The following is a 69,447-nucleotide window of genomic DNA, read 5'->3' as shown; positions in this document are numbered from 1 at the left end:
GAAGAGGAGGAGGAGGCTTACTTTGAGCGACGCTCGCGAGTAGGGTGGGATCCCACCGTCGTACTTCCCCGAAACGATGCCACACGCCAGCGGGGACCACGTCATGGCCCCCACGCCTGGGAGGGGAAGGAAAAAAAGATGGCGGAGAGGCCGAGTAACGGTCGAGTGACGGCAAAGTCGGATTGCAAGGAATTGGAAGCTAAGCCCTCTTGGTTTCCTTGAGCACCGGAAGGAAGCTAAGCCCGATTGTAAGGAACTGGATCAGAAGCAGTCCTCAACTTATGACCACAATGGAAAGGGATTTCCTCGTGGTGCTTCTCTAGGTTGTTTTCTCCCCCCCCCCCATTTTGAACTCATTCTTTTTGATCGCCCACCGTTCAACTAAATTTTATCGGCTAGATTCGTACAACCTGAATAGAGGGAAGCTAAAGAACAGGGTTTTGCTGCTTGAGCAGGGGGTTGGACTAGAAGACCTCCAAGGACCCTTCTAACTCTTGTTTTTTGCTTGGGTGCAGGGATGGCGGCATGCAACTGATGGGGGAGGGGGCTCACCGATTTTGTGGAAAAGTTCTGGAAGTTGAACTTCAACCTTTTCCCGTTGGAACATGTGATATTCGGCTTGCTCACAAATCGGAGGGATCAGGTTGAACTGCCGAGCTACCGAATACGCTTCCTGCAAGGATGAGAGCAACTTAGAACATGGGAAAGACGGAGAAGAAGGGATCCGTCATTAACTAAGTTAGGTATGGAGGACAAATGTCTAAGGAGATTCTCCATCATCCAGGTCCTGGTTGTCCCAAAGCTGCTGGACTTAAGGTTGCAAAACGGGATCACGTGAACCCGAGACACAAATATGAGCCAGTTGCCAAGTCTCTGAATTTTGATCACATAACCGTGAGGATGCTGTGACGGTCACGGTCCTAAGTGTCTTTCTCCAGTGCCGTTGTAACTTTGAACGGTTACTAAATGAACTGTTGTTAAGTCGGGGACTGCCTGTAACTCTGGATTTTAAAGAGGGGGCCTTGCACAAAAACCTCCACGTATTGTGGAAATGTGGCGGGCAGAACGCCGAGGTAAAGGGAGCGGAAAAAAATGTCTATCGGAGGAGGAGAAACGGGACGAATGCAGCACCTGGACAAAGAAAAATCGTTGGGGAAGATGAGCAAGTTTTTGATTTTGTCCGCGGTGCCATGCCTCGTTTCGCTACTTCCAATCCCTAACCTGGCTTGTTCTCTACCTGGACGAAATCGAATTAAACAAGAAAAATGACTTTTTTTCCCTTAACTGATCGGATTGGCAAGCGTTTAATCACGGGCGCGAGCTGGCCGGAGGTCCGTACCATAATCTCCATGGAGCTCCATCGCGATGTCCCCCAGTACATGGCCATCCCTTGGTTGATCACGTGGGTCATGGCCCGCACGGTCTCTGGGGGAAGGAAAGGAACCAGACGACAGAGAGAGAGGAGGAGGGGGGGGGAAGTGGTTAATCCGAAGAGCGGCAAAACAAACAGGCCCTCCAACTGAAATCAAGGCCACAACATCAAACGGGAGGGAAAGGAAAGGAGGGGACGGGGTAGGAGATCGGGCGACATCTTGCAAGCAATGCAAATCGAGGCCTCGGAAAATCGGAGGAAACGGGAGGCCTTTCCCGCGAGAAAATCCAGTCGGGATGGCTGTGAAATGGCTGGTTGGGTTGAGGTGTCTTTTCTTTGGACCCAACAGATGGAAACGAGGAGCCGGGAAGGATAAGAAGCAAACAAAAGAGAGGACAGGATAGGAACAGAAAATAGGATAGGTTAGGATAATAGAGTTGGAAGGGACCCTGGAGGTCATCTAGTCCAACCCCCTGCTCCGTTTCAGACAAATGGCTCTCCGGTCTCTTCTTAAAAACCTCCGGTGTTGGGAGAACCCACAACTTCCGGAGGCAGGCTGTTCCACTGGTTCATTGTTCTAAGTATCGGGAATTTTCTTCTCCTTCTTAGAGGGAGGGCTTTGAGGGGTGGAGAGAGGGATCTTCCAAAGGGATCTCCCAAGAAGGGCATCTAGCCACAAGAAGCTCCAGAACATTCTACGTAATGGTCATCAACCTCAACGAAGGTCCGGAAACATGGTGGACACGTCCCCCTGGGTATCCATTTCGGATCCCGATGCTGAGCGTGGAAATGGCAGATGTTCTCCAGCGGACGTCTAACCGAGGAACAGATGCTTCAAGGTTGGGTGACCAGGAATGATGGGGGTGGGGGGGGAACCTCGTCCCACTTTACTAAGAGTGTCTCTGTTCTGAATGGCCTCCTTCACCCAGGGGGGAAGTTGCTGAGCAGGACCACACGGGTTGGGGAAAGGCCACCGGTCACACTTCACGCACCGTGAAACACGGTGGGTTGCCTTCGCATCAAATCACATAACGGACAATGTCGAACTAAGCAAGCTTTTATGGCTTAATGCGACAGCCAGCTTGCGCCTACAAGCTGCCCAACCTGATTATAGCCTAGCCAGTTTCTCAAGGAAGTGCATAAATGCAGAATTACTGGTCCTCTGCCATAAATCTGCGTGAGTGTTCCAAATGATAGACCGGAGGCATGCACAGAGGGCCGGAAGGAAGTGAAAAGAGGCCGTTAGGGAAAGAGAAAGGAAAGGACCCCAAACCTTTTTTTTCCCCAAATAAAGCGTTTTGTGCTTTCAATGTTGCTTGCAAGATGTTAACTAAAAGGGCAATCGTTATCATTTTGATATTCCTTTTTCATTCTTTGCGTCCTTTGGCATTTTATGGCGAATCACTCATCCTTGGAGGAAGGGGAGCTTCTGCCAATCAGAATGAAAAGTCTCCAAAGCGAAAAAGGGGGACGAGGAGTTAAAAAAAGAAAGAAAGAAGGGAAAGGAAAAATAAAGAAAAGAAGAAAAGAAAAGCTGGGGATGTCTGTCCCATAAAATGCCGCTGGGATGCAGTGAAATCAAAGGACGGGTACCTTCGATGACGAATATTCGCGACTTGGAACTAAAGGGGGTCCCTGGTGATAGAAAACAGATTAGAGAGAGGGAGGAGTTTAGAGCGGGAACCCTCCTGGTCATCCGGGGAGTGGGAGAGGAGCAGCCCCCTCCCCTAATTCCGCCGGGAGAGAGAGGCCAGCTCCACTAAGCGTTCCAGCGATTCCCGAATGCTTTGGCCAAGGACGCTAGCGGGGCCCTGTTGCCCTTCACAGCGTCCTTGGCTTCCTGCTGGCCGGGTCAAGTTGCTCCTTCGAGGCAGAGGTTGACTTACGACGATTCGTTAAATTTATGTCGCGCAACTCTTCGTTCAGAGACTGTTCCAACTTACGACGGGGTATAAGAAAGGGACTTAAAACCGGTCCTCGTGCTTATGAATCTCGCAGCGTTTCACCCGAGGCCACAGGATTGCGATTTGGGTGCCTGTTTGCAGCATCCCGGGGGTCGCACGGTGGCTGGCTATTTCCCGCTGGCTTCCCCAATGCTTCAACCGTCCTAAATGCAACGGTTGGCAACCGTCTCATCAGGATGACGGGATGCTGCGAGGGTTAAGGGCAAGGACTCGTTGTAAGTCACTTTTACCAGTGCCAAATTTGAACGGTTGCTAAATAAGCGGTTGTAAGGCGAGGGCTGGCCGTATGGCCAGTGAACCTTTTAAAAGGCCAGAAGCGGCAGGTGGTGTGTATTTCATTTTTTAAAGGCCTCTCCTAGGTTAACCGTGGAATGAAAACCCTTCTGTTCTCTTTTATCTTAAAATACATTTAATCTTCATCTAAAAATAGATTTAATCTTATCTAAAAATATGTTTAAATTAGATCTTACCTTCCATCGGGGTGTTGGGATCTGGCCGGTTGGCAAATACCACATCCACGTAATTCAGCTGCAGCCGTTCTAGGGAGCCCTTTAAACCTGGGGGGGGGGGGAGAGAGAAACGTCACTCCCCCTTGCAATAAAATGATTAAAAATAAAGTAAGACTCCGTTTTCGAACGGCTCCTCGCTTGCTCAGGAAATACAGGAAGTTCTCGGCTTACAGCTGCAACTCAACCCAATTTTTCCATCGCTAAGAGAGATAGTTGTTAAGCGGGTTTTGCCTCGTTTTATGACCTATCTTGCCCCAGTGGTTAAGCGTAAGTCCTCGACTTACAACTGTTCGTTTAGTGACTGTTCAGACTTACGACAGCACTGAAAAAAGCCACCTGGGACAGTTTTTTCAGACTTATGACCGTTGCAACGTGCCTTGGTCACGAGGTCGACATTCGGACCCATTTCTGGATCAGAAATTACATTTTGGGGATGGAGAATGGAAGGAAGTGACATTTACCTTCTATAATGTGCTTTCTGGACAGGCCTCTTTCTGTCTCGGCTCTGGGAAGAGAAGAAAGAGAAGGACGTGATAAAACAGGCTGTCCTCCTTTTACGACCGCCCACTTAGCGATGATTCAAAGTTACAGCCCGCCTGAAAAAGGAGAATTACGGCTTGGATCCGAAATTGTGACAGCGCCCCAGCCATTTGTCAAATGATTGCACTTGGGGGGTGGCTGGGCAACACAACCACACTTAACGACTTGCAGTGACACATTTTATGAAAAAAAAAAATTCACTCGCTTCCATTTTTAGGTAAAACTATATTCCTGGTGAACAAGTTTTGCAATTCTAACACTGCGTTCGCTTAGTGACCACCGCAAAAACATCATAAAATCTGGATATTTGTGTGAACGGCCTGTTTCTACAACCACTAGGCCTTACAACCGTCCTGGGCGGCCTTTTTTATGCCTGTAACTTGAGGGCTACCTGTATGCCAAATCCCTATTATTATTATTATTATTATTATTATTATTATTATTAAAGGTAAAGGTAAAGGTTCCCCCGCACATGCGTGCTAGTCGTTTCCCTTATTATTATTATTATTATTATTATTATTATTATTATTATTATTATTATTATTATTTTGGAAGGAGAGAAAACTGGCTGGCCAGGACAGCGTGGCACTCTTTGCATTCTCAGAGGCTCACTTTTCTTCCCGCAGTGGCAGAAATGACACCCTGCAACGTAACTTCTGGGGGAAAAAATGGAAAAAATCCATTTCAGTAAATGGAATAAAATAGTAAATAAAATAATACGTACTTCCCTCCCCAAAAGATTTTGGTTGTGATCACTAAACTGGACCGTCTAGAAGGAAAAAAACAACAAGAGAGGAACACGGATTAAACAGCGCTCAATGCTCCAATTTTGCTTTGCTTTGATTTGAGACAGGCCCACCCTGCAGGGCTGTTTTCACTACCTCTATAGCCAATGTCAGTTCCCGTTTAGCCTGAGCGAACTTCAACTCCCAGCTGGCTGGGAATTCTGAGAACTGAAGTCCCCCCACTGAGGAAAGCTTATCTAAAATTCTAAGTATGTTTTGTAGTCTTGATATAACAACAATAATAAAGTTGGAAGGTATCTTGGAGGTCATCTAGTCCAACCCCCTGCTCAGGCAGGATACCCCTATACCATTTCAGACAAATGGCTGTCCTTTCTCTTCTTAAAAACTTCCAGTGTTGGAGCGTTCACAACTTCTGGAGGCAGGTTGTTCCACTGATTAAGTTTCCTTTATCAAGATTCTAGTCCACATGAGGCCATGAAAGGCAGCAGACTGAAGAACGCTCACGCAAAAGTGGAATTTGGTTGCAGGAAAAGTGGTTACCTCCATCCTTTTTTTTTGATAATGTTGCCTAGGACGACTTCAGCTCTGCGGAATAGAAAAAAAAAAGGGGGGGGGAAAGAGAGAGAGAACAGGAGCTGATAAAAAGCAGTGCGGGGGGAACTCTGCAAAAAGCAGGTCAGGCTTTTTGGCTCAGAAAAAAAGAGGACGGAAGGATTTTAAGATCTGGGTTAATATTTGTGACTTGGCATCGGGAGCTGCCCCCAAGTCGCGTCCTCTTCTTAATTTAGGAAGAGAATGCAGACTCGTCCAGAGACACATCAGTGGACCAAACAGACTCCTTGCAGGATGATCCAATTGCAGAAACACGAATGGGTGAGAAGAAGAACCACAAAATATTTTTCTGCTGTTCTCCCCCCCCCCCCATTTTATAAGCTGCCCAGAGTCTATTCAGCCGAGGTTGACCATCTTTACGACAGCCATGCGCGGCAGGCCAGTAGGAAAGGGTGGAAGAGAAACACCAGTCTAATGGATAGTTATCCACTTACAACTCTTTGTTTAGCGAGGTTGTAACTGCTGTGTCCAATGCTTCTCTTCCACCCTTTCCCACGAGGAACGCAAGCCAGGAGCGTGCCAGACTTACTTCCCTGCAGCGTAGACTTCAGCCGTGTCGAAAAGGTTGATGCCGTTCTCGTATGCGAGGGTCATCAGCTGCTCAGCCACCTGCAAGACAGACACAGATGGGATCCCGGGAGCCTAGCCGAACAAGCTACGATTGCTAGTCTCACCACCTGGGATGTGAGGGATGTGAGGTTTCAAGGGGCCCGAGTCCCTCCCATTAAACTTAAACAAGGCAAAATAAAATCTAAAAATAATAAAATAAAAATAAACCACAAAGCTCTAAATAATATAAAAAAATAAAATCAGCTATAAAATATTTTTTTAAAAATAAAATATTTAATTTATTTTTTTATTTTAATTCCATTTATATCCCGCCCTTCTCCGAAGACTCAGGGCGGCTTTACAAACTTAGCAGTAGCCTTCATTCTATGTATATGCCTGCTTATTAGGGCTTTCACACACACCCCAAGCGGCATTATTACAAAGTCAGCTTATTGCCCCCAACAATCTGGGTCCTCATTTTACCTACCTGGGAAGGATGGAAGGCTGAGTCAACCTTGAGCCTGGTGGGATGCGAACCTGCACTAATTGCAGGCAGATGGTGTTACTTAAGGAGGCATTAGCCCACTGCTCCACCAAGGCTCTTTCATTGACCAACCACAAAACATACAAAAATGAAATCCTAAAAAACTAAGTGGCAAAAAAATCCTCACCTCATCTGTTATCTGTCCCCCGAAAGTCACCCATGTTCCTACAGCAGAGCCAAGGAGCAAAAATCAATATTTTATTTAATAATTAAATAAGTTGATTAGGATTACTACGCCAGGAACGGGTAGAATTGGATTTAAGGGGATACACAGGAGACCCACAAAAACTCCCTCGCACCCGCGTTCACTCACCTAAGCCGAGGCAGGAAACCCGCAGTCCAGACTTCCCGAGGTTTCTGAAAAACACACAGAGACAAGCAGGTGAAAAAGAGGATTGTTTCCTGGCGATTGTGCTCTGATGCTGGCTTGCAAGGAACAGATGTCTTGGCAACTCCGATCTGTGCAAAACACACAAACACACCCAGCGTGCCCTGGGCAAGGAGCACTCCTTGTGGATGGGTCTTTAAACCGACACTGCGAAAATCTGGGGAGAAAAAACCCATTTCAGGTAATCCTCGACTCCAATTCCTATTCATTTAACGACCGTTCCAAGTTACAACAGCACTGACGTACGACCTACTCCTCACACTTACGACCGTGCCTCGCAATTACGACCCTTGTGGCATCCCCGTGGGATCAAAATTCAGACACGTGGCAACTCGCAAGAGTTCATTTAGCGACCGTTTGACGTGGCAACAGGGACCTTGGACCCTTTTTCACACGACTGTTGCAGCACCCCCAAGGTCAAGTGACCAAAATTCCCTTGGCAGCTGACTCCCGGGATCCCCTTTTGCGACTTTCACTTAACCACCAAGTGACTCATTTAACAACCGCAGTGGATTCACTTAACAACCAGAAAGGTCATAAAACAGAGCAAAACATCTCTGCTTAGCAACAGAAATTTAGGGGCTCCGTCGCGGTTGTTAAGTCGAGGACCTCCTGCCGGGGGAAACCCCCCTGCCCGCTCTCCCCCCTACCTGTGCTTCATGCCGGGCTGCTTCGTGGCTGCCGGGCCTGTGGGGGCCACGCTCGGGGTGGACAGCTGACCGAGGCTTTGGGCCACCATGGCCACGGCCCGAAAGCGGCCCCGGGCCCCGGGGCTCCCTGCATTCTGCCGGCTGAGCCGCTCCTCTGTGCTCCGGCTCTTGACGTTGTGCTCCGAGCAGGCAAAGGAGACTTGCATGCCGGCCACCCAGCCAGTGCCCTTTCAGAGAGGGAATGGCAGGGGGCAAAAAAAATCCCTTTCTCAGACGGGACAAGCAGCAGGAGAGGGGTCCAGTCAAAGGAGGAAGGGGGCAGCCCCTCGGAGGCCTCACCCCGGCTGCGGTGGGGGGCAGCTCCGGAAAAAAGGAGGGTTGTGCGAATGCCGGATCCGTCCGGCTTGTGGCCAGAGAGGCAGCTGGTGCAGGGATGTTTCCCCGAGTCGGAAGCCCTCTGCCACGCACGGCTGCTCCTGCGCGCCCAGAGAGACCGCAAGCCTGGTGCGCGCAGGCACACACACACACACACACACACACACCCCGGAGAGACACAAGCTGTCCTTTCATGCCGGGCTGGGCTCTTTCGTCTTCCCGCTGCTCCTCCCCTCCACGGAGGAAGCAAAGCTGCAGGTCAAGAACAGGCAGGCAGCGGGGTCTCGGGGGGGGAGGCAGCCTCTGCCCCCCCTAGGTTTTCTCCCCCTCCTTTTCTCTCCTCCTCCGTTCTTTTCCTCTTCTTCTCCACTCTTCTTTTCCTCCCCCTCCCCTCCCCTTCCTCCTCCTTTTTTTGTCTCCTTCCCTTCTTCCTGTGCAGAAGCTTTGCAAAGCACGGTTTTCCTCTCCGCGAAAAGATTTTTGAATAATTAGGGGGGGGGGGAAATAATAATAATTACATACAGGTATTCCTTTAGCACAAATCCAGCCTGAAATTTCCCTTGCTAAATGAGACGGTCGTTAAGTGAGTTTTGCCCCATTTTACAACCTTTCTGTCCACGGTTGTTAAGTGAACCCCTGCAGTTGTTAAGTTGTGGGTGCTCCGTCACTGGAGGCTTCTAATAAGAGACTAGACAGAGTTACTTCTCTGAAATGGTCTACGTGGTGTCTTGCTTGAGCAGGGGGTCAGACTAGAGGACCTCCAAGGTCCCTTCCGACTCTCTTATTTTTCTTTGGATAATTTGTAACAGGCAGATCGCACAGGACGCCCCACCCCAAAACAATTCCCTCTCTAAACCCAGAAAACCTCTCTCCCTTCTCTTCTCTGCTCTTAGTGAGGCTTTGCCAATTTTTATTTTGAATTTCTCAGCGGCAAGCAGAGGCTGGCTCCCTTCGCCCCCTGCTAAGGACTTTTCTGTTTTGTTTTTTTTTTAATTTATTTATTTGCAAGAGATGAATAATATATCAAGCCTTATTAGGAAGCCTGTAATCCAACACTTTTCTAAATGTCCTTCCATGCACCCAGAGTCATAAACAGAGACATCTGCAATATTCATGGCGAGTCGGGGAAGGAAATGCAATATTCATGGCGGTTCTGCCCTCCGAGTCAAAGCAGGTGCCCGGCAGGGGGGTTTGGCTCCCCGATGCCTCTTGCAAAAAGGTTGTGTGCGTGTGTGTGTGTTTGTGTCTCTGTGTGTGTTTGTGTGTGTGTGAGAATTAAGAGGCATCCTCTGCTGTGCCATCTGGACATGGTGTCCAAAAACGGCACCTAAAGCTTTGGAAATCCCTTCTTTCCCCCCCCTCCCCCGCACTCCAAGGAAAAATGGGCAATTTGACAGCCTTGCTGGTGGCTGGGAGTTTAGGAGAAGGGAAATAGAAGGGGTAGGAACAGAGGAACCAGTTTCTTGGATGGAAATAAAATAACAGAATACAGAACAGAATAGAAAATAGAATATAGGATAGAATGTAGAATACAGAATAGAATAGAATAGAATAGAGAATATAGAACGTTGAATAGAATAGAGAAGAACAGAATGTTGAATAGAGAACAGAATACAGAAGATAGAACAAAATACAGAATAGAAATAGAATTCAGGATAAAAAAATGTTGCAGAATCGAGCGTGACTCGCTTAAGGACTGCCTGGAAATTCTGGTCGTTAAATCAAGGACTACCCATTGGCACTGCCTAGAAGCTGCCATAAGCTCTGTCTCTGCAGGGTTGGCAAGATAGGTCCTAAACTGTGGATTTATCAAGAATTATTTATTGCAAATGTTAAAAAAACCAGATATATTTTCTCTGTTCAGACAGTGCCACCTAGTGGCAAGCAAAGGAGCTACACAAACAATTCAGAAATAAATTGCTCCTTCTCTCATCCATCTATATCTGTCTACCTATTTATCCATCTATCATGTATCCATCCGTCCATCATCTACCTGTCTATCCATCCATCCATCCATCCATCCATCCACCCAACCAATATCTACCATCCAGCACCTGAAAGCAGGACAAGAAGCAATGGAGGGAAACTAGTCAAGGAGAGAAGCAAGCTAGAACTAAGGAGAAACTTCCTGACAGTTAGAACAATTAACCAGTGGAACAACCTGCCTCCAGAAGCGGTGAATGCTCCAACACTGGAAGTTTTTAAGAAAAGACTGGACAGCCATTTGTCTGAAACGGTATAAGGTCTCCTGCTTGAACAGGGGGTTGGACTAGATGACCTCCAAGGTCCCTTCCAACTTTATTATTATTATTATTATTATCCATCCATCATCTATCTGTCAATCCATCTATCTCTCTGTCTACCTGTCTCTCTCTCTATCTCCATCCTCCTGAGGTTGTCTATGGATACTTGCAATTTTCCCAGGTAAATGCTTGAAATTGTCATTTTCCCCATGTTTCTCCACCGATGTAAACAAGGAATCTCTCTTATGATGCATGAGAATTCCATTTTGATTTATTTTATTGGTTTTTCCTTCTTTCTTCACGACCCCCAAGTGCAAGAACACGCCTCGCAGATGTCCCTCAAATTCTCTTCTCTGAAAGTGACATCAGAAGCCGGGTCTTTTCTCCCCACAATTGGGGGGGGGGAAAAATAATTACGCGGAGCAATATTTCTGCCTAGCGCTTGGTAGCAAAAAAAAAAAAAAAGCAGAACAGGTCCGGAGGAGAAAAGGACATTTGAGAAGTTTTATATCCAAATATATTTTATTCTTGGCACTGTTTCCATCTTCCCTTAAACCATTAACACAATCCACTAGGGGTTGAGAGGATCAGCGCCTCCACTAGATCATCGGCCAACTAAGGGAATCAAACTAAAATGAGCAAAGTTCAGCTGCCTCGCGAAAAAGCACCTTGGGGATAAAATCCAAACTTCCTCAAACCTCCCCCCCCCCTCAAAAACAAAACCTGCCCAGGCCCCAATCCACATATCAAAGGATAAGGTCTGCAAAGGTGAACCGCGAGCGTGGGGGGGGAAAAAACCCCGCGCGGCTTACCGATATTTCATGCCCGTTGTCTGCGCCGTGCACTCGTCCAGAGACAGGCCGTGCATCCGGAGAAACTCTTCCCTGATCCGCGTCTGGGCCACTGCCCGGACCTCCCTAAGTTTCTGCAGCTCGATGTTGTCGCTTTGGTGCAACTGGTGCAGGCCCCATTCGGAGTGGGAGCGGCTGGCCACGCTCCGCAGGCTGCCGCTGCACGTCATGGACAGCATGGTACTGCTCGGCTGGGGGACCTGCACGGGGTCCGGGGACGAGAGGGGGGGGTCGCCTTAGATCGCTCACCCCGCGGTTGCTGGCCCGGCCAGCCTGGTGATCCTACCTTCACTTCGGCTCTCGCACCAGTGCCTGGTTGGTGACCAAGACTGCAAGCATCGGAGCGGAAAACAATTATGGGTAGTCCTCGGCTTGCAACGGTTTGGGTGACCATTTGGCCTTGAAAAAAGGGACTTAGGGCTGCTCCTCGCACTTACGACCGCTGCAACATCCCTGGTGGTCACGTGATTGAAATTTGGTCGCTTGGCAAAAGACTCATGTTCCCCTTTTGCGACCTTCCGACACGCAGACGCAAGTGGGGACCCGGATTCACTTAACCGCTGTGTTATTAACAACTGCAGCGATTCGCTTAAGCACGGTGGCAGGGAGGGCGTAAAACGGGGCCAAAGTCAGCTAACTATCTCACTTAGCAATGGAAATGTCGGCTTTGATTTTGGTCGTTAAGCCGAGGACTCCCTGTGAGGTGCAGCAGCCTTTAAACCTCAGTATTTTCAAACTTCGCCACTGGGAAGATGGGTGGACTTCAACTCCCAACATTCTCTGTGACACTCCCCAGCCCGTTTTTTACAAGGGGGCGGGGAAGCTTGCAGACCTTTGCACCAAGGGACGCCATCTGGATGCAAAGGGGTCCCGGGTTCCGAATTACCGGCGGCTAATTTCAACCAAGCCGTCAACCAGGAGGAAAAAAAAAGTTTTTTTAAAGTTTGCACCTTCAATCTACGACTTCAAATCCATCGGACGCTGTCCTAGCGCATTCAACCTGTCCCTCGCAAGAAAGAACGGCAAGAAAAGGAGAAAGGGGAACCAAATTTGCTAAAACGGGATGAAAACAAGCAAAAAACAAGACTTTCAAATAATCTGTAAGGATCTCGCTGCAATTCTGAGTGCAGAATTTAAAAAACAGAGATCCGTCTATTTGTTTAGAGCCTGGCCTGAAATATGTGGATAGTAGAGGTCAAAATGGATGCAAAGAACACAACAGGTAATCCGACTTATAACACTTTGTTTAATGACCGTTCGAAGTTGGTTGGTTGATCTGGCTGACTACGCAATGATCAACAAAAACAACAACAATAATCCCTTGTCCAGGCAAGGTTTGAGCAAAATTGAGGTTTGCAACCCAATTTCTCTCCTGCCCTGGATCGCAGCTCCTCCAACTTCTGAACCTATTGTCTTCCAGAAGTTTGCAAGGTGTGGCTGCGAGACTTTTAATTAAAGCCAAATCATAAAAAGACAAGCAGACTGCTCAAAGTTGCAACTGAAAAATGAAGATAAATTAATCCTGGCTGGTTAGGGGGGGAAAAAAGAGAGAATTAAATAGAAATAGCGAGGCATTGCACCATTTTGCACACAGATCCACCATTCTCCTGCTAACCTGAGAGGCAATAATGAGGTTGGGGTGGGGGGTGGGGGTTTCCAGGAAACACCCCATCCATCCTTTCCCCCCCACAAAAAAATAAAAAAATAAACAGAAACTCAATCCTGATAGACAAAATAGGCTTGCCTATTGTACAGCCGTCCCACCAAGTTTGGGAATCTTGAGTTTCTTGTAGGGTGAAAAGGAACAGAAAAAAGTATCCAATTTATCTAAGTAAATCTGGTTTACTTAGAGGTGGGGGCATCCCATTCTGTGCCATAAACCAGAGTTAAAATGTGCAAAATGTGTCTCAAATTCCCGTACGGGATAAAAAAGAAAGCCTATAAAACTCCTGGGTGCTTCCTTAAAAGAAAGCAGCCGAAATTTCTCCAAAAGGCAAGAAAAGCATACAATTAAGCTACTCTCCAAGCCCAGCCAGCAAAATATCTACAGCTCGGTGTTGGGGTGCTCAGTGACTCCCCAAAATCTAACCTGCAACCCCCTTCGCTTCCTTCTTATCTGGAGGTCCGCACTCACCTGGGGTCTGGCGAGCCTGCTCATTAAAAGATAACGTCTCGATTATTAGATTTTTCCCCCCTCTCACAGACGGGTGCAAAACGGCGCACAGGCGTGGCCGTGCATGCAAAAGTGGTGGGGGGAGGAGAAAAAAAGTCCACTCCAGTTGCAAAAAGCATTTGCGAATCCCCCCGAGAGCCTCGGAGAGAATTTAGCAGGAAATCCATTAAGTCGGTTATGATGATCCGAGCTAAATTATGCAATGGCGTCTCTCGCGCTAAAAAGCTTCTGGCAGAAGAAACTGATTTATGGAAGGCGCGGATCGATTGACGGATCGGTCGCTTTTTATTAGCGGGGACTTGCTGTCAGAGGCTGGCCGGAGGCGGCTCTCCGGCCCTGTGGCCGGCCACGGTGGAGACAACGAGAGAGGATGATGGATGAGACGAGCGAGGAAGGTCCGGGACAGACAGGAGCCCACGATTTGAAACGACAAGTAAATCCCGTTCAGGGTGAAAACGCAACCACGGGCATCTCTAGGAGACGCATTCTGAAGACCCCCAAAGCCTATCCTTCCTGATGCCCATCCTAATAAGCCGAGATATCCAGGTCAGTTCTTCACCTCCATCCATTGTCCCCCCTCTGCCAACACAGAGATGACCAATCTGCCCGGCCTCTTTGGCCACAAAGAAGGTGGAAGATACGAGAGACGCTTCTGTTTTTCCTCCCCTCATCTCTTAATGCATTTCCCCCCCCCCCCGATTCACACATGCTGGACAGCTTCCCGGTCTCGCTCTGTGGAGAAAAGCTAATTAGCCCGGCTTCTGCCAACCCATCAGCGCTGACGGACAGGAGGGAAGGTGCCCAGAAGCTCCGCTAGTTGGCAGAGCCTCTCCTGATGCATCGCCTGGCACCTTCCGCAAAGCTGCCCCACTTTTCTGAGTGTGGGAATTCGGCGGTGGGAATACGCTGATGCAAGACGAGCTCCAGTTTTTGTTTTATAGGCAGTCTCAACTTACAACTGCTCATTTAGTGACCATTCCAAGATGCAACAGTACTGGGAAAAGTGACTTCTGGCCGTTTCTCACTGTTACGACCCTTGCAGTATTCCCCCGTCATGTGATCAAAATTCAGAGGCAACAGGCCTGTACTTATGACGGTTGCAGCGTCCTGGGGTCACGTGATTCCCTTTTGCAACCTCCTGACAAGCAAAGTCAATGGGGGGGAAGCAGGATTCACTTAACAACCGTGGCAAGGAAGGTTGTAAAATGGGGCAAACCTCACTTAACAAATGCCTTGCTTAGAGATGGAAACTTGGGCTCAATTGGGGGGGGCTGCCTCTCTTTATGACACTTGTGCTGTCCCGGGATTTGCAACCTTCCCGGACAGCTTCCCACCAGCCCAAGTCAAGTGGGGAAGCTGGATTTGCTTAACAACCTCAGCAAAAATGGTTCTAAAACAGGGTGCGACTCAATTAAGAACTGCATTGCATTAGTGATGGAGCTTCTTCATCCCGATTTTGGTCGTAAGACAAGAACCGCCTGTAAAAAGGACTTTTATAATGAGGACGACAACCTGGAGTTTAATAATTTGGATCTCTCCTTCCCTGCAAAAACTCTTACCAGCCATCAACAGAATAAGTGAGAAAAATCTCATTTTCCAAAGAGGAGACGTGCACGCCGGTTAAGGCAAACGGAGGAACAGAGTCGACCTCTTGGGGGAATCCCTGATTTCTGGAAGCCCAGAAACCACCAAGAGGATTTAAAAAAAGGAAAAAAAGGACAAAATTACCTGTAAAACTGGAGCTGTCTTTTCGGACTTCCGTAACGAGCGCTTCGGAAAGCAAAAGGGGAAAGAAAGGAAGAAAGGAAGAGAGATTCCACAAATCACAGGTTTTTTTTAAAAAAAGAAAAGCAGTAAAGAAAGAGGCAAATTCTCTGGACAAATCGCATACTGTCTCCCTAGACGCTCTGGCCTTCCAATCCAAGACTCTACGGTTGGTGGCCTGGTCTTGGGTCAACAAACACCCCAAGTGGAGCAGGTGGGAATTGCAACAGAAAAGAAGCCTGGATATTTCTGATTATCTTTTAATTAGAGAGGGGAAATCCTGTGCTACTGACATTATTGTACTTCATTTGCATTTTGTTTTTGATAACACGCTCGGACAGGACCAATTTGCAAACGACACACATGGCTGGATGATGCTCACACTCACCTGTAAATCATACCTGGGGATCCAGTCTGTCGGATAGAGAATCTGGCCGGGGAGTCCGTGGTGGATTCGGGGTACATGGAGGCAAGCTCCTCCAGGATCCAGATGAATCTTGTTCAGCACCCACTGCAGGAAAGAAAGAAAGAAAGAAAGAAAGAAAGAAAGAAAGAAAGAAAGAAAGAAAGAAAGAAAGAAAGAAAGAAAGAAAGAAAGAAAGAAAGAAAGAAAGAAAGAAAGAAAGAAAGAAAGAAAGAAAGAAAGAAAGAAAGACCCCATGAATATTCACGCCGGATTTTGCCAGGCAAAATCAATTCACAAATCAATTTAACAAAAAACAGATAAAATCACTGGCAATCCAGAACTGCCTCCAAGCAGTCATGATCCTTGAGAGAGCACTGCAGACCGCTTAGCCTCCAAGTTAAAATTGCAAATTGCTATTAAAAAATACAGGATTCTGCCCCAAATTATGGATGGATGAATAGAATGGATAGATAAATAAGACAGAATGGATAAATCAGATAGAATGGATGAATGGATGGATAAGTAAGACAGGCAGATGGATAGATTGGATAAAAAGATGGATGCATTAGATAGATGGAGAGAATGGACTTTATGTATGGATAAATGATAAACAGATAGATGGATATAGATTGATTGATCGACAGACAGACAGACAAGACAGACTTAACAAATGGGGCAAACCTCACTTAACTGTCCTGCCTAGCAACAGAAACCCTCAATTGTGGGGGTAGGGCTATATTTTCCAGAAAGATCTGCTCTCGAGCCAACTTTGCAGAGATGTTGCTTGTCCGGGGGTTGCAAAACAGGAACGTGTGTTCCTCATTTAACAATGGTTCCTCACTTAACAACTGTGGCCAGGAAGATCGTAAAAGGGGGCAAAATTCACTGAAGAACTTTCTTGCTTAGCAACAGGAATCCTGGGGCTCCGCAGTGGTCATAAGTCAAGGACTCTTTTATTTTTTCCTTCTTGTGTTCTTTCCCCTATCCAGAAAACATTCACAGCTGCATTATTTGCGCTGAGCGATTCAGCTTTTGGGACGCAGCTGTGGCCTTCGCCGAGTTGGGGCTGCCAAAAAAAAAAATTCAATGGGATCAGCAGAGCTATTTATGTTTTTAGCATTTTGCAGAGAAAGAAAAGAAAAGAAAGAAAGAAAGAAAGAAAGAAAGAAAGAAAGAAAGAAAGAAAGAAAGAAAGAAAGATCAGACAGAAAGAAAGAAAGATCAGACAGAAAAAAGGTCAGAAATGCCGATTTTTTTGGTAGAAGGTGGAAAAGACCCCTGTGGCTGCATTAGAGAATTTTAAAACATTTTAGAATTAGATTGATTTACATGTGTGATCAGAAAGAGAAACAAACCACGACTTTGAAGCTCAAACCAACCTAGCATTTTTCAAACCAGCCAGTCCCACCCAAGACAAACCCTGGTTTAAACAAGGTAAAGTCCATTTTAGCTGGCTAAGGACGGTTACCAAAAGGTCCAAAGCTGGCTGCTTAATATTCAAACTGAAAAGATAAAACACGGATAGTCCTTGGCTGTAACGATTTGTTTAGTGACCGTTCAAAGTTACAACAGCACTGAGAAAAGAGACTTACGACCGTCGCAGGTGATCAAAATTCAGACGCTTGGCAACTGACTTATACTTACGACAGTTGCAACATCCCGGGGTCACGTGATCCCCTTTTGCGTCCTTCTGGGGTTGGGGCTTCTCACTGTGACCTGTGCAGAGGCAACTGCCAGGCACCCAACTGCAAGTCCCCAGCCCATGCTACACTTCCCCACGCCTAGATCCCTCTCCCAAGCGCGAGGAAAGCCTGCTCTACTGCCAGAAGCCTTTTTAAATTCCTTCCTCCCTTGCACGAAACCCAGGAAACGAAAACCCGCCACTGCAGCCTGGGAGGAGACCCTACCCCAGATGTGGCTGACAGATGTGGGAACTGAGTCGTTTCCTGCTAGGCGCTCGCAATATTTACTGGCGCTGAAGTCAGAAATGCAACTCTAGTGTGTACAGGACAGGATGTGGGGTGAAAATTCTAACACCCCCCCCATTGTCATTTTGCACAAAGAGGGGGAAGAAGCAAGGAAGGAAAGCTAGTCCCCGACTTACGACCTATTCATTACGGTCCTGTGTCACGACAGTTGCATAACTGTTGGGGTTGGCTTTGCCGGGCGTTGCAAAAAAAAAAAAAAAGTAAACTGTAAAACAATAAATGTTTATGTTTTTGTGGCGGGCATGAAGCGAACGCAGCGGTCGTAAAGTGAACCCAGGATTCCCCTGTGGGTCAAAAACCATCCTCTTGGTTTGGGGGTTTCTAAAACTTTTTATTCTGATTTTGAAAGCTTTTCGGCATTTTTGAAGTGTGTTATTGTATCGCAAGGTGCCGTATGACTGTGATGGGTGGTAAAGAAATCTAAGAAACATATGAATCAAACGAGGGACAGGTGACCACCGAGAAAGTCCGACCGTCGGAATTTTGAATCCTAGTCGTAAGCTTCTGACTCACATTTATGACGGTTGCATTGTCACACGCTCCCCTTTTGCGACCTCCTGGCCAGCCAAGGCAATGGGGGAGCCAGATCCACTTACCAGCCGTGTTGATAATTTAAGAATTGCAGTCATTTGCTTAGCGACTGTGGCAAGAGAAAGGTCCTAAAGTGGGGCAAAACTCACTTAACCAATGTCTCACTCAGAGATGGAAACTGCAGTCGTAAGTCAAGGACTACACCAGTATTGACAGAAGTGTTAAGTGACCAATTTCTCCTTTGGAAATTTCTCCTCTGATATTCTATTTTTATTATTCAATTCTGATAGAGAGTAAAGGGCCAGAGCTGGTTTTTTAATTGGCCGCAGAGTATTCATTTAGAAAATTAATTAATTGCGGCCGCTATTGCTCTGCTGGGAATTACACGCGAAGATATATATTTTTTTTACAGAAGATAATTGCATTTTTTTAACCCTAGTTATTATGACCGGCACACCCCTTTTTAAGGGTTTTTCCCTCCAAGAGGGACAGAAATTGCAAGTTCTCTGGGGCAGGGACTGAAAATTACTAATTTTACATGAGGAGAGGAGCAGTCAAACACCTTAAGTGTTATTGGGAAGAATCGGCGGAACTGGTAAAATTTGGTGATGGGTCAGATGCAGTGAAAGGACTGGAGCTGGACCAGCTATGACTTGCACTGACATGCAGAGATGAGATCAGCCACAGAACAAGGGGGGGGGGAACCAAATCCCATTGCATTTATTTCATCCAACATCTGATCCCCCCAAATATGGGGGTGTCTCTGCCCTGACTGGAATTAGGAGGATATTTAATCTAAAAAGTGTTACTGCTATTAAAACACAGCATTTTCCCCACCAGGAAAAACAAAATTGAGAGGGGAGGGAAAGGGGGCATTTGGCTCACTTGCACACGTGTGTGCACACATCCCCCAAGTGTGCGATTGCACAGTAAGGGCCCCCAATGTTCCTCAACCAATGCCAATCTTCCCTTCTTTTTTCCTTTGGACGGAAGGATACAAGCACACAACCGATTGCCAAACACACAACCGCACAACCAGCCAGTCAAGAAGGTGGCAGCTGTCAGCTTCCTTCCCCCCCCCTTCGTTTTGCACCAATATCCGCCCTGGAAGTCCCCACTGACCCCCCTCCCTCCTCCTTGCAGCCTGCAACCACACCACAAACGGCCCTCCTTGCAACAAAACCACCATTTGGAAATTGACTTGCACTGGCTAGTCAATTCCGTACTACGGCTGGCAGCTGTCAAATCCGGAAACCAGCCCCAAATCCCCCTCTGTGCATTGATGGGGAGGGTCTCCCCACCACTCCCCTTCCGCCAGCAGGCAGGCAAAGGGGCAAGGCCTCCCCGCCTGCGTTTGGCAGCCCCTCCCCACAGACAGTGGGCCAGCCAAGGCTCCCAACTTCAGCCTCCTAGTTGGGGGGTTTCTCCCCTGCGGGGCACCCCCTTTTCCCGGTCTTGCAGTTCCTGTTTTTTGCAAGAAGCAGTTGTACCTGCTAAAAAGGGGGGGGGGAGAAAGCAGAGATGGGACAGCTGCTTCCTGCCTACATGCATGCATGCATCCTGCACCAAGCTGCTGCTGCTGCAGTGGCGACGGGCGATGCAGCAGTGGGGAGGGGGAGGACCCCAACCTCTGGTGCTTTGCAGCCTTTGCAAACGGAAGAAGGGGAGGGGGAGGAGGGGGTGTTTTGCAGTCCCCTCCGCCCCCCTGGGGTTGCCTTTTGCTGCAATCGCCCCCCCATTGCAACCCCCTCCCCACCTGAAGTCCCCCCCCGCTTCTGGAGGCCTTTGCAGCCCCCCCAAAGGAGCTGCACCCCCCAAGGAAGGAGCAACCACACGCATGCCCCCCCGGGGACCCCGATCTTACCGGCGGCGGCGGCGGAGGCGGCGGAGCGGCTGGCCGGGATCAAAAACCATCTTCCCCCTCGTGCGAAGAGAGCCCGCCCGGCGGCGCCGCCCATTGGCCCGGCGGCGCCGTCAATCGCCCGCACGCAATTAGCCCTCGGCCGCCATTGGCAGGCCGGGGAGCGCCTCCCTGTGACCGGCGGGCGGCGCGGCCAATGAGCGCCGCCGCCTGCATCCCTGGCCCCGGGCTGGTACCCAGGGGCGCAGCATCCTCGCGGGCGCATCCTGGCTGCTGGAAGCCGCGACGGTCCCCGTCCTGTTGGGGTTTGCAAAGGCGGGGTACGATGCGACCCGTGACAAACCATCGCAAACCGTGGCTTGGACTCTCTCGGGGGCAGATGCAAACCAGGATGGGGTTCTGGCCATCTGGGGTTGTGTAACATCTCCCGGGGTCACGTGGTCCCCTTTTGCGACCGTTCGACCAGCAAAGTCAACGGGGAAGCCGGGTTCCCTTAACGACCGTGAGACTCATTTAACAACTGCAGATGTGCACTTAACAAAGGAAAAGTCGTAAAATGGGCCAAAGCTCACTTAACACACTTCTCTCTTAGCAACATAAATTTGGGGCTCGATTGTGATCGTAAGCCGAGGACTAGCTGTATTTGTGTTTTTCAATCTCTGCCACTTTAATTCTGGGTCGACTTCAACTCCCAGAATTCCCCACCCAGCGTTGATGAGAGTGGAGGTCGACCCACCTTAAAATGGCCAGGTTCCAAAAAAGCAGGTTTAGAATACTGTTAAACTAAGATCTACACGTCTGGCCCAGACTGAGGGGTTTTAATTCTTAATTGGGTTTTAATTTTAAATTTCGGGGACTTGAATTAATTGTTTTAACTGATTTTAATTTCTGTATGTTATGCTTTTAATTTTCCCTGTAAACCGCCCTGAGTCCTGCGGGAATAGGGCGGTATATAAATTTAATAAAATAAATAAGTAAATAATAGTTTAACAGTATGATACTCGTCGAACTGTCAAACTGCCGGACGGGGGGCCGGACGCGTCATCCGGAAGCCGCGCCCGCCCCATTGCCGGCCATGGCAAAACCGTCCAGATACGTTGCGCGATGTCATGTGACGTCGCGAGTTTGACATACAGCATAAAGGACCATCGGCTGGGCCAACCCAACAATGCCAAGCCACAAATTAAGGCTTGCAAGGTCGCTATCGATAGAATCCCACGCCTTGTCCTACCTTGCAGGATTGTCGTGGTCGAAGAAGGGAGCCGTGGCTATCATCCCGGGTTTCCCCGAAAGAGGAGGCAACATAAGTTCATCTGGACACGATCGGAAGGCAACACTCGCACTCACACGGCCAGAAAGGGAGCGAAACGCAACCACGTGTCTTTCCCGTCTTTCCCGCGCGCGGGGCTTTGGTTCAACATCGGGCCACTCCCCTTTCTGTGTCGCCCTTGGCAACGGCTTTGCTACAACACTGAGAACCGGCCCCCTTGCTGGGTCGAACCATTTAACAGAATTGGGGGAGAATTAAGATAAAAGCCGTGTCGGGAGGGAGGGAAGGAATACAGGCGGCAAAATGAGGAAGGAGAGGACGTTAAAAATGTGGAGGAGCTGAAAGGGAAGCTCAAACAGCCTGTCTTGTCAGAGAGGCTTTAACTGAGGAGGAGAGGGGTTGGTGTGATCTCCCCCTTGATGCTAGTGGTACGCCCCGACCAAGATGGCGGCCGCCGGCCGAAAGAAGGGGAGCGCGGGAACTGCAGGTGAAAGGAGGAGAATCGGGGAGCCTTTTCTCGGCTCTCCCCGTTGGGGGGGGAAACGGAAAGGAGTGTCGTCCGCTGATTGGCTGCCGCAAGCCCCGCCCTCGGGAGAGCGCGCTGATTGGCCTGCGGGAGTTGGGGGGCCTTTCTGCAGCGCCCCTTCCGCTGCCCCAGGTGGCCCTAGAAGCTCTTCCCCCCACTATGCTAGGCTATGGGGAAGGGCAGCCAAGCGTATAAGAGCGCAAAAGGGGGCGATCTTCGTGGGTTTTAGCTGGGGGGGGTCCCCAAGAAAGGGCCAAGGCTTCACTTTCCTGAGAATGACCAGGATGGGGTTTAAAACCAGGTTACAATGTGGTTTAGCGCAAAGGGGAGATGGGAAATGTGATCCTTGGGGAGGGCACCCCAAATGCTTGGTGGAAAAGGGGGGCAGCTTTGTTTTAGGGGAGGGTGCATGCAGTTATCTCCTTAAGGGTTTATATATCACACGTAGCTATATATGTTTATATGTTGCACGTATAGATACTTTATCTATTTATATGTTTATATATTTCATTCATATATATATATATATATATATATATATATATATATATATATATATATGTTGCATATATATATTATGTATGTACACATATACATTTATATACACGTACATAGTATGTTTGCTATTTTCTGTGTTTATTGTATATATGTACATGTTTAGACATTGCATTTGTATTTACATTGCATGTTTATGCTACATATATATGCTTATTGTATATAAATTATACGTTGCACACAGGTATAGGTTTTATATTTATATGTATTGTATGCATACGTTTTATACTGCATTTATCTGTGTGTGTGTACACACACACACACACATAGTACAATACACAATATCTCAGTGTCCCTGTGACTTAGAAAAATTACGTTTTTATTTATGTTTACCTGTAGTGTGAACAGATTGTGTTTTCAGACATAACATTTTCAGACTTAACTCTTGTATGAACAGTCAAGGTTTTGAGGTCATGTGAAGCTTGAGTTGGACAGAGCAACATATAAATCCGCAGGACATCTGCCAGTTTAAAATTGGCTGGTTGCCCTCCTGGCTAAATTGCTCTTCACATTTGGGCCTGAAATTCAGTTAAATTGCGTTTTAGAGCCATTCCTTTATTTTGGATTTGTGCTTATTTGTGCCCTTTGCAGCCATATAAGAAAGGAGAAAACCAGGAGAAAAGCAGCTCGCTTCTAAGAACATTTTGTACTCTGTGTTTTACTCAGCGGAGCATTTTGCTAGCCTAAAAGCATACAAAAATAACAATTTTTCAGGCTAACCTCACGCTGCTGTCGCCTGCCTATTTACGCGGCGTGTTAAAATGCTTGATTAATTCCGCTGTTCTTTTTTGTACTGGGGCAATGTGCAGCTGCTGTTGAAAAAAATCAGCAAACGCATCGATATATCCGTGGCTCTTAGTGGGAGGACAAATTACACAATATGTTCTCTCTTTCCAGCATTAGCGCATCGCTTGGAACATTAAATGTGTGGATTTAATGCTTCCAAGGAGGGGGGGGGAATAGGGTTTCAGTAGCCTTCAGCTGCTTAGCATCCAGCTTAGCAGGAAAATTCAACGTTTTGCCACTTCCCCATCTCCTAATAGTGAGTTGTTTTTTTTAAAAAAAAATATTGTGTTTCCTAGAGGCAGTGATTAGATGGTGAAAGAAGCAATCTTGTTTTTTTGATGGCAAATTATGTCAAGAGGTGAGGACTTTCTGATTTTTCTGGCAAGGAACTTTTATCTGAAAAATCTCTATTTTGCAGCTTAGTAGGCCACGTTCAAGCTGTGCATGCCACAGATTTGGCGCAAAGAGACCACAAGTACTCCTTGATTTAACGACCACAATTTCTGCTCCGGAGTGAGACATTTATTAAGCAAACTTTGCCCCATTTTATGACCTTTGTTGCCACAATTGTTAAGCGAATCTCTGCCATTGTTAAGTTAGCAATGTGGTGGTTAAGTAAATTTGACTTTGCTTATCAGAAGGTTGCGAAAGGGAATCACCTGATCACTGCGACCCTCATAAATATGAGTCGGGAAACCTTAGAACAATTCAGACAAGTGGCTGTCTGACCTCTTAAGGATTCTCCCGTGATGGGGCACCCGCAACTTCTGGAGAGAAGCCCTTCCACCGATTAAATATATTTAGTAAATGGTATGATTTACCACATGGAGAGAGTTCCGTGCCAGTTGCATTCCACGCAAAACTGAAAGCTTGAATGCAAAAAATTTACTAAGAATCGAGGATATTTCTTTTGGATTTTTTTTTTTACAGATTGCTTTGGGGCACTTTTTATTCTTTTTTTCTTTCCTCTGGAGCGTGTTTTCTGATGAAGTCAGCTTCTCTTTACCTCTCCTTGTGAAATCTCTGAATCATTGTGACCTTGCCAAAAAAAAAAGCAGCGTCAAACGAGCAGCTAAATTAAGAGCTGAAATTCCACAGCTCCTGGTACAGGAAGGCCTTGTCCTTCAAACACCATCCCTTCGGTACAAGTTTAAGAGAGTTTTTGGCTTGAAAGCAGGTACTTTTTCAATTTCTACACCAGTGTTCCCCCATCTTGGTTTGAAAAAGTGCAGACTTCCATTCCCCGGTGCTGATGCGTTCCTTTGGAGGTACGTTTCCATCGTGGCCCGCTTACTCTCTTCTCATCCCTTTCTGTCCACTATGGGCAGGGGGAAATGGGAAGGGAGGGGAAGCATGGCTGCCTAGGGAATTCTGGGAATTGAAGGCCACACATCTTCAAGCTGCCAAGATGGAAAAACTGCTTTAGAGCCTTCGGATGTAGAGGCGTGCGGCCATCTTGGCAACAATTCAGGTTTTCTAGTCCAAACCTACTCTCTTCTCTAAGAGATGAAGCAGAAGGGATCTCTCCCTGAAACCATTATTTTTTATGTGCTTAAAGGCAGGAAGCCCTGAGGCCAAAGTGAAACGGACGGTGCCACCATAACTGGTCCCCAGGATGGGGGAGTGGCATCAGGTCTTCCGCCAAAGCCTAACCGTGCCTCCCCGTAACGTCCGGAGGCCGAATTTGCCACTCCAGCGATCGGTGCCATTTCAGTGTGTCTTGAAGAGCGTGCACGGAAGTGCCTTGAAACAAGTAAGATCAATCAGAATAGAGCTGGGAGGTCTTCTAGTCCAGCCCCCTGTTCAGGGCAGGAGTCCTTATCTCCTTAACCTCTTTTAAGTTGCCGTCTCTAGTGAGTTTATTATCTGTGTTCTGTGGTTTGTAGGTTTAAGAGCTTTGGGGTGCGTGGACTTCAATACTCAGAATTCTCTGACCAGCCACCTCCCTCTCTTTCTCCTCTGGTTTGTTTCCTTCCCTCCCTCCCTCCCTTTCATTTTCCTTCCTTTCCTCCCTCCCTCCCTCTGGAATTCTGGGAGTTGAAGTCCACCCCTTTCAAAGTGACCAAGCTTGACAAACACGGGTTCAGGGCTTACGTGGATGGCATCACATTGACAACCCAAATCCTACCCTCAAATGTAAAGCAAGTCTTGATCAACCGTGCAATTTCTTGCCTTCCTCTTTCCGCTATTCCATTACAATTTGATATTTGCTGTTGAACTGTGCGGTCCCCCCTCTGCTTCTCCGTCCCTCACCCTCCCCTGCCTGGTCCATCTCTTGACAGAAAGTCCTTGAAAACATGGTGGAGGTGGCCTTCCAGTTGCGCCTTTCGCTCTTCGACGTGGCCTGCCGCCAGTTCTTTGGCAGGACCTGGAGAAGCGCCCCAAGGCCTCTGAAATCCGTCCCAGGGCAGCCACCCTCCGTGGCCTTCCACGAGGTGAGGGCCCGTTCGTGGGTCGTGGTGGGTCCTCTGCGATGGAGGGTGGGCAGGATATAAATTTCATAATAAATACAATAAGTAAAATCTCCTTCCCTCCACCGGTTATTATCTTCCCTGCAAAATACCACTCTTGGGGGGGGGGAAGGAAAAACTTTCTCTAGAATTGGGAAAAAAATTCTGCATGCTTCCTAATAATCCTCCCAGCGCAGTGGTCAAAGGCCAGAACAGCTGGCTTTTCAGATCCAGCAGCAGAGGGTGCTGTCATTCCAAGAATCGGGTGAAAAAGCTGCCAGAACTTTTTAACTCTCTGCTGGCTGAACTTGCCCTCTGGCCAGTGATCCCTGGGTCCTCCCTGCAGCTGGTGTTGGAAATGCATTTAAAAGACTAACCAAATTGGATTGGTAAGAGTTTATTCTGCAGAAAATAGAAAAAGCAATTTGCAAAATGCGGTGAATCTCAGAGATACTTCAACAGGAAGCACACTCAAATGTTCACATCCATAGCATTATATACATCCCTATCGCGATGCCTTCCCATTCCCCTCCCTCTCAGTCCATTTGAAAGACTTCAAAGGTTACATTCTTCTCCAGTCCATCAAAAATAACAAAACACCCCTCTTGGTTGACATTTGTTTCCCTAAGTACTTCCTAAGAAGTAACATCAGTCTCTATCTCTCAGCCGGATACAATGGTGAGAAAAGGTTATACAGATCAAAGAGCAATGGTTTTGAAGAACTATTTTATTTTTAAACTAATGTATTTTTATCACTGGGGGCTCTTAAGTTTTACTTTTTCAAGAAAGTCTTTGTTTTAATCCAGACGTCTTTCCAGGCAGCCCTCTTCAAACGGGATGCCTCTCCTTTAAGGATTCAAAATGGGTTCGGCGCACGGGTTTGCGGTCCCCCAAATTCTCCCCTCTGCCCTCCTAGACGGTGTATTTCCACACGTCTTTGGCTCACCCGGGCGTCTCGATGGTACTGGAGATCGTGGCGACCGCCAAGGGCCAGGGCGCGTCCCCCCAGGAACTTGGCTGCGGCTTCGTGCTCCTCCGGTTGTTTAACGGCAAATCCGAGCCGGTGGTTTGGAACTCGACAGACAAAGGGTATGTTGGTCAGCTTCGGGATGAAACGTGGTTGGAATCGGTGGCAAGCAGTCACTTGGACACTGGTCTAGACGGTTCTCTAAAAGCAGGCGCCCTTCTGCCAGACGGGGTGGTAATTGACACCTTGCCAGGGGCAGTGAAGGGCATACCTTGTGGTGAACATAAAAATGTTGAACTAGAAAGTAGGAGATGTTGAGTTCTAGTGCCGCCTTAGGCAGGACAGCTGGGTGACTTTGGGCCAGCCACCAGGAGACTCGGAATTCTAGTCCCCACTCCCACCTTAGGCAAGAAAGCCGGCTGGGTAATTTTGGGCCAAGCACCAACTCAGCTCTCAAAACCTCCTTTTTTCTCTCTGATCCGATCCTCCCCTTCTGTCTGCAGGCTCGCTTTGTATCAGGGGACCCCCCGCGCCCTCCTGCACCCGCTGTTCCTGGAGCCCATAGAGAGTAAGTCGCGGGGCACCCAGTGGTTTTCACAGGCCAGGGCCCGTGTTCTTTGCACCTGGGAAGTCCTCAGAAAAAGAGCCTTGCAAGGTTGGAAAATTGGAGGGGGGGGAAAAACAGTTCGGGGTGTGGGGAGAGGCGAAAAAGGGACCAGCTGTTGGAAATCAACTCCTAATTGTTGTGTCCAGACATTTTGGCAGCCCTCTGAAATTTGGGAAAGCCGGATTCAAATTGTCCTGATGCAGTTTTAATTTATTATGTCACATTCTCTCTCTTTCCTTCCTTCTTTCCTCTTTGTCCTCCCACCCTCCTTCCCTTCCACTCTCTTTTCCTTCCTCCCTCCTTCCTCTTTCCTTTTTCTACCTTCCTTCTTTCTTTCCCTCTGTCCTTTTTCCTTCTTTAGAGAACAAGTACCTGACAGCGATGGAAAGCAGTCACCTGCAGTGCGCCCTGCAGCTCCACCCACCCTTGGAGGCCATTTACCACCTCCTGCCTGAGAACACCCCCGTGTCCCGTGGGGAGAGGGTCCCCGGGGTCTTAGCAGCACCTGAAGGTACGATCTTTGCTGCCTCGCCGTGGTCACGGGATCAGAATTGAGGGTTGCTGACTTTTAACAACTGCAGTGTTTGACCGTGGAGAGAAAGGTCTCAGTTAACCAAGGTCTCACTTAGCAAGATAAACATGGGGCCCCATGGTGGTTTAGTTCAGTCTTTGACCCTGTCATCGTCTCCTCTCTTTGCAGGGGACTTTTTGCAGAAGCCCCGACTTGTGAAGACGCAGACGTGGTACCTGGACAGGCTGGCCGTCCACCTGTACCCTTCTCTGCAGAGGTTTGAGGAGGAGCTCCTGAGTCTGCTTATGAATGAGCAGGTGGACCTGACTCTCCTCCCTCTCTCTCTATCCCTATTTTCTCTCTCTCTCTCTCTCTCATCCCTGTCTATCTCAGTCATCTATTTTTATCTATCTGTATGTCTGTATCATCTGTTTTTATCTATGTCTGTCTCATCCATTTTATCTACCTCTTATCTATATCATCTGTTTCTCTCTCATTAGACTAAGCCAAGAACTGTCCTTGCTCAGAACCCATTTAATTATAGCTATGATTGTAATTATAATCGGGGCCATCGTGGTTAATCAGGGCCAGGCTTAAGCTCTTTGCATCCTCACGCTTCCACCAGGCTACAACTGTCTTAGGTTGTCCTCCCGCTGAAGCCAGCAAGGATTCTGGGAGTTGAAGTCCAAACGCCTTTAAATTGCTACGGTTGAGGAGTCCCAACAGCTACTTTAGGGTGTCAAGCACTGTTCCAGGTTATATTCTGAAGATGCTCAGTCCTCAAGGATTACAGACTGTCTTTAAAAACCTCAAAACAAATCTTTAGCAAACTGGGATTTTTTTATTTTTATTTTTTTATTTTTAGTTATGAATTTTTTTCTCCGATGGTGAAAAACGGGTGATTTCCCAGAGGAATAGATTGTCTGTATGGGGACAACCGCAGCCTTTTTCCTCATTTGTTTGCCTATAGATCTTTTCCATATCCACATTTCTTTTTTTCTTCTTTTTTTTTTTCTCTTTGCATGCCAGCCTGGGAGCTGCCTTACGTTCTTTGTTTTGCTTCTGTTTAAGAGGAAAATTCTTATCAGCTTCCTGGATGCCAGTTTACCATGTTGACGGTTCCCCCCCCCCAACACACACACGAGGGGCGAGCGCTAATGAGCTGTTTTGCGAAGGGCCCCGCTGGAGATGGATGGAGCCAGAGAGCGAATCCTAAGTTTTAATGTCGTCTCCGGGAGCTCCCTGTAATTTAGAAAAGCAATAATGACCTTAAGGAGAAAAGAGGGAGAAGATGAAACGGTTTAATATCCCGCAATCACTCTGGGGCAGCTTTGAGTTTTATTAGTTTATGACAGATGGCGTAAAATTAGCACCCGGCACCCCACGGAGGTGCATCTCCTTGGTGCATCGGCCCAAAATGGAACTCGCCTGCCAGAAATACCCGTTTTTGGAAGAGGGGAGAGAGGCCATTTTCCAAGTTTTGAGAAATTTCTCAGAAGCCCTCATTTTGGTCCCCGCTGAGGTTTAATTTGAACCGCCAGGTGGGCCACAAATCAATGCAGTAATAAATAAATAAAATAAAACTTATCTAATCTTGGTCCTCCTCAACACCCAACCACAATTAGAACTGGAATTTCCCTTGCTAAGCCAGGAAAACTGTTCATTGAGTTGTGCTAAACATAGAATGAGAGAGTTGGAAGGGAGCTTGGAGGTCATCTAGTCCAAACCCCCCCCCCCCCAAATTTCATGACCTCCTTTGCCACGGTTGTCGAGTAAATCACCAATTATTAAGTGAATCGTGGTCATTAAGTGAATCCAACTTTCTCCCTTGATTTTGCTTGTCGGAAGCTCGCTGTGAAGGTCACAAATGGCAATCGCACAACCCTGGGACCCTGCAACCATCATAAACACGTGCCGGTTGCCAAGGACCCAGATTTTGATCACGTGACATGGGCATGCTGCAGCGGTTGTAAGTGAGAGGACTGGTCATGAGTCCCTCTTTTCAGTCCTGTTGTAAATTCAAATGGTCGTAAATCGGAGACTGTAATAATCCATCTTCCTAGGGATGGGGTACCAAGGGGTCAGCCTGCATACAGTAATAAAGTTCATTGTTCTCTTGTGATCGAATCCAGGCTAATTCGATCCTGGACGGGACTTCCCTCGCGATCCAGGAGCGCCGGCTACACATTGGTGTCCACAACGGCTTGTGCTTCGTGCAGACCCCCCAGGTGGTGGTGGTGGTCCCTGTGGCATTGCCAGAGGCCGGCGTGCGCCGTAAACAAGGAAGTCCCCTCAAGGGCAGGTGAGAGCCGGGGAACGGAAGGCATGAATATCATTTGGGAGACCACGGGAACGAAGCCAGCTCCTTTCCCGTAAGGAAAAAAAAAATTTAACGTGGTGGAATTGAGAAGACGATGTTCCACCTTTGCAAACAGCCCTTGTTTCTTCTTCAGTCGTTTGGTTTTCTGATTCAGACATCCCTCTGTCATAGCTTAGAGGGGAGCGATTGGCGTTAGAAGCACAATCTCTCACAAATTAGAAAAAAGCACGATCGAGCAGCAATCAAACGGAGGAGCTGTGGCAGCACCAGGGTTTCTCAGCCTGGGCTACTTGAAGATGGGTGGTCTTCAACTCCCAGAATTCTCCAGCCAGCCAGGCCCATTTTTTCCCCTCCCAGAGAGATTGCAGAGGAGGGGATTATAAGAGAGTAAGCAGGCATACAATGGAGATACACATCAAAAGTTATTCCCAGGGGATTCTGGGAGTTGAAGTCCACCCATCTTCCAAGTTCCCAAGATTGAGAAACACTGGACAAAGTGGATGGTCTAGGTGGATTTCCTGATGGGTTGCAGCAGAGGAGAAGACCTTTTCCCACCAAGTCCATTCTGAAGGAGGCCAGCTGGAGTGAGATCAGATTGATTAAGAATTATTAGTGGAGTAGCTAATTAAGACTTGGAGGCCACTGGTGGGTAATTAGGTGCTCCATGTTAATCTGGACCTCTTGGAGGTCTCTTGAAAGGATCCCAAGATAACTGCATGTAGTGAGGACTTGAGAGCAGGGGTCGTTCTGATGACAAAAGATTGTCTCGCTGACCATTGAGAGGGGATTACCTCTCTCGAGCTAGGTTGCCTTTCCCAACCAGATTTTGGAATCCATAATTCATTTAACCAGCGAAGTCATTGAGCATCCTGGTCTGATGGGTTATGGGCATGGAGGCCCAATGGATGTGCAAGTTGGAGAAGATTTGGAAGATACCTTGAAGTCAAATTCAGGTATTACGGTTGCCTCTCCAGGGAAAACAAAGACCCAGATGCCCAGAGTCAACTTTGAAGGTGGTGAGAAGAAGTTGCTGAACGTTAATGGTGATCCCTCACTCTTTTTCTTTGGTTCTTCCACACCCAGTGCTGAGGGACAAGCTCTCATCCTGCGAAGCCGCATCCACCTGGCTGAGATGGTGCCTCACCCAGCTTTTGGAGTGGTCTTCCTGTTGGAATATGTCTTCTCTGTTGCAAGTGGACCTGATGGGAAGGTAGGAGATGACCTTTGGGTGTTTTCTTCTTCCAGGTAATTCAAGGGTCGATTGAGTGGACTTCTTTGTGAATGTGCAAATACTTTTCTGAAGCTGGTCTCTTCCAGTGATCGTAAACTTTCATAATTCATCAGTTGCTTGGGAATTATGGGACTTTTTTACCCGGAGAACTGGGGGACGCCAGCTTGAGGGTTATCTCAAGGACTTCTTTTGAGATCCAATGGACACTAGGTTGAGGGCATCTCAAGGACGTGTGTTGAGCTGTGGAAACTCCAGATTGAGGGCATCTCAAGGACATCTTTTATTGGATGAGGAATTACATTATGCATGTTGGTCTCCAGAACAAGCCCTAGTACTTGTGACCACACAGCAGTTCTGGAAGTCTCATGTTGGTGGTACCAAAGTCCGTGATTCCGTAGGCCCTTGAGATGGAGCTGTCGACCTTCAGCATCACATTGTGTTCTTCACAAAAATAAGGATAAGGACAGGCGCCCGGAGATAGTTTCAAGTTTTATTTATGAACAGGGACAGGAAACGTTCAATTCACTTTCTTCTCCTCCTTCCTGGGAGGGGGGCGGAGAGAACCTCCTCTCCTTCCGCCAGCCTCCCTCTCGGCAGGAGCCCATCAGCCCAGAGTGGCTCCTGGCACGGCCAGCCATGCGGAGCTGAGGTCCAGGCTGGTGGGGGTTGTCCCCCCCCACACAAATCTTTCTTCCTTATCTGGAGGGGGCTGCTCTCCTTCTAATTAAGGGAATTGTCCTTTCTGATCCTCCTGGGCTTCAGCACGGTGGCGGTCGAACAGGCTTGACTTATTAAGCCAGGATTAACCCTGATTAGAAGTGCGGTCCTTCCTGGCTGGGCCAGATATTCAGTTCTGCTACTGCGGAATGGTGCTGCGTCACTGGAGGTTTTTAGGAAGAGGACTGGAGAGCCATGTGCATGACATGGTCTAGGGTCTCCTGCTTGAGCAGGGGGTTGGACTGGAGGACCTCCGAGGTCCCTTCCAGCTCTGTTAACTTCTAAACATTAAGAAGTGGGAAAGGGCCGGCCGAATCCCTAAAACCTTAGAAAAATTGAACCCCTCCCCTCCCTCTCTTTCTCTCTTCCCTCCATTCTCTCTCTCTTTCTCCCATTCTCTCCATTCCTTCATCTTCCCTTTCTTCCCTCTCTCCCCGTTCTCTCTCTCTCTCTCTCTCTCTCTCTGGTTCTTCCTTCCTTCTTTCTTTTTTTCCTTCTCTCTCTCTCTTTTCCTGTCTTATCTTTCTTCCCTGATCTGTCACCATCCCGTTCTCCCTCAGACACCCTCGATGACCTCCTTGACGTCTGCAGCCTACATGCACTCGGTCCGCTGGGCCCTTTGGCAGCCTGCTCTAGATGCGAATCCCACGGACGTGGTCCTTCCCTTGCGAGGCGGAGCTCAGCTGAACCCCCACCACGTCCTGGTTTATAAGACCCCTCCGGACACCATGAGCTCCCAAGAGGTGAGAGACCCTTTCCCCGCTTGGCTCTTGAATCTCAGATCTTGGTGGTGGTGGTGATGGGGTGTGTGTGCCTGTGTGCATGCACACACACACACACACACACACACACACACACACACACACGTAAAATTGCAGGTGAAGCAGATCGAATCGGGCATCCTGGCGTTTCAGTTCTCCACCAGCTCCGAGGAACGACCGAGAACGGCCGCCAAGACTCCCGGCGTCAAGAGAGGAACGATGCTGCCCTCGGTCCAGTCGCCCGGTGAGGACTTCTACTCCACCTTCCTTCTTGGGGGAACGTGGGGGGGGGCATCAGACTCCTTCCAAGGTTGAGGAGGCCCTCCAGGACAGCAGTAGGGGGTCAGAAACAAGGCAGTCCCCGACTTACGACCGTTCCTTACAACACAGTTAGGACGCTTGGCGATGGAAGTTTGGTCCCGATGACTGTCATTGGCCCCTTTTCCTAGTGCCGTTGTTGCATCAAACGGCTGTGGAATAAACGGTCGTAAGTCGAGATCTGCTTGTCATCCAGACAGCCGGCAACTGAGGTCGTAAAGTGGGGCTTAACAATATGCCTGCCCCAGCGGTATAAATTTGGGGCTCCCTTGTGGCCGTAAGCCAAGGACCCCCTGGACACTCTCTCTGCTCAAGGACCGAGCTGCAGCTTAGATTCGATCCGCTTCCGGTTCTCTCTCTTCCTTTTTCCCTTTTTCCCTTCTCTTGACGGAGGAAACGAGAAAGGGGAAAGGAAAAAAAAAAGGATTTTTCCCCACAGCCACTAGAGGGCAGTCCGTTCTCGCTTTTTCTCCCCTTTCCTGCCCTGGCGATGTTCCGGGGTGGGCCAGGGAAGACCCGCGAGGTCCCTTCCAGCCGTGGGATCCCTACGATTATGGTGACGGTTCTTCCTCTTGGTCCTTGTCTAGGTTCACCTCCTTCCCTCCAGATGTTGGTTTCTACTCAGGATTATGCGCAGGGCCCCGGGGTAAGGCTTTCTGTCTAGTTCCCTGCGGGGAAAAGAAACAGAGGGATATTTTCGGTTACAGCCAGTCCTCTATTTACAACCGCCGTTGAGCCTTAAGCACTTCCTCGATTAGCAACTGAAATTTGGGACTCGGTGGTGGCCGTGAGCCGAGGACCCCCTGCGCCCTATTCTCGCCTTGCCTTCGCTCGTGCGTTTCACAAGTGGCTTCTGCTTGCAGCTGTCGATGTCCGAATTGTCAGCGTCCCCGATAAAGAGGACCGTCCAGACTTTGCGGCAGCCGGTCAGCGATGCTGAGCCGTCCCGGGACAGTCTTCAGCCGGCCGGAGAGGTAACCGCTTCGGACAGGCCTGCGCAATCAAAGACTGGCCAAAATGCCCGCTTTGCCTTTTGGGCAGAAAACCCAGCTTAGCTTTTTGAGATCGGATGGGGCCCTCAGTTCCCTCAGACAGGAGGGCGACACCGTAGGGAAACTGATCCGGGGTGCCCTGTGCTTTGGGGTGCACGATGGACACCACGAAAGCTCTGGGATGGCCAGGGGATTCTGTGCGGACACAACAAAAAGGGCAGCAAAGAGGATTAGGGGTTAGGCCAGGCTCTGGAACATACAAAGAACAATGGCAGGAATTCAGTATGGCCAGTCTAGAGAAAAGATGGACGGGGGTGGGGGGCAGGATAGCAGTCTTCCAGTATCTGAGGGGTACCCCCCAAAAGAGGAGGGGGGGTCAACTTATTTTCCAAAGCAGCTGAAGGCAGGAGAAGAAGCAACCTGGAATTAAGGAGAAACTTCCCAGCAGTGAGGACAATTAACCCGTGGAACAATCTGCCTCCAGATGTTGTGGGTGCTCCATCACTGGAGGCTTTTAAGAAGAGACTGGCAGCCATTTGTCCAGAATGATATAGGATCTTCCGCTTGAGCTGGGGGTTGGACTAGAAGACCTCCAAGGTCCCTTCCAGCCCTAGGATTTTATGATTCTGAGATCGATCCGTTCAGTCACCAGGCCTGTCGAGTCCAGCCTCTTTGGCCTACCTCCACGCCAGCCCTGTCCTCCGTCTTCGGAGATTTCCTCCATGTCCCTTCTCTCCCCTCCCAGCCGGAGCAGAGCCAAGCAGGCATTGCTCACCTGGAGTCTGACTTGAGCTACGGCCCCCAACTTGAAGATTCGTCCCTGGTGGACCAGCTGCAGGAGCTGCCCTTCACGCCGGTCCACGTGCCCATCCTGGCTTTGGGAGGAGCACCTTGGCGGAGGTGAGGCACCCGAATCGGACAGGGTTCCTCGGGGGTCTGGACCGCCCTCAGAAAGAGAGGAGAGGGGTTCACGTTCCCCATAGGGCCGTTTGGGGCCAAGAAGTGGGGGGGGGGGGCGCTGCAGAGCTGTCTGGAAAGGGAATGACCCCAGCGCTGCAGAAGATTGGAAGGATGTGAGCTTCTAGAAAGGAGAGCAGTGTTTCTCAGCTGTGGCCACTTTAAGAGGGAGGGAGGAAAAAGAGGCAAGGAAGGAAGGAAGGAAAAATGAAAAGGAAGAAAAGAAAGGAGAAAAGAGATTGAGGAATGAAGGAAAGAAGCACAGTGGGAAGGAAGGAAGAGAAATAGAGAGAGGGAGGGAGGGAGGGAGGGAGGGAGGGAGGGAAGAAGGAGAGGAAAGAAGGATTCAGAATCCCCTCCCTTCCCCAGCCCGAACACCGGCCCCACCCGGGCCTCACTTGCCCGCCTGCGCACGGCTGGATTCCCGGAGCTTCTGGATTGCAACAAGGAGCCGGTGGAGATGCTGGATCCCAGCGATCCCGTCCCCTGCAGCCCCCAGCGGGAAGGAGCCGACCTCCTGCCAGACCACGAGATCCACTTGCAGTTCCTGGCCTTGAGCAGGTGGGCCAGGCCTTCTGGGGCCGAGAAGATCTGTGCACGTGGAATTACTCCTCAATTTACAACTGCCTTTTTTTTTTTACTTCTGGCTCCTGACAAAAAGCACTGGGTGCATTTTTGCCTGAAATGGTGTGTGTGTGTGTGTGTGTGTGTGTGTGTGTGTGTGTGTGTGTCTAGTGTAGTGTTTCTCAACCTTGGCACTTTAAGGTGTCTGGATTTCAACTCCCAGAATTCCCGGGCGTTAATGCATTTCTTTTGATGTATATCCCTAGTGTGTGCCTGCTTATTCTTTTATAATCCTTTTCTCTGCCATCTCTCCACTCTAGGAAGTAAGGGGGGGAAAAACCTCCGGCATAGCTGGCTGGGGAATTCTGGAGCTCTTCACAGGTTGCTGAGTGCTTCGCCAGTTGAATCTCCGCTCCTTTCCTTCCACCAGGCCTGCCCAGGACGGCCCTGCCACCTGGCCCCAAAGCGTCTACTTCACCCTCCAGTTTTATCGCTTCCCCCCGGTCACCACGCCACGGCTGCAGCTGGTCCAGACTCAGGCCTGTGGGCCGGCGACCCACATCCTGGCGCAGATCAACCCGGACGGGAGCCCCAATCTCGGTAGGGCTGGGACACAACAGGGGAGAAGAGGCTGACGAGGAGAGGACCCTGGGCTAATATTGCCTGAGATCCCCGTTGGCCAGTTTAGCCTTTTTATGGGGCTCAGCAGTGGTTCTCGGCCTTAAGGTGGACTTGAGCGCCCAGAATTCCCCATCCAGTCACTCTCTCTGTTTTCCCTCCCTCCCTCCCTTTCTTCTCCCTCCCTGTCTTTTCTTCCTTCCCTCCTTCCCTCCATTCCTCCCATCATCCCTCTTTCCTTCCCTCCCTCCCTCCCTCCCTCCGCAGCCCCCCCTGGTTTCCATCTGAAGTACGCGGTGGACGTGGCCTCCCTGAAGCCAGGGGAGCCCCGCTGGTTCCTCCACTACCTAGCCCAGCATTCCCTGCAGATCGACGTCTGGGACGGGGACTCGCTGCTTCTGCTGGGATCTGCTGCCGTCAGACTGAAGGTAGGGGAGGAAAGGCTTCCGAAGCAGTCCTCCAGTTGCAAGAAGCGAGTTATGTCCAGTTTTTCACCTGGCGTCCCCAGGGCTCACGGGAGCCAAATTCGGACGCTTGGCGACCGGCTCGTGTTTATGACGGTCGCAGCGTTCCCTGGCGGGGGTGTGTGTGTGTCACGAGATCCCCTTTTGCAGCCTTCTGACTGGCAAAGTCAAGGGAGGGAGCTGGATTCGCTTAATGACCGTGAGACTAGCCTAAGGGATGCAGTTATTAGTGTAAAAACTGGGGCAAGAAGACAAGTCGTAAAATGGAGCAAAACCCGCTTAGCCACTCTCTCTCGCCTAGCGACAGAGTTTTGGGGCTGCGTGGTGGTCGTACGTCGAGGACTGCCTGTGTTTCCAGGGTGGGGGCAACGGGGACAGAGGGAGGCGGCCCCCCCACATTTGCCCATGACCGGCCACTGCTGGCTTCCCTTCGCAGCACCTGCTCCGCCAAGGCCGTCCGGCCGTCCAGGTCTGCCACGAGTTGGAGGTGCTGACCGTGGAGTACAAGCCGGACGCGAGCCTGCTGAGCGGCCAGGGCTTCCGGCCTTGGGGAGTCAAGCCCATCGGGGTCCAGGCGGTCCTGAGGGCTCAGCTCCACCTCCGCCTGGCCAACATCGGTGAGTCGAGCTCTTTGTCTCTCCAGCCGGCCCTGAAGCAATTTGCCCCGGTCATTAAGTGAATCGTGTGGACTAGCCAGACTCGGGGATCCCACTTGGCCCTGCCAATCCCTCCCTGCCCTCCAAGTGTCGCCATTCTGCGGGCATCTTCCTGCCGCTTTGTTCTCCATCTTGATCCCCTTTGACCCTCTCCAGCCCCCGGGATGCAAGCCTCTCTTTGGGGGAAGGAGCTTCTCTCCTTCCCTGCCGTTAATCAAAGCCTCTCGGCTGCCAGAGGGCTCTCCTTTGATACTGCCTCTGCTCTGAAAAGGCCACCAGCCTTACTTCGCTTCATTTTTATCGGGAGGAGAGGGAGCGGGGGGGGGGAGCCTTTGGCTTGCAGGCTGGGGATGAGATCAAAAGAGCCATCGGGGTTGTGGGAGGAAGGGATAAACCTATGACGCATCATCGAGGTGTTTCTTTCCAGAAGCCAAAGGCAGGGGGCCGCTGAGCCTCCCCCGGGTGTCAGAAACACACAAAGATTATGGCCACTGCAAAGCAGGGGCAGGGGGGGGGGGGGAGAAAGAAGAGAAGGAAAAGAAAAGGAAAGAAAAAGACAGGGAAGGGAGGGAAGGGAGGAGAGGGAGGGAGAAAGGAAAGGAAAAAGGGAGGAGGGAAGGGTAGGAAGGTGATAGGAAGGAATGGAGGAGTTTGAGGACATTGTTTTTTGGCAGCTGGAGACCCTCCGGGTGCCCTTGCAAAAAGTTTTCATTAGATACGACTCCGTGTAAGGTCTAATAATTTTATTATTGTATAAAACCGAGATAAATGACGAACGCGAAGTGAGGAAAAGCAAGAGAAAGGAAATCAAAAGTGGGAGCTCCAAGTGCAAGGGGGAAAAAAGGAAAAGTGTTTTCTGATCTTGTCACAAGTACAATTGTCAATTTAGCTTTTCCTCTCCGGCTGCAGCCTCGCTCTGTTCTTCCTCTAATCTGTTCTCTCTCATCCTCGAAAACCATCAACGCAAAGTTCATTTTTGTTCTGTTTCATGCCAAGGAAAGGGTCCATCAGGGGTTTCCAGCCATCCCTAAATGCCGATATTATCTCTCTTCTGATCAAAGAAGCCGATGCAGCAGCTATCTCAGCAGCTTCCATCCTCTCCGCCCATCGTTCCTCCATCGTGGGCCGTGTCGCCTCTTCTTCCTCCTCCCCTCACGCGCTCCTCGACGGAGAGATGAAGATCTGGGTTGCTCCATCACCTTCATTATTCATGAAGAGGAGATGTCTTTGTTTCCTCCGTCTCCTTGTCAAAATGGAAGCTCGCCTGAGGCATCCAGAGATCTTTTTTTTTTCAAGGAGAAGAAGCGAGACGGGCCAAGAGAAACCACAAGAGTGTGAAATATATATATGTATCTATCTCCATCTCCTTCAGATCATGATGAACATGAAAGTCACCCGCTTGACGGTTGTCAAGCCTGGGAGATTGGTGAGATGCGGTTGACATTTTTAGAGCAGGACACAGATCATCTCGTGAGGCTTCCATTCCTCACGTTCCACCAGCGTGACCAGGATCAGGCTTTGGCTGTGCGAAAAGAAAGTATTTTGGTTTCTACCATCGCTTTCCTGTTCCATGTATGAAGGTCTGGAATGAGGCGACACGCCAACGTGATGCAATTGTGAGGGCTTTGGATAAGCTTCCTCCATTGTATGGTCTTAAGAACTGGGGTGATGTCTCGGCTCTCTTTGACCTAAAGAGGTTCAAGGTCTTGGTTATGATCTTTAAGTCCTTACATGGCATGGGTCCGGGTTACCTCAGGGACCACCTGCTGCCGGCGTCAACTCCCCTCCGCCCTGTGCGTTCCCACAGAGAGGGCCTCCTCAGGGTGCCTCCGGTAAGGGAATGCCGACTGGTGGCCCCCAGGGGGAGAGCCTTCTCTGTGGGCGCTCCGGCACTATGGAATCAACTGCCGGTGGAGCTCCGGATGGCATCAGACCTCCGAACCTTCCGTTGCGGCCTGAAGACCCACTTATTCGAATTAGCTGGTCTGGCCTGAAGGGGGAATATGGGCTTTTAAAATTGTTGTTTTATTATTGTATTATTGTTTTATTTGGGCATTGGTTTAATCTTATTTTAACTTTTGTATCGTAATTTATATATGCCCTGTGAACCGCCCTGAGTCCCTAGGGAGAAGGGCGGTATATAAATTAAATAAAAACTAAAACTAAACTAAAAACTAAAGAGCACAGAGAAGAGCGACAGAGACAATGAAGGTCATCTTGGAAGCTTCTTCTCAAGAAGAACCTGGATGTCTTCAGCCTAAAGAAGAGAACGCTAAGGGAAGACCTGATAGTGGTCTTCCAATCCATAAAGAGGTCTCATGGGGAAGAAGATCGGATTTGTTCATAGCCCCCAAGGATAAGACAAGGACCAGTGGTCTGAAGGTCTACCAAGGCACATCCAAACTTGAAATAAGGAGAAATGTCCTCAGCTATTAAGCACTGGAGCAGCTTTCTGGAGGGATGGGGCTCCGTCATTGGAGAACTTGAAGTCAAGGGTGGACGTGGCAGGATCAGAAGACCTCCACGGTTCCTTCCAGCCTCAGGATACTATGATTCTGAGATAGACAGATAAGATACATGACGGAGGGAGGGAAGGTGGGAGAGACGGATGGATGCATAGGCAGAAGGATGGATGGATGGATGGATGGAGCGGCTTGTCTCCAGAAGCTGTGGGTGTTTCATCACTGGAGGTCTTCAATAAGAAACTAGACAGCCGTTTGTCCAGTCTAGGGTTCTGCCTGAGCATAGGCTGGACTAGAAGACCTCCAAGGTCCCTCCCAGCTCTATATCTTCTAACCCTTCTCTTCCCCACACCCCAAATAGGGGAAGTTCAAAGGACCTCAACTGTGCTCTACACCAGCCCCTTCTCTAAGAAGAGTGGAGCCCTGCTAATGGGGACCCCCCACTCACACACCCCATCCTTCTCTTCTCTTACAGGCCGCCGGAGCGAACGGGGGCTGCGGAGGTCGCACTCCTTACCCCCCTCTTGTAGACGAGTCATCTCCTCCCAGGACGGGGCCAGAGGTTTCCCTGGTGGCAGTTTGGTCTCCATCAACCCTCAGAGGGGTAAGTTGCCCTTGATTTTGGGGGTGGGTGGGAGGACAGGAGCTCAACGGGACAGGTATGTTTGTTGAGTTTTTTTCTACATTTGCAGGCCCAGGTTTAGTGGGGGAAGGTCTCCTCAATTCTTTAATTTCCTCTTCCTTGGATGGGTGCCCACCCTTCTTTCCCAAGGATGCCTGCAATGGCCTCCTCACCGAGGGCCAGAGACTCTGTTCCGAGGAACAGTGAATCAGCGGGATGGCCTCCAGGAGTTGTGGGTGCTCCATCGCTGGAGGTTTTCAAGGAAAGTTTGGACTGCCTGTCTATAAAATAATAATGAAATAAAACGGAAACAGGAAAGAGAAGTTTTTGCACTTCAGAGTTGCACTTGCACACACCTCTCTATGCGTGTGTGTTTGTGTACGCGTGTGTTGTAAAAGTGACTTCAGCCAATTTGTCACTGCTGGGGGAGAGCGGCCTGAACGGCAGAGTCAATTGAAGGGCAGCTAAGCGAAAAATAACACTGGATTTTCTCGTTCTGTGCTGGCGGTTTTGATCTAACTTCCCTCCTTGGATCAAAAACTCCTAACTGGAGCTGAAAGCAGCACAAAGTTGTGATTTCATCCAAGATCTGCAATTTAGGGGGGGGGCGGCTTTCGTGCTGCTCCCCAGCACTATCAGAGAGTCCTCGACTTTACGACCGTAGTGGAAGCCAGTCGGTTGTGATGGTTGTTAAAACACGTGGCCGCACGGTCGATTTCCTGGACTTTTTTTCTCTTGACGGTTAAGTGAGTCACCGCAGTTGTTAAGAAACCGTGGTGGTCGTGAAGCGAATCCTCTGCCCTCAGTGGGTGTTCTTCCAGGAACTGGAATTAAACGTGGCAAAAATACCCCGTTAATTTCCATTACGGGACCCCAAGGCCCTGCAAACAGCCATAAATGTTGGCTAGTTACCGAGTGTCACGTCACAACGCGGGTGTGGCTTCAAACTTGGGATTTGGGTTGTATGTAGCCCTGGGGAGGTCCATCGCAATTTCAAATTGCCCCTTAAGTCCCCGGTCGTAAGTCAAGGGCTTCGAACGGTCACCACCCACCGGTCGTAAGTCACTGTATTGGGGCTTAGAATTTAACCTAGCCGCGGTCACGGCCCGATGTAAACTATCAGTGGCTGAGCCTTAACTGGGTTTGATGTGGGTTGGCTTGACGGCCACCCTCTGGCGCATCTCTTCCAGTTGGAAACGTGTGCCAAGCCAAGAAACTGGCCGAGGTGGACAGCGAGCTGGCTGCTCTCCTTTTTTCCCACTTGCGGGAAGTCAGCGCCGCCTTGCAGCCCACCAGCCAGGAAGCCAGCCTGGCCCGACGCCGGAAGCTGGAGAGGATGCTTTCTGTCAGGAGGAAGGAGTGCCAGGAGGGCGACGTCGGGAGGAAAAGCAGCTTCATCTTGGTGAGGGACGTGGCGGTCGCATGCGTGCGGGGTCAGCTCTGGGCCTTCTAATTTAACCCGAGGACCGCCCACCCCACTGTTCCTTCAGGCTGTCTTTGTTTCCCCCCCCCCTCCCAGGGGCGCCACGAGGACCGGGTTCAGCACTCCAGAGACCTCCAGCTGATCGAGGCGTACCGAGAGCGCATCAAGGCCGAGAGCATCACCTCCATGCTCTGCCAAGCCATCACCACCCACCACACCGTCTACGCCACGTTGGGCACGGCCGAGTTCTTTGAGTTCGCCCTGAAGAACCCCTACAGCGTCCAGCACACGGTGACCATCAGGATAGACAGCCCGGAGCTCAGGTAAAGAACAGCAGGGGGTCGCCTGCCCGTTGAGAAGAAGCTGGATCTCTTCCTCGTGGGACTCCTTTGGGGAGGAGGGAAGCCGTAGGAAAGGAAGGGCCCCAAACTCAGCAGGCGTCTGCAATGCGTCGTCACTCCCAGGACAAGCCGCCCCAGATTCAGTAGCTTCAACATTGGTTGGAGCAGGTGGTCCTCCAGGTATTGTTAACCTTCAGCCTGATCTCCAGCCAGGAAGGAGGCAGTGGAGGTTGGAGGTACATCTGGAGGCCACCCACAGTGTCCTCCCTGTTGAGCCAGAGAGCCAGAAGGGGACCCAAGGGACCCCTTGGAGAAGCCTCCCTCCAAAGCCACTTTCTTCATTAACGTGGTCCTTGCTCTTCTCCTAGCGTCATCTTGGACGTCAGAGAGTGGAGGCGTTTTAAGGAGCTGACCCAAACGGTCACACCATTGGAGGAGGACATGTTTCATCTTCACAACGGCCTCACCCCTCAGGTCTACCTCCGTCCCAAGGAGACGGTCTACATCCCCTTCAAGTACCAGACCTTCTCCATGGAGCAGGCAGCCATGATGCAGGTGGGGAAGTCCTCGCCCCTCGCTTTTTCCACACAGGAAAAAGTCCTCGAATTACATCTGTTTGTTCAGACACTGAGGTTGTAACTTCAAGTGCGAAAACTGGTCCTAAGTCCCTTTTTCCAGTGCCGTCGTAACTTTGGACGGTCACTAAACGGGTGGTCGTAAGTCCAGGACTACCTGTATTCATGTAACCGTTGTCTTTTAGACCACTTTGGAGATGTAAAGCTGGGTGGGGGTGGGGGAGAGGGGTCCCTTCGTGGTCGTCTGCCATGCCCTCTCTTCGACTTCCAGCAAGGTCCCCCCGAGCTGACCTCTAAGGAAGGTGAGAAGATCCGCACAGCCGCCTTTTCCGGAAAGTTCAGCGAGACGCTGCGCATCAAGGTAATAACGCAGGAAGTGATGGACGGTGCAGCTGTCATCTGGGGTGAAAAGCCTTTGGTGACCCTGCTGAGGTGGGCAGTTCCCTACTTTGTGGGCTGGACACGGGATGGCAGGAGCACCAGGGACAAAAGCTGAGGGAAGTGGTGTCCTGGATATTCTTCCTCTTCTTCTTCTTCTTCTTCTTCTTCATCCCCCCCTCCTCCTCCACCTTCTTCTTTTCTCTTCCTCTTCTCCTCCTTTTTCTTCTCCTCTTCCTCCTCCCTCTCTAGATCGTCCTTCTCTTCCTCTGGGTGTCTTCTCGTCCAGGTGTTTTTCACGGTGGGCAGCGGCAAGCCCCTCGCCATCCTGACCGTCAGCGTGGAATCCCAGCCCCACGCCGTGGATCAGACCTTCCGCTTCTACCACCCGGAACTGACCTTCCTGAAGAAATCCATCCGCCTGCCTCCGTGGCACACGCTCCCAGGTGGCTCCCAGCTTCTCCTCCTGGCTAAATTGGCCGTATTCTGAGCGTTTAGGATACGTCATGCCCCATCATTGCAAGTTGATCAGAGAACTTTTGATGCTTTATGCGATATAAAAGCATTGAAATCTCCCTGGTAGGTCTGAACTAATGTTTCTCAACCTTGGCAGCGGACTTCAGCTCCCAGAATTCCCCAGCCAGCATGCTTTAAGATGAGTGGACTTCAATATCAACCTGCTGGCCGTGGAATTCTGGGAGTTGAAGTCCACCCATTAGTTAGGTTTTTAGTTGAGTGGGTCACAGTCCGTTGGAGTTGCCGTTACTGATAAAGGAAGAGGGACATTTCATTCGAAGCTGTTGAGACCCTCCGTTTTGTCCTCGGCAGGGGCTCCCGTAGGTGTTCCTGGTGGAGACCCTGAGATGTTTGTCCGCTGCAGTGACCCCAACGTCATCTGTGAGACCAAGAAGATGGTACGTACGGTTGACTACCCTAAGCTTTGTGGGTATGGTTGGTGCGATTGATCAGGGCAGGAAGCGAATTGTTCAAGGGGAAGGGGCTAGAACATGCCCTCCTGGCCTTCACAGGTGAACAAAGCCCATCCCTTTGACTCAGAACCGATGGTGTGAATGCAGCAAGATGGATCTCTCCAACTAGGGTTGACCAATGTGAACTCAACCCTCAAGAACATCTGTTGGTTGTCAAGGACACCAATATTTGTATGTTCCATTCTTCCAGAGGGTTCTGGGGCAAAGAGATGGCCATCAGAATATCCCAGAGCTCTCTGTAGGCATCTCCAGACCGTAGCTTCATGCCACGGTCCAGCAGGTAGCCTCCACTGAAGGTGGGCAGTACCAATAGAAGAGAATCTTTGTTGCTCAGGGTTGAACTGGGGGGTCCTTGGTGCTCTCTGAGCTTGGTGGTTTTCTTGCAGACGTTTCATGATCCAACTAGAGAACTTCATCAGAGCAAAGAGTGGGTAGGAGAACCATAGAGTTGCAGTACTAGAAGGGGTTTCGGAGGTCTTCTAGTTCAACCCCCTGCCCAAGCTAGGAGAACTTATACCATCCTGGACAAACGGCTGTTGTCCAGTCTTTTCTCGAAGACCTCCAGCTTGGAGTTACGTAGATCACGGATTCCACCTATAGAAGTCACTGGTTTTGGAAGCCATGTAGACACCTACTTGCATCCAAAATCCCGTGTCCTAATTTTAATTCCCAAAGGAACCAAATTAAATCTGGTCTTGATCTTCTCCTCCAGGGACCCGGAGAACCCCAGGACATCTTTTTGAAAGTTGCTGCGGGTTCAAGTCCCCAAATCCAGAGATTCTTCGTGTTGATTTACTCGTAAGCGTCGCCGTCTTTAAACACTATTCAGACTCCGATCAGCAGTTAGCAAAAAAATAATAATAATTCAAGATTGTTGCTATCAAGGTCATCTGCCTGCATTAAGGCGAGGAACATTAGAGATTGAAACCGTTTGAGATAGTCCCCACCTCCTCGGAAGTTCCCAGGTTTGGGGGGCTGAAACTGTGTTTTTTGTCATCACGGTCCTCCTGCAAGGTCAGCCTTGCCGAGTGCATAACTTGCTTGAGGGGCCTTGTAAAATTCACGGACAAGGGCCTGGGTGAAATTCTTCATTTTTAAGGAGGAGTGGGGGAAAAAAGAAAAGAAAATTGGAGCTGCTTCCCTTGTGACAGGCAGTGAAAGCAGGGAAGGGAGGGAGGGAGGGGAGGAAGGAAGGAAGGAAGGAAGGAAGGAAGGAAGGAAGGAAGGAAGGAAGGAAGGAAGGAAGGAAGGAAGGAAAGGAAGGAAGGAAGGAAGGAAGGAAGGAAGGAAGGAAAGGAAGGAAGGAAGGAAGGAAGGTGATCCTTCCCTCCCTCTCTTCATTCTCTCTTCTTCCTTCTCTCCCTCCCTCCCTCCCAGCTCTGAATGGGGGATAGATGTCCTCCAGGGAGCCCCTCCTGCTCCATTTCTCTGCCTCTCAGGACCCTTTTCTCCTCTTTCCTTTGGGCAGAGACCCCTGGCTGGCCGCCCCCATCCAGGTCTGGCAGTTCTACCTCCACTGCCTGCAGTGGGTCGAGGCCAGCTGCGTCCTGGGTCAGCTGACGCGGCTTTCGTTGGTGCTGCGGGGGACCCACACCCTCCGTAAGGTGAAGGCCTTCACCTCCCACCCCCACGAGATGAAGGTAAGCCCCTCCAATTAGCTTGGGCGCTGAAAGAGTGGGCAGTCGCTCCGCCAACGTATTCAAGTTTCTAGTCCTTCCGGTGGGGAAACGGGCCTGAGGTTGACCCAATCAGGACTTTTCAGCAAAATGCTCCCAGTTGCTCCCCTGTCTGGATTACTACGACCTGCTCTACGTGGGGGCTGTCCTCGTCACTAAACGAACTGTTGCAAGCAGAGGACTATTGCTGTTTTACGCGTGATTGCTGAAATACCACGGTCTTGCGGTTGCTCTAAGCTTGATCGGCATGGAAGCCCCGTCCAAAGTCCGCCAATGACTCTGGACGGTCCTCTCTGCTCCGACGCGAGAGCCGGCCAAGAATTTATCGTGGGGAAGCCGGCCGCTAATTGCCTTTTGATTAAAGCTGTCCTAGAGCTCGCCGGGATGCTGTCCAAATTAATGAGGTCACCTGGAGGCAGATCCTTTGGTTAGGGGAAGTTTTTTTTATTTATAAGTATAAATGGAGATTGTAAGAGAGAGGCAAACTCAGTTAGCCTCCCGTACGGGAGGAAAACGTTGGAAAGTTTGGGGTCCGGTCTAAAAAGGGCAAAGAAAATTGGCTCTGTTGGCGGAGACGTCGTCCAGGGAGGGCGGTTTTGAAGAGGGTTGGGTGGCGTTTCAAAAAAACGGTGCCAAAGAGCATTCTTTTATGGAGGTAGCCCGGCATAAGACCTTTATCTTTTCAGCGTTGGGGGGTGAGGGAGGGAGGAAGAAAAAGGAAAGGAAGGATGGAGGGAGGGAGATGGGGAGGAAGCAAGCAAGCAAAAGAAAGAAAGGATAGGTCAAGGGTCAAAAGGGAAGGAAGGGAGATGGGAGGGAGAGTAAGAATAAAGGAAGATAGGGGAAGGAGGGAGTGACAGGAAGGGAGGGAGGGAGGGAGGGAGGGAGTTGGCTGGTGAATTCTGGGGTTTGAAGTCCCCCATCTCCACATGACCAAGTTTGCGAAGCGACCCGGCCTGTCCCTAAAGGTGAGATGCCCTCCCTTGGCCTGACGGGACACCGCTTCCTCTCCCCCCTCCAGCTGGAACCGGACGGGGCCTTCGTCCTGCCGGCCGGCGGGCTCCAGGACCTTCACCTCGGACTGCAGCCCCAGAGCGCCGGCAGCCGCTTCATCTCCCTCCACCTGGTGGACGTGGAGTTCCACCAGCTGGTCTCCGCCTGGCTGGTCTCCGTGTCCTGCAGGCAGCCCTTCGTCTCCAAGGTTAGCCTCGGGGGACCTTCCTCGGGGCCGGGGAGACCGTCGTGGAGCGAGGCCGAGGAGTTGTTTCCCTTTTTGTTTGGGGGGGGTGTCACGTGACCTGGGGACGCTGCGGCCGTCATAAACCCAAGGTCCCTTCCAGGTCTAGGATTCTAGGTGGTTGGCTGGCCACAGATCGTTTGAGCCTCTCCCTCTCCTTCCCCCCCACCCACCCCCGGCAGGCGTTCGAAATCCTGCTGCCTTCCGGCGGAGGGAAAGGTTCCAACAAGAAGATCACCTACACCAACTCCTACCCTTCTCGGCGGGCCTATTTCCTGCACACCAACCATCCGGATTTGCTGCATTTTAAGGAGGACTCCTTCGAGGTGAGGGAGGGGCTGCCGAGGGGGGCTCTCTGGGCAGGTGGGGGGCGCGATTCCAACGTCCTTGGTGCGTGATTGTTTCCGTGCAGTTGTTTCCTTACCAAACTGGGTAACATCTTCAGTGCTCTGCACTGATGGCGTTGCCTACCAAGCACCCCACCGGTCTCCTCCTCCTCCTCCTCCTCTCCACAAATCCCTCTAACCAACCTGGGTGACCCCAGAGCAGGCCGATCAATTCACAAAAGACCCTCTCTTCCCACGCACCCCAAACCCGCTTGATCCCGAGCCTTCTTAACCCTAACCCTAACCCCTGCTCTCCCTCCAGGTGGGCGGAGGGGAGACCTACACCATCGGCTTGAGGTTCGCCCCCAGCCAGAATGCCGGTGAGGAGGAAATTCTGATTTATATCAACGACGCCGAAGGGAAGAACGAGGAGACATTTTGTGTGAAGGTCACCTACCAGTAATGGGGCGTCGGGCCGGAACCCCTTATCAAATTAAATCCCCCTTTATTTCCCTCTGCCTTCTCGTCCTCGTACCCCTGGTCTGCGAAGCCCCCCCTCAAATCCGAATCGGATTCCATTCCTTCTCGCACCCAATTGATAGTCCAAACGGATTCCTCGCTCGTTGGTACCATCTGTTTCAATAGCAAGTCAGATCCATCCTCCAGCCCTGGGATCAGGGATCCAGTCCTCCTCCCAGCGAGGGTCTTGGGGGGGGGTGTCTCAAGACCAACCCTCAAGGAAGAGGCAACTTGTCTTTCAAAGAAAAAAATAATAATCTGTACCAAAAACATTTTAAATCTGCACGCCAAAAGCATCTGAAGTTGATTCGGAGGAGCTCAATCGTCCCAGCAAACGAGAATGATTTGGTCCGCGTGATTTTTTGATGACCCCATAAAAGACAAAAAAAGGAACACATGTTAAAAACCTGGAAAAATTTGTCTGCACCAGGATGGATCAACTTTTCAAAGCCTCAACTTAATTTGAATGGTCAATAATTAACACAGCCTTTTCAGCAGTTTTATTTTTAAGGTTTTATTCGCTGGGATTAAAATTGGATATCTATTTTCCTCTGCCGAGCTCATATCTGCAATATTTACTGAATTCTGAGGGTCTTTTTTTAAAAAAAGCACTAGTGAGGCACACAACCACACACAAACGGAGCCGGGATAAGTTGAGGACTACCTGCATGAAATCACTGCGAAAAACGAATGATCCCCAAGATGCGTTTTTGGGGGATGTACCTGAAAGCCTGTCGGGTTTCAAGCCCAGAAGGGGCTAATCTGCTCCCCCACTCTAAAAAAAATAGACCAGGATTAATGCATCTCCTCAACAAATGTGCCAGCGGCCTCAAAATGAGCTCGCCAGCATTAATTAATGAAGAAAGGATTGACGGTAGCAAAAAAATAAGGAAACCTGGAGATGAAACTGCTAAAAAAAGGCTTAAGGGTGATTTTTTTAAAAAAAAAATCCATACGTATTAAACCTGGATCGTGCAAAACCTCAACCGCGGAATTAATTGCAGGCTTAGTATCTCCGTCGACACAGTGGTGGGAAGTGAGAGGCAGTTTTGATATTCCTCTGCAGAAAATTTAATTCTAGAGATGCAAATGATCCTTACAAGTTGCGGGAAGCCTTGGCTTTTTGGCCAGGAATATCCAGGTTTAATGGGGAGGCCTGTCACAGCTAACCAGGATTTTGCTTTCTTATTTTGAAGGAGAGGAGGGGTTAAGTTTCCATAGCGGAAAAGAGTCACTTTTCATCTTTTAGGTAGACTTGGAGGATTATGAAGGCCGGGGGGGGGGGGGGGAGGGAGGGAGAAAAGGAAGGAAGGGAGAAAAGAGGAAGGGAAGGAAGGAAAAGAGAGAAGGAAAGAGACCTGGATTGAAAGCAGATGTGTCTGGCACAGTGAGGACTAGCTTCTTGTCCACCACTTTAAGGACGGTTGTTGGTGCAGGCTTGCGAGAATACAACTGAGGTTCTTTTGCTATCCTTAATTTGCGCACTTTTAACTTTAAAAAAATCAACTTCGCACGTTATATCCGAATAGAGCTCGTTACCCGTTCAGAAGAATGGTTTGTCCCGTTTCGTAGCCGGATCAGCCCCTCGGCAAAGGCAGGGGGGGCCCCGAGCGCGCTTTTGGCTTGGCTAATCACCCTTCACAAAGTTTCTCGCCAATTAGTCCCAAAGCTGGGCCGGTGATTAAAGCAACGCAGCGCCGAAATTTCTCTTTGGTCAGCTGCAAATAAACCTTTTAAAAGATCCCTTTCTGGCCTCGTTTCTGCTTTTCCTCCTGGGCCTGCAAGTTGCTAATTTTCAAAGCGGAAAGTCCAGGATGAAAAAGAAATAGCGGCTTTTGAGCCTGCTTTTCAATTTTTTTGTTTTCGAACAGTGCGGTGAACTTGGCCTGTCGACACGGTGTCGCCGGGATCCCTTAATTAAAATTGTGCGTACGCAAAAGAACACACGCATGCGCACACAACACTGCTATTCCTCTCTCTCCCTTTTGTTTCCCCCTTGGTTTGTCTACTTGGCAGGTTATTACTTTAATGCATTCAATGTACAGGTAGTCCTCGACTTAAGACGGTTTAGTGACCGTTGGAAGTTACAACGGCACTGTAAAAAGTGATTTATGACCTCTTTCCACGTGGCTGTTGCAGGGCGTGCTGCCGCCTTTTGTTTTCCTGCTGCACAACAACCCTGTGAGGTGGGCTGGGCTGGGCTGAGGAAGATGCTGGCTGGGGAATTCTGGGAGTTGAAGTCCGCAAGTCACCTGAGACAGTAAATCCTGCTCTATCTTGTGACAGGTTTGCAAGTCCCCCATCGAGTGGGAGCGTGTTCTGAAGGTGCACAAAACCTGCTTTTTCAGAGGCCTCTTTTACTCTCCTGGGCTTGGGTGGGGGGGAAGGGGGGGGAGAGATTGATTACCCCTCTCTCTTTAATTCAAGGTCTATAAAGGCAGGAAAAAGACCAGGACAATAAAACGCTTTTATTGCATCTGGGCGAGGTGCATCATCAAAGCGCTTTCCTTCATTCGGCTGTGATAATGTGGCGTATTAAATGTGGAGGGCTATTAAGAAGGGAAGAGGGTGGGGGAGGGAGGGAAGAAATGTTGAGCATGGTAATGTGAGCCTTTAAAGGACGGACAAAATGGAGAAGTTTGATTAGCCTAGCTGGAGGATGGAGAAGAAGGAAGGAGTGGAAGGGAAGAAATGGTACAGGAAGAAAGAAAAGGTAGAGTGGGGAAGGGAGGACAGGAAGGAGATTGGGAAGGAAGGAGAGGAAGGAAGGAAGAAGTGAAGAATGATAGGAGAAAGGGAGGGAGGGAAGGAAGGAAGGAATATCTCTGTTTCTAACCCTGGGATGCTGAGCACCCACTGGGCCATAAACCTGCCCCAGCCCATGGGGGGGGAGGGATCCCAGATCCCGTCTTTTTTGTTGCTTTACCCCCCCCCCAAGGGTGCAAATCAGCCCCACAGACGGCCTTTGGAAGCGCTATGCAACCCCCTCGGCCTTTTAACTGACGGATGGATTTTCCTGTCATCCAGGCAGGCCGGTTTAAATTACTCATTAACTTTTACAGCAGTTACTTGTTTTCGGCGACTTCCACAAGGACGAGCTGATATTAATCTCGACCCTCCTGGGATGCAGCCTGGTATTTAAAGAAGGCCTGACTGCAAACGGCTGGCAGCCTTACCGACAAATGCAAATAGATCATCAGCTGCTCGAAGCTATAACAAAGTTGACAGACTCTTCCCAAGGTTGTTCTCTTTTCTTTCTGTTGCAAAAAGGGACAGAAACGGGGCCAAGATTAAGGGGAAACTTAACTGCATCCTTCTAGGTTGTTCCGTGCTTCTCAACCTTGGTTGAGGTGTGGACTTCAAGTCCCAGAATTCCCCAGCCAGCCATGCCCGTTTTTATTTTTTCTCCCATTGCCTAGAGTGGAGAGATTGCGGAGAAAGGGATTATAAGAGAGTAAGCAGGCACACAAACGGATAATATGCGGCAAAAGGGACGCATTAGCACCAGGGAATTCTGGGAGTTTACGCTTCTCCAGCGTGGTTAAAAGGAGTCTTATGGTCTACTGGATTGAAATTTGGAGTGTGTTCCTCTTAATGTGTTTAATATTGAGACATGGAGGTGCAACGAACTTCAGTGTGCCACGTTAGCAAATGCTTTGAATGATGGAGACAGTCCTCATAGGTGTTTTGAAGTAGATGAAATCCTTCCTCTCTCATCTTTTTTTCCTTCCTTCCTTCCTTCCTCCCTCCCTTCCTCTTTCTTCCTGCCTCCGTCTTTCCTTTCCCTTTGTTCTTCCTTCCTTCCTTCTTCCCTCCCTCCCTCCCTCCCTCCCTCCCTCCCTCTCTCCCTCCCTCTCTTCTTCCAATTCCCAGAAAACCTGGGAGGTGTGCTCCTCCTGTCACCCGTGTCAGAACCGCGACGTCTGCACGAGAAAAACCCCTAATTAAACCAAAGGGGCTGCTTGCACACTCTTGGCGGCCTGCCAGCTGCCTAATGACATGTCGTCAAGCAAGATCTTTATTAGTTAAGATGAATATTTAGACTCGGTGCCAAAGTGAACGATGACAGGCTCACTTAGAGAAGGCAGAGCGGTTGGGAGCAAACGCCTTCGCTACCGGCTAATGAGATTGGTTACTTGGGGTGGACCCCTAAGTGCCCCCTTAAATAGACTTGACTCAGGAGTCATTATCTTGACGGACGTCAAGCCAGCCGGCAGAGATCCTCGGCCAAAAGGGAGGCCGAGGTGAGCTCTTGGAGAGACATAGAGACAGAACAGAACACAGAAGAACAGAGTTGGAAAGGGACCTTGGAGGTCCTCTAGTCCAACCCCCTGCTCAAGCAGCAGACCTGACACCATTTCGGACTCTTCTTGAAAGCCTCCAGCGATGGAGCATCCACAACTTCTAGAGGCAACTCCCGTTCCACTGATTAATTGTTCTCACAGTCAGGAAATTCCTCCTTATTTGGATAAGAATGAGGAGAAGAAGCCACGGATGGAAACTAATCAAGGAGAGAAGCAGCCTGGAATTAAGGAGAGACTTCCTAACAGTGAGGACAGTTAACCCGTGGAACTGCTTGCCACCAGAAGTTGTGAGCTCTCCATCACTGGAGGTTTTTAAGAAGAGACCGGACAGCCTCTTGCCTGGAATGGTGTAGGCTCTCCTGCTTGAGCAGGGGGTTGGACTAGAGGACCTCCGAGGTCCCTCGCAGCCCTAAGGTTCTTCTTTCTATTTATGTGAATGGCTTTCTGTTCGAAGAGCTGAAAACTCTTCTCAGTTTTCAGGTGCAAAAACCAAAAACAGGCCTTAGTGAGTGCAGGTTCCCTCACCTCCACTGATTTGATGTCTCTTCATCCAGACCCGGCCGCTGTTTGAATGATCTTTCCAGCTTTTCTCCAGCGGTGAAAAAGCATTTTGTCTGCAAGGCGGACCATTTTGGCAAAACTATCCACTGCGTCTAGAATTCAGCCTTTTACACATTTAGTGTCTTTATGCTGGGCCTATGGCACGTTAACCCTGGACTTCTGTCGTTAGAGGAACAGATGACACCAGAAAACCTTTATTGTCATATAAAACAAAGATATGTGTCTGTCTCTATATAAAGCAGTCCCAGAATGGAGCGTTCAATAGGTCCTCTACTTACGACCATTTGCCGAAGGAACATTTGAAGTTTCGACGGTGCTGAAAAAAGCGATTTGCAAGCAGTCCTCACATCTACGACCATTGCAGCATCCCGTGGTCACGTGATGAAAATTTGGAGGCTTGGAAACTGGCATGTACTTAAGACGGTTGCAAGTGTGTTGGGGTCACGTGATCCCCTTTGGTGACCTTCTGACCAGCGAAGTCGCTGGGGAAGCCAACTGCAAGGATCTGCTTAACAACGGTGGTTAGAAAGGTCGTAAAATGGGGTCAAACTCATCTTACAACTGTCTTTCCCTTTCTTTCCAGTGCTGTTGTAACATTGAACGGTCGCTAAATGAACCGTTGTAAGTCGAGGATGGCCTGTAGGCTCAAGTCACCTGAAGACAGAGGGAAGGCCAATCTCGTAATATCTCCGGACTACAACTCCCAAAATCTCCCACCGGCTGGGCAGGAGTGATGGAAGCCATATTGGACCCGTTGGGGGCTCTGCAAGAGAGGCTGAGTAATGTTTTTTTTTTCAGTGCTTGGAAACAAAACCCTACTTTAAAACAAAAATTTTAAAACCCCACAGTTCCATGAGTGATTTTTGAAAAGGTCGGCAACCTTTGTCCCTTCTGCTTATCCTGCCCTGCATCGTTTCTTCCGGAAGCCGAGCCAAACCCCCAAAGCAGCTTCATCTCTTTTAAGGATTCGTCTTTTCAAACTGTCAAAATTTCTTTCTTTTTCGTCTGGAGAGAGAGAGAGAGAGAAAGAGACAGCATAAATATTGACGACCTTCCTTGTGCAATTTTTTCTTTCTTTTCTTTTTTTTTCTTTTTCTTTTGGTGTCCTTCTGGGAAATCTTTTCTTCTCCATTCTTCAAACACAGACGCCAGCCGAGCCTTGAGCTGTTGACCTTCCTCTCTCCCAGAAAATAAAATTCCCCAAATCAGAGCCGGCTCATCTCTGTACGTGTTTACTAGCTCTTTAAAAAGTTAGCAAAGTAGAACATCCGCTGGGCTCTTAAAGCCAGAGGACCAGATAAAAATCTTTGAGTGGGGGGGGATGTGTAGAAACGGGGGCTGCCATGGAGCCTCCCTCTGAGGGAGGATGACGGATCTGGCAAAGTCTAGAAAAATTCAATAAATTTGGACTCCCGGGGAAGAAATGACAAGTGGCAAAAAACCAAAAAAAAAAACAGTTGAGGATGACATAGAATAAAGAGTCAGTGAGTAAACTGGCTCTTTAATAATAAGAGTTGGAAGGGACCTTGGAGGTCATCTAGTCCAACCGCCTGCTCAGGCAGGAAACCCTATCCCATTTCAGACCAATGGCTGTCCAGTCTCTTCTTAAAAACTTCCAGTGTTGGAGCCATTCACAGCTTCCGGAGGCCAGGAGTTCCACTGGTTAGTCGTTCTCACTGTCGGGAAGTTTCTCCTGAGTTCCAGGCTGCTTCTCTCCTTGGTGAGTTTCCATCCGTGGCTTCTGGTGCTCTGGAGAATAGCTTGACTCCCTCTTCTTCGGGGCAGCCCCTGAGATACTGGAATACTTCCTATCTTGTTGCCCCATGCTCCCTTCTTTTCTCTAGACTGGCCATGCCCAAATCCTGCAACCGTTCTTCCTATGTTTTAGTCTCCAGACCTTTAATCACCTTAGTTGCTCTTCTCTGAACTTTTTCTCAAGCCTTGACATCTTCTTTCGTAATTTGTAACTTAAAATCTTTTTTGTAATTTGCACCCTTCAACTTCAAGAAATGAGGCCTGCCAGAAAATTTGTTTTGTTTATCCTTATTAAAAATATAATAGTAGTGGTAGTAACAACAACAACAACAACAACAACAACAACAACAACAACAACAACAACAATAATAATAATAATAATAATAATAATAATAATAATAATAATAATAATTCAGCAGCATTTGATGCTGGCATGGTCATTCCAGGAACTGCTGGGAACTCTTTGCTAAACTCGTGGAATGGCGTTCCTTTATTTTTTAAAACCTCCAAAAGGTGTTCTGTTTCTGTTAAGCATCCAACCGCCCACCGGTTCGCTTACTACTGTCACCACTCCCCAAACGTGTTCTCAGCAAGATCCCTGGCGATACGCCTTTTAATCCCTCACCTTCATTTGCTATTACATTTGGATGGAATTACTTTCGGCTCTCCTTTGCGGCCCCCTCGGGACGCCCGAATTGGGGGGGGGGGGCAGGCAGGGGGAAAAAGAAAGTTTATTGACTTTCAGAGCACATTTAGCCGGGCAGTTTTCTGTCTGGGAGACACACACACATTAAAAAAAAACTCCCATAAGCCTTTATTGCTTTATCCTTTCCAAACGTTTTGGAGAAGAGTTGAACCTAGGAGCTGGCAGGCTCTCTTGAGGTCATCTAGTCCACCCCCTTCCTGAGCTTAAGAACATGAATATAAGCCAGTCCTCGACGCCGGGACGCTGGAACCGTCATATAGACGAGACAGTTGCCAAATGGCTGAATTTTGATCCCCTGACCGTGGGGGATTCTGCGATGGTTATCAGTGTGAAAAATGTTCATAAGTCATTTTTTTCAATGCTGTTGTGTCTCCGGTCACTAAGCGAACAGTTATTAGTCAAGGACTACCTGTATCTATTTCTTCAAACCCTGAAACAGAGCTTGTCTTCCAGAATTTGCGGGCCTCTTTTACCCATCTTTCCCTAAAATTACATAAGCTTTAATGCGAAGGGCTCCAGAAACACCTCTTCAAAATGCAATTTCCCGGCTTTCTTTCTTTAAAATGCAAATTTCTCAGAGAGAGAATTTGAAATGCAAATGTCCCTGGCCTGTAAGCCTGGCAGGGTTGATGCTTAATTATCAGCAGCTCTTTTTCCTTTGGCAGATTTTTGAGCGGAGGGGAGATTCTTTTTAATTCCAATTTGGATAGTCCTCGATTTACGTCTGCAGTTGTGACCCTCCCCCCTCCATGCTGGCTGGGGAATTCTGGGAGTTGAAGTCCAAACTCTTAAAATGGGCCAAGATTGGCGAACATCCGTTTAGAGGGAAGAGAAAATAAAGCAAAATTAAACGGAGGAGACACAAAATAGGGTTTCTTGCAGGGCGCGCTTTCCTTGCAAAGCAACCAACCCACCATATCGTGGTTTAATATGACAGCTTGGCCCAGCCAACAGGCTGAGAGAGACGTAGCTTGGTTAACCATCCAGAATTGCTATAAATTTAGTAAACGGTTATTATTGGCTGCCCAACGTCTTGAAAAAGAAAATAGAAGCTGGATTTTGGCCTGGCCCTTGTGAAGAAAAAGCTCAACCAGCTTTTTTAGGGGTTAATCCAGAGCAATTAAATGTCTGTTTGCAAAAAAACCAAGTCTTCTCCACCCGCACGGCTTATAAATATGTAATGATGCTAACTAGGCCTTAATTTAAAAGTTATTTATCTTTGGGGGGTTTTCCCCCTAAAAATATTTGCCGTGCTCTCTGCCTGGGCATTTAGATTAAACCAACATGCGCCGGGAGGGAAGAAATTGTCTGAAATTGATCTGAGTTGAACTGCCGAGAGGAATTCAAAGGGTTTGCTTTGTTTTTTCACAAAAGGGAAAATTTGTGTGTGTGTGCGTGTTTTTCCTGTGTGATTTTTTCCTGGTCTGTTATGGGGATACCGTGGCAGGTAGAAGCAGGAAAAAGTAAGTGGAGGAACAGGGGGGGGGGGAGGGGAGGGGAGGGGGGGAGGGACTAGAAGAGAAGAATTGGTAGGAGAGGAAGGAAGGAAGGAAGGACAAAGAGAAGAGAAAAGAAGGGAAGAGAAAAAATGGTAGGGAAGGAGAGGAAGGGAAGTGGTAGAAAAAATGGGAAGGAAGGAAAGAAAGAAAAAAGGAAAGAAGAGAAGGAGAGGGGAAGGAAGGAGAGGTAGAAGAGGAAAGAGGAGAGAAGGAGAGGTAGATGAACGAAGAAAAAAGGGTAAGAGAAAAAGTGCTAAGAGAGAAGGAAGGAAGGATGAAGAGAAAAGTAGAGAGAGGAAGGAAGGAAGGAAGGAGAGGTAGAAGAGAATGAAGGGGAGAAAAGAAGAGAAGGGTTAAGCTAAGGCCTGCTTTAAACCAGCATTTGGGGCAAGCAAAGCTCTGGTTTGTTTACAAGGGACCCGACTCCGGGTGATGGGGAGTCTTCAAGGCCAGTTAGCCTTAATAGGCTCCTTCTCCCAGGACTGATTCAGTTACCTTTTTTAAAAAATAAGTAAAGAACGTGAACTGGAGGATCAGAGCGAAGGAGAACACAGAATCACAGTGTTGGAAGGGACCCTGCAGGTCATCTAGTCCAACCCCCTGCTCGAGTAGGAGAAATTCCCGGCATATGGGCTGTCTTAATCTCTTCTCCACCCCCCTCTCCACCCCCAATGTGCAGTTTTTCCTCTCTCTGCACACTATTCACTATTTTAAATTTTTTTTAAAAAAAACAAAAAACTGGACCAGACTGGGCTCTGAAGGCTGCCGTCGTTTTCCCGAGGACTTGGCACCTTTTGGGCCGAGCCTGCTTGCCATGCAAATGCATGCAAAGCCCAGGTCACGCTCCGTTGCAAAGCGAGGCTCGCTCGCCTGGCAAAGAACACGAATTTACGGAAATTTCCATAAACCCCCCCCAAGCCTTGATGGCTGAGCCAATTTTTTTCTCTCACGCCTGAGCGGAGGGTGAGCAGGCTCAGGTGGGTTTAGAAAACCTCTTCCCCACCCCCCTTTTTGTTTTATTTTTTTCTTTTCCCAGCTGTAGGGGAGAAAAACAGGGCTAGATTGGCCTTCATGGATAGAATCCATTTTCAAACCTTGATGGATTTGATCTGCCTGCTTACAAGGGGGGGGGGCGGATGTGGGTGGTCCGAGACTTAGGACCCTTCATTTAGCCACCGAGGTTACAATGGCAGCGAAGAACGTGACTCCCTCCCTCTTCTTTCTGATCCTTCCTTCCTTCCTTCCTTCCTTCCTTCCTTCCTTCCTTCCTTCCTTCCTTCCTTCCTTCCTTCCTTCCTGGTCCTGCCTTCCTTCCCTCCTCTCTTATCCTTCCTTCCTTTCTCCCTCCCTCCCTCCCTGGCCTTCAAGTTTCCAGACCAAATAAAGCTGTAAAATAAAATTGAACATTAAAAAAAAAACCTTTATTGCCAAACCCGCCAACTTTACACTCCTGGAAAGAGAATCGAGGAGACGCACCTGTTGCCAGGGAATGAAGCACTTAGATGTGAAAGACATCAGCAGGCGCAACATTAGCTTCTCTCTGTGGAGTCCATCTTCTGTGAATCCTGGCTGGGGGATTCTGGGAGTTGAAGCCCACACGTCTCAAAGCCACCAAGGGGGAGGAACACCACCCGTAGAAGCTTTTCTCCCCAAGAGAAGTTGGACTCTTCCAACCACAACGGGCTCTTCAGCTACACACTGACCTTCTAACTCTTGAGCAGATGTCAACAAAGTGAGAAAGGAGATAAGATTTCTGATTTCTTACTCTGACGACCAGCTTCACGAGACATCAACAGCCTGACTTTCAAGCTCATGGAAGACCCATCCCTGCAGGTTTTCAAACCAACATTGGATGATGGCCTTTGGCCTGAGATGGCCTTGAAGATTCCTGCTCTGGGCTTGGGGTTGGACTAGAAGGCCTCAAGGTCCCTTTCAGCTCTACGATTCTAAGGTCGGAGGTAGCCCTGCCTGTGCGTGAACAGCTCAAGGAGAAGCTTTGGGAATCAAGAAAGCTGGAAGGTAAGCGGAGAATGTTTAAAAGAAACTCATTCTTTGTAAAAATCGCTTTATAGTTTAAGTTTCGACAATGGGTATTTGTTCACGAACATTTGTCTGAAACGGTATAGGGTTTCATTATTATCTTCTTGTTCCATCCCCTGCCCTAAATATTCCGATTTTATCTTCTGCTGGGTCCTCCCCCTTCATCTGACCTGCCCTATTCTCTGGAGGACCATCTCAGGCCCCACAAACACAACCTGGGATGGTTTGTCAGCAGAATCCATATTTCCAAACAATTCCAGTGAGGGCCGTTTAGCGCACTGCTGGAATGTCACAATTCCAGGCGTGTTGAATCACATCGGTCCCCGGGCAGCATTTAAAAACACAACGGCCTTTGCACTGAAATTAAACTGCGCTTGTATACAAAGGCCTTTCTGCAACACAACTGCCAATATTCTGATTAATATTTGCTCTTAACACACGTTGGGCTCCTAAATCGCACATTTTCCTTTCTCTGCATGCCCCAACATTTCCTGTGCATTTTAGGGAATCCCTGAAAAAGTGTTGAGAAGGTTTGCAAAAGCGCCACGACGGCCCTGTAAATTTGCAAAACCTTCACGCCAAAAATCATAAATGTGTTTCTTCCAAATGAAAAATCTGGATGTCAAGGTTAAACTTTACACTCCTGGAAATAATTGAAATGAAAATATATATATACATATAGAATATACGTATACATATACATATGTATATGTATGTATGTATGTATGTATATATATATATATATATATATATATATATATATATATACACACACACACACACACACACGTATGTATGTATATATAAAACCACGTTTAGAATTTTCTCTTGCTTTAATTTCAGTCCTCCTGTGAATATAAAAATCCCCAAATATTGATTTTGAATAGGATTGAGGCTGATTTACCATTTTCTTCCTAATCGTTTCGTGACTTTCGATATCAGCTTGGTTTGGAAAAGCTGGATGATTTTAAAACCTTATCCGCGAAAAGGAACCCCACTTTGCAAAACTCGCTTTTTCCTGCTCTATTCTGACTGATGGATTGATTGGCTTGAGCAGGGGGCTGGACTAGAAGACCTCCGAGGTCCCTTCCAGCTCTGTTCTGATCCATTGGAAGCAGCCCCCCCTGAGCAGTCCTAACCCCCCCCATCCTGAGCAAAGGGGGCCTTGCGAAAACAACAAGCCACACCCAACACAACAGCCATGGGGTCAAAGTCTCTGGCCTCCTTCCCATTGGAGGACGATGCTTCCTAGCTGCAAATGGTCCCGACTCGGCCTGCTTTGCCTCTGTTCAGAATAAACTGGTTATCGTGGTGTTATTCCCCCCCCCGTGTTTTTTCCTCTTCTCCCCCCTCCCCCCCATCTTCCCCACGCCTCGGTCCATTGCAGGCGAGGTCTTGCCAGCGTCTCTGGTGGCTTCTCTTCTCATGGCTGGTAAGGCTGGCCCTGCTGAGACGTAATGGATGCAATCTTCTCTTGATGGCTCCCAGGTCTGCTAGCCAAATAAGCTGTGCAAAATTAAAGCCTCCTGTTTGTTTATTTATTTTATTTTATTTGGGGGCTCCAAGTTGCTATGGAGACGGAAGGCCGAGGTTGCATCGTCCTCTTCTGCCGAGGAGATGAGCTGGCTTTCTCCAGCAACTTTGCCGCCAACGGAAGGGTTGTTTTTTGTTGCTGTTGTGGTTGTTCAGGGAGAATTTTTCTGCAGGGCTTGGTTGGAACTATTATCTACCATCTATTCTCTCTCTCGCTCTCCCTCAGAATCATAAAATCATAGGAGGAAGGGACCCTAGAGCTCTTCTAGTCCAACCCCCTGCTCAAGCAGGAGAGCCCAGGCCATTTCGGACAAGTGGCTGTCCAGTCTCTGCTTGAAAAGAGGGGGTTAGACTAGAAGACCTCCAAGGTCCCTCCCAACTCCGTTTCTGTGTCACTCGGCTAAAACGCCACTCTGCCACCGTGCCAGGCTTGCGGCCCCCTCCGGTCCCTCCGGTCCCTCCTTGAGAGGGTCAGATTCGCGCTGGATCTTCCTTGCTGGAGGGGTGAACGAGCGAAGCCCGGAGGGAGGGGAGACTTTTGCTCCGAGAGGGAGACGGGCCTTTAGTTCCTTCACCAGCAATCTAATTTGTAGGCAATTTGCTCACACCAGTAGAATTTTAATTAGTGTTTTATTTCTCTGGCTCATATTATTATACCTTCAATCCAAACCATCAAGGCTTGGGGGAGGCGGCCGCACACTGGGAGGGTAAGAGAGACTCGGCGGGAATTGGGTTTCTGGGCAAATAAAATTTCTGCTGGTGTCTGTAAATTACCCGGTTGGGTCGGGAGGCAGAGCCCAGCCCAGCAACAGCACAACGCTCCTTAAAGGAACATCAGCTCATTAATGGTGTGTGTCTCTGTGTGCAGAACTTGCTGGAAGAGGCTACAACAATCGCTTCCCCCCCCCCCCAGTCTGGAGGCATCAGAGAAGTTGAAGCAAAGAGATAGACAGGCAGACAGACAGACAGACAGATGATAGATAGAGAGAGAAAGATATTCCTGCAGAATACCGTTGCTTGTCTTCCAAAATAATTGAGAACGTGGCTGACCAAGGAAGGTCACCAGAACGATTTGGAGAAGCCACGTGTGTTTAAGGAGAAGACCAGGCCTCTGACTTGTTCCACCCCAAGCAAATGTTACACACAATTTAGCTTCTCCAGCATTGAAGTGGGTTTTCCCCAAGTGACCCCCTTTGACGCTCGCGGAAGCGATGAAATGTTATCATTGTTGCAAGAAATGGGGAATTTCCCCTTGGACTTTCTTTGGACTTTTTCCCAGGAATCAGCTAATGTTTTCAATGATGAGTCTCTGGTTGAATTCCCCAGAACCGGTTTGGATTTTTTTATTTTTTTATTTTCAGCCCTGCTGCTGGGGGTAAAAAAACATTATTTACCATTTTATTTTATTTTATTTAAAAAAAAATCTCTCCCCTTTGATTTGTTCCGGATTAAATATATATATAAAACCATAACAACGGAGCAAAATTTGGAATTTTGGACAGTGAGGTTGTTCCTGATTGGGGGGAGAGATTAAAAGGGGGGGTGTATCTTTTTCCCTTTTTAAACCCCTCCAAATCGGATCAAAAATATTTCCCCTTGCCCCCCAGGTCTCCATTCTCGGAAGCAAAATTATATTTAAAATAAAAGTGCCTCCCACCCGGCAAATTAAGTCCTGCAGTTTGAGAAAGGAGCGAGCCTCTTTCTATATAACCTGGCTTGCGATGGCAAATAAAGTTATTTGCTCAGCTAAAGGGCTGGTTGAACAAATCTGGGTACTTCGAGTGATTTGTCTTTGTGCTGCAAATCTCTCCTGGTGCGATGGGTTTTGCGTTGAGGTTTTGGCTTCCCGGACACAAAAGGCAGCTGCGCAAATCTAACGCTGAGTGAGTTGGGCCGGAGGAAAGTTTGAACCGTGGCGGAAGAAGGTGTAATCTTACAAGGAGGGGTTTAGAAGCTAAGGATAGCATAGAAGTTACAACTGCGAGGAAGAGGAGGTGAAATTGAGTCAGTCTCCCGGGTGAGAAACAAAAGAGTGTTGGGAATAAACTGGGGTTTGGTTGGGGATATTGACTTTGGGGGGGAAATGTTCCTGTCTGGGTGGATGATTGCAGATGATCAGGTCTGTGAAAGGAGTAGACAATGAGTAGAGTCCCCTGGAGTATTGGAGATTCTCTTCTCCACCTCCTTCTCCTTCGCTCCTTCTCTTTCTCCTCTCCTCCTTCATTTCCACTCCTTCTCCTTCACTCTTTTCCACCATCACTCTTCTTCCTCCTCCTCCTCCATCATTACTTCACCTTTATTTCTCCTCCTCCTCCTCCTCCTCCTCCGTCACTTTTCCATCTCTGTCTCCTTTGAATGTTGGAAAATGAGCATCAGGTTCTCTCCATGGACCCTAGAGGTCATCAGTTCCACCCCTCTGCTCACGACAGGCCTCTCCAGGTTCTGGCGATTCCTCTCCTTGGAGAGAAGCTGGTCTTCCCCTTTGCTAAAAAAATTGGTGCTCAGTTAGAGATATCTTTTTTTCTTTCATTTTTATTAAAGTCTGTGGGGAGATAAATATGCAGAAAAGAAAAGAAGAGTTACAAAGCTGAGAGGCAGAAAAACTGCAGAGAGGTAGATGGACAGAAAGTAGCGGCTTCGGCCTTTTTTCAGTGCAACAGGAAAAAAAAAAGTACAGCTTTTTGCTTCACCCTTCTGAACTTTTCAAGCCCGTTTCTATGGCAACAGAATCCGTCTCCTTCCCAAAATCTAAAATCAAAGTTGCGGGGTTTTTTTTCTCAAGGTTGAGCAAAAAGTCCAGCAGTGGTTTCCAAGGAGAAACAAAACTAAATAAATACCAAAACATTTTTTTGATGAAAAGTTGATTTTGCCATCTCTGCCAAAGCCGTCTCAGGTAATCCCCAACTTACGACCAAATGGAGCCAACATTTCTGTTGCAAAGAGAGACATTTGTTAAGTGAGTTTTGCCCCATTTTACAACCCATCTTGCCACCCTTGTTAAGTGAATCTTGCTTCCCCCATTGACTTTTCTCAACAGAAGGTCGCAAAAGGGGATCGCCCCAGAACACTGCGACCGTCATAAGTACGAGTCAGTTGACAAGCGTCGGAATGTTCATCCTGTGACCCTGGGGGATGCCACGGTGGTTGTGTGAAAAACGGTCCTAAGTCGCTTTTTTTCAGGGCCTTTGTAACTGGTCACTAAGCGAACAGTTGTAAGTTTGAGGACTGATTTTCACAGCCAATTAGAGAGCCCGGTCCACGGCTTGGGTGCCGAGCAAGTCGCTCCGTTGGAGGCATCTAAATTAGTAAACAGCTCAGAGATCTCAGAAATGATATTAATTATCGGAACGAAATTGTTATTAATGTAGTCATTTACTCCGCAGCCCCGGCTTTCGTGTAATTACAACTTAGATCAAGATAAGGTTAATGCGTTTACCTTCCTTGGCATTTGGAAGGAGCTTGGACGGCTTTGACGATTATAATTGTGGTTTTTGCCTTTCCCCCCAAGGCAAAAGAATCAAGATGGGGAAGTGTGTCTCTGTGTGTGTATTTACTCACCTCGCAGTTACTCACCTCGCAGGGTTGATGTAGGGAAAATAGGAGAGCGTGTTGGATATGTTTGCCACCTTGAATAATTTTTTAAAAAAACAGGATGCAAATGAAACAACTAGATGCATGAATAAAGGTTATTAATTAAATTTTAAATCAGTATACCCATACTTTCCAATGCTGTTTTCAGCACCAAGAGCTGGACAGCTCCCTTTAGAGCCTTCTGCATCCTTGCCATTTCTGTCATTCTGGGTCTCAGATCGGTCATTTGTCCTCCGAGCGAGCGAGCGAGGGGAACAGGCCAGGCAGCTATTCTCAACTGCAAAGCAGGCATTAGCCCAACAGGGAAGCTGGTGTGCTGAGCCGCTCCAGGCGTTGCCGCGCTCAAGCGAGAGGGGATTGCAAGGCTGAACTGAGAGAAGATTTTATACCCACAGGTATGTTTGATAAGGGAGGCAGAGCTTCTTTGAATCACAGAGTCCCAGGGCCGGAAGGGACCCTGGAGGTGGTCTAGTCCAACCCTGTGCCCCAGGCAGGTAGTCCTCCACTTATGACTGCAGTTGAGCCCAAACTTTCTATGGCTAAGTGAGACCGTTCTTAAATGAATTTTGCCCCATTTTACAGCCGTTCTTGCTGCAGTTGCTAAATGAATTACTGCTGTGGTTAAGTTAGTCACTCGGTCGTAAAGTGAATCCGGCTTCCCCCATTGACTTTGCTCGTCAGACGGTCACAAAAGGGGATCATGTGACCCCTGGGACGTGGCGACCGTCATAAATATGAGTCAGTCGCCAAGTGTTTGAGTTTTGATCACGTGACCCTGGGGATGCGGCCACGGTCGTAAGTGTGAAAAATGGTCATAAGTCACTTTTTTCAGTCCCATTGGAACTTCAAATGGTCACTAAATGAATTCTCTACCTATATACAAGTGTGTGTGTGACTGTGTGTGTGTGTGTGTGTGTGTGCGCGCGCCCAACCCTAAATTTTCTTTGAGGGAAAATGCTTCTATTTCACTTCCTAAAATGTTGCATAGTGGTGTCCCTGTTTTCCAAAAGAGGCTTTGTGTAAACTGAGGCTTTGTGTGAATTTTGTATAAATTCCTCCTTTTTCAGGGCTTTTTCTGAACTTTAGCTGCGCCCCTCCTGAATTTTTAGCGTCACTGAAAATCTGCAGGGAGAATGGAGATCCAGGTAGGTTATGCCTCTCCTGATAATTCCTTCCCCCTCCCCATTTCTATGAAATATCGTGTGTTGCCTTTACTGAGTTGGGGAGAAATGCAGTTTTACATATTCCAGAGATATCTGCAGTGAAGAAAGTTGCCGGGAAAATCATTTATTTTTCACCTTTGCTACTTCCCGTGGGGCAGAAATTGTATTTTTTTCAAAGCACGATGGGGCTTTTTATACGTCGGATGGATTGCATGGGCTGTCTGGACTAGTATTTCTTTAAAAATAGAAAAACATATCGCAGGAATGAAAGGCTGGGAAGGAGGAGAAAGGGGAAAGGAGATATTTTTATTTTATTTAAAAAAAAAAAGTCTGGTTGTTAAAAAAGGTGCCTTTGAAACTCTGCATGAGTTTGATGTTGGCAGCTGAGTGGATAAAACACCACCGCGGTGACCTTAAACCATGAATCAGGGCCGATGCTAGCCAAGGATCTCCCTTTTATGGTTGCCTAGTAACCGTGGGATGGTTTTCCTCCAGCCAAATCTGGAGGGGGATGAGAGAAGAGGGAGGGAGAAAGGGAGGGAGAATGGAGAAAAGAAGGAAAAAAGAGAAGGAAAGGAGAAAAGCAAGAAGGAAAGGAAGGAATTTCTTTAATTTGACCTGCATGTCTGGCTCCAGCTGTTTCTGTGCCCTTCTCCTTGGCCCATCTGGAGGGCATCGGCTGATCCTGCACAACTGACCTGCTGTAGATCTGACCCGGGGTCTCCGCAGCCTCATCGTCGCTGCAGCCTGGGAAATCAAGAGCTCATTGTCGAAAAAGCGAATAATGGATCGCTTCCGTATTGTTGACAGGGAAGGCAAAGTTGCTGGAAGCGTAATCCCTTCCTTTTCCCCGAGGAGGAGGACGTGAAAGCCTCACTCCAAACCCGGCCACACTACAAAGGCAGCTGGGGGGGGGGGGCAAGCCTGCCCTTTGCTTTTGATACCCTTTGATTTTTAATCAACCAGCACGAGCACTTTGCACGTGAAGGGGGGGGGGAAGCAACTTTGCCTACCTCTGGAATTCCTTTTAAGGATAAATGAGAAATGGTCCCTGTTTCCTCTCCCCCTCCCTCCTGGTAGGGCATCGCCATAAATGCATAATAAGTTCACGGCTGTTTGCAGGCCTGCAAAATAGATTTGGCGTGAAGAATTGCCGGGCTCCGGCGAAACCTTGACTGGTGCTTTGTTGCGGCATCGCTCTTGTAAACCTTGTGTGATCGCCCAGGGCTACATATTTAATAAACCTGGATTAGCTATGCAAGAGGTAGCCACGATCTGAGATCTATTCGGGAAGACATGCGCCTCTGGGCTTGGCAGCAGGAGCCGAGCGCCTCAAATCTCACTGAAGAACTTGCCAGAGGAATAAATATTGCTAACAATCCTGATTTTTGAAAATAAATGAATAAATAAGGAGCTTGAGGGTGTGGAGAGCTTGACGCTCAGTCTATCTGGATCTCCCTGCCCGGCCTGAGATTTAAAGAAGCCGGGAAATATTTAAAGAGGACCTTTTAAAGGTTTTGGAGAGCAAGGGAGAGAAAGAGGCGAAGAGATTATGGGGTGGAATTGTAGAGCGTATCAAAAGGGGCTGCCACAGAGAAGTGTGTGTGTTGGGGGGGGGGGTCAGCTTATTCTCCCAGAGTACCTGAAGGCAGGATGAGAAGCCCATCAAGGAGAGAGGCAATTCCTGCAATTAAGGAAGAAATTCCTAAGAGAACAACTAACCAGTGGAACAAAGTTGTGGCTGCTCCATCACTGGAGGCCTTCAAGAAGAGACTGGACAGCTATTTGTCCAGAATAGTAGAGGGTCGCCTGCTTGAGCAGGGGGCTGGACTAGATGACCTCCCAGGTCCCTTCCAGCCCTGGACCACAAATTCTTTCCAGAGCTCGATCCTCTTTCGAATTCTCAGGGTTTTTCCTCTTATTGCCTCGTTTTTTGCCCTTCTGACTTTATGGGACTCTCTGTCCACCCCCCAGGAAGGAATCTTCTGAAAATGGAGGATTTCAGCATATTTTCCCCGGCCCGCTGGGAAGCATCAGAATAAATCAGCAATTTGTGCAGGAATGCGTCGGCAGCTTCAGTTCCGCCAACGCTGTTGTCATAGAAACCGGCAGGGTTTTTTGGGGGGGGTTTTCTTTTTTCTTTTTTGGTGCTTTGCTCTCTGCTTCTTACAACCTGTCCTGGTGGTGTCAAAAAGGCCAGGGGGGGCTGTTTTTGTAGCGTCGTGTGGCCTAGGTAGTACTCAACTCAACGACCGAAATCAAGAGCAGCATTTCCACTGCTAAGCTAGGTGCCTTTTTTCGTGGTTAAGCTATTCACGTGGCCGTTAAGCAAATCACGTCATTAAGTGAATCGCATGGTCATTTAAGCGAATTAGGCTTCACTTCTTGACTTACCTTGTTTGAAGACAGCTGGGAATTTCACAAGTTTCGCAAATTTCACCCAATCACGTGACCCCAGGATGCTGCAACCATCCTAAAATACATGCCGGTTGGCCAAAGACCTGAATTTTGGTCATGTGACTTCAGGAGACATTGCGACGGTGGTAAGTGTGAGGACAAGTCACAAGTCACTTTTGCAACTTCAAGCGATCGCTAAATGATCCCCAGTGGGGGATCACAGCCCGAAAACCGTAATGCGCAAGGTGCCGATTGGTGAGGGCGATCCTTGTGAGGTTGTGCAGGGGCATGCATTTCCACGAGAGTTTCACGAGCAGAGGCGTGCAAATGGAAGGGCCTTGCACAACTTCGGAGTCTGTTGGATTTAATGCCAAGTTTTTTTTGGGGGGGGGTTGGAGACCCACTGCAATTCAAACCGGGCCCGCGAAGGGCCAGGAGATATTGAATTTATATAACCCCATTAAATCCCACCAAGTAGCTGCAGAGGGCTGTTCATTTAAGTGGCAAGTGGGCAATTAAAATTCTCTGCCTGGAGCCATCCGGGTTGGAACCGTTTTGCGTAAACGCTGCGGGTTTTTCCCCCTCTAGTGTATTAATCTTGTCATAAAAAAAAAGCATCTAGAGGGGAATTTTGAAGCCGGTCTACAATTTTCTTCCAATTGGATGCAATTGGATGCAAATGGGTCCAGATGAGCTATAAGTGGAATCTCTGCCCTACATCTCAAATAAAAAAAGGAGACCGACCTTCCTTCCTTCCTTCCTTCCTTCCTTCCTTCCTTCCTTCCTTCCTTCCTTCCTTCCTTCCTTCCTTCCTTTTTTAGTTGCTGTTGTAATTTCAAAGGGAGGCTAACCCAATGGTTGTAAGTCAAGAGCAACCTGCATTCTCTCTCTCCGTGCAACACTCAGCATCTCAGAGACTCTGCCACTCCCAGCTCGGCTGCCAAACAAATTGTGATTAATGGGCTGCTTTGATCCTCTTAATATCCCGTTAATTTTCCCTGCTGCTTTTTCCTCTGGGGCTTTGCCCTCGCTTAGAGCCGGGCACTTTAGCCAGCAAAGGGGCGGCCGATCACTGTCGAGCTGTCTGCAGGCCGTCCTCGACTTACGACAGTTCATTTAGTGACTGTTCAAAGTTGCAGCAGCACTGGAAAAAGGGACTTAGGACTTCTTCACGCTTAACGACCGTCGCAGCATCCCTGCGGTCACGGGATCAAAAGTCAGACACTTGGCAGCCGGCTCGTACTTATGACGGTCCCGGTGTGTGTGTGTGTGTGTGTCACGTGATCCATTTTGTGACCTTCTGACCAGCAAAGTCAACGAGGAAGCTGGATTCATTTAACGACGGTGTGACTAACGTAACAACCACTTACCCACTGTGGCGAGAAAGGTCGTAAAATGGGACAAAGCTCACTTGACCAGCCGCCCCGCTTTAGCAACAGGAGTGTTAGGCTCCGTTGTGGTCCTAATCCGAGGACTCCCTGGGGAAAGGAACAGCCTTGCGGTGTCTTGGGAAGGAAAACGACTTGCTTGGACCTCGAGCGACGCTTTGCAAAATAAAAGGGTGAGCCAAGCCAGAAGTAAAGAACCAGGTTATATCCTGAGTTTGGGGATGTTTAATTCAGAAAACCAGGTTGCTTATGGCTGGCAGGGGAGCCGTTTCCGTGGCGTCCAAGGAAGTCAGATGGGAGGGCGATCAAATCTAGAAGTCGCTTTTATGCGTAGATATACATAAAAGAAATACATTTTTCTGAAGCCTTCAGCATCCCCCCTCGTTCTTTGCCCCGACCACGGGAAGAACAGGGGCCGTAAATGAAGCTGGAGGCAGCATCCATACAGGCAGTCCTCGACTTACGACCGTGACTGCCCCATTTTACGACCTTCCTTGTCACCATCGTTATGCGAATCGCTGCCGTTGTTCAGAAAAGTTTCCCTAAAAAGAACCGCCCGTCCCTGCTGGACTTGGTCAGATTTGAAGTGAGAACTGGAGACACCAGATCTGATCGGATGGGCCCCC

The 69,447-nt window shown here is 48.9% G+C and overlaps 2 protein-coding genes across 5 annotated transcripts in view; one reads left to right on the top strand and one right to left on the bottom strand.

The window, feature by feature from the left end:
* The window catches only part of KCNAB2 (potassium voltage-gated channel subfamily A regulatory beta subunit 2), a gene marked incomplete at its 5' end in the record, with an annotated part of 23,817 nt that extends 3,670 nt beyond the window's left edge, over nt 1-20,147 (bottom strand). Inside the window, 13 exons of one of the 4 annotated variants that reach the window (XM_081341343.1) lie at nt 22-116; nt 553-673; nt 1,340-1,425; nt 3,807-3,893; nt 4,307-4,350; nt 5,110-5,154; nt 5,672-5,716; nt 6,273-6,352; nt 6,964-7,001; nt 7,150-7,193; nt 15,245-15,286; nt 15,669-15,791; nt 20,070-20,147. In XM_081341343.1, the coding sequence (XP_081197469.1) occupies nt 22-116; nt 553-673; nt 1,340-1,425; nt 3,807-3,893; nt 4,307-4,350; nt 5,110-5,154; nt 5,672-5,716; nt 6,273-6,352; nt 6,964-7,001; nt 7,150-7,193; nt 15,245-15,286; nt 15,669-15,745 (804 nt within the window). Of the gene's footprint in view, nt 1-21; nt 117-552; nt 674-1,339; nt 1,426-3,806; nt 3,894-4,306; nt 4,351-5,109; nt 5,155-5,671; nt 5,717-6,272; nt 6,353-6,963; nt 7,002-7,149; nt 7,194-11,304; nt 11,523-15,244; nt 15,287-15,668; nt 15,811-20,069 lie in introns of those variants that run through there. The other 3 variants (XM_081341345.1, XM_081341344.1, XM_081341346.1) reach the window with 3 other exon arrangements.
* A 1,636-nt stretch (nt 20,148-21,783) lies between these two features.
* On the top strand, nt 21,784-48,522 carry NPHP4 (nephrocystin 4). The gene is made up of 30 exons (XM_081341606.1): nt 21,784-21,823; nt 24,762-24,956; nt 25,486-25,638; nt 26,570-26,742; nt 27,124-27,188; nt 27,589-27,738; nt 27,928-28,055; nt 29,871-30,040; nt 31,142-31,268; nt 32,567-32,749; nt 32,885-33,011; nt 33,673-33,731; nt 33,949-34,059; nt 34,832-34,977; nt 35,404-35,595; nt 36,029-36,198; nt 36,484-36,644; nt 37,117-37,297; nt 40,274-40,402; nt 41,611-41,822; nt 41,940-42,166; nt 42,553-42,739; nt 43,031-43,120; nt 43,427-43,583; nt 43,966-44,051; nt 44,839-44,924; nt 45,595-45,766; nt 46,824-47,003; nt 47,222-47,365; nt 47,688-48,522. The coding sequence occupies exons 2-30, from the start codon at nt 24,819-24,821 to the stop codon at nt 47,826-47,828; spliced, it is 4,245 nt and encodes a 1,414-aa protein (XP_081197732.1). The 5' UTR covers nt 21,784-21,823; nt 24,762-24,818; the 3' UTR covers nt 47,829-48,522.
* The last annotated feature ends 20,925 nt before the right edge of the window (nt 48,523-69,447 follow it).

Source organism: Vipera berus (genome assembly GCF_964194415.1).
Source record: "Vipera berus genome assembly, chromosome: 17".
Classification (NCBI taxonomy): Eukaryota; Metazoa; Chordata; class Lepidosauria; order Squamata; family Viperidae; genus Vipera; species Vipera berus.
The sequence above is the reverse complement of the archived record's forward strand: the minus strand, read 5'-3'. Positions and strand labels throughout refer to the sequence as shown.

Excerpts from the sequence above, each read along its gene's own strand:
- NPHP4 (XM_081341606.1), top strand. The coding sequence starts at position 24,819 with ATGGGGGAGTGGCATCAGGTCTTCCGCCAAAGCCTAACCGTGCCTCCC. Across the intron at positions 27,739-27,927 it reads GGTCTTAGCAGCACCTGAAG|GGGACTTTTTGCAGAAGCCC; the intron begins GTACGATCTTTG and ends CTCTCTTTGCAG. Across the intron at positions 47,366-47,687 it reads TTAAGGAGGACTCCTTCGAG|GTGGGCGGAGGGGAGACCTA; the intron begins GTGAGGGAGGGG and ends CTCTCCCTCCAG.